Raw genomic sequence first — 72,089 nt, 5'->3', positions numbered from 1 at the left:
CTTTTCTTTCTTGCATCAACACACATCCTAATCCTTGTCCACATGCATCACAATATACCTCAAAATTTTTTGTAGGGTCAGGAAGGATTAAAACAGGTGCAGATGTTAATTTTTTCTTCAACTCTTGAAAACTAAACTCACATGCTTCATTCCATTCGAAAGGTTGTCCCTTACGTGTTAACTTAGTCAAAGGCAATGCTAATTTAGAAAATCCTTCAATGAATTTTCTATAATAGCCTGCTAATCCTAAGAAACTACGTATTTCTGTGATATTTTTTGGTTGTTCCCAAAGCAATACCGCTTGAACCTTTGAGGGGTCAACTGCAATACCATTTTGTGATATCACATGACCCAAAAATTGAACTTCTCTCAACCAGAATTCACACTTTGACCATTTTCCATACAATTGTCTTTCTCTTAGAATTTGTAACACAATCCTCAGATGTCTCTCATGTTCTTCATGATTTTTGGAATAAATTAAAATGTCGTCAATGAAAACAACCACAAATTTATCCAAAAATTCATGAAAAATACGGTTCATATAATCCATAAAAATGGCAGGAGCATTGGTCACACCAAAAGGCATTACCAAGTACTCATAATGACCGTATCTTGTCCTAAAAGCTGTCTTTTGAATATCTTCCGCCTTGACTCGAATTTGATGATAACCAAATTTTAAGTCAATTTTGGAATATACCATAGCACCTCTCAATTGATCCATCAAATCATCAATCCTTGGTAGGGGGTATTTGTTCTTAATGGTGATTTTGTTAAGCTGACGATAATCGACACACAACCTCATCGTGCCATCCTTTTTCTTGACTAACAATACTGGCGCACCCCAGGGAGAAACACTAGGTCTGATGAATTGTTTATCCAACAATTCTTCTATTTGTTTTTTCAACTCTGCTAACTCTAGAGGTGACATCCTATAAGGGGCTATAGACACAGGTCTTGATCCTGGTACCAAGTCTATAGTGAATTCTATTTCTCTTTGTGGAGGTAACCCAGGAACATCCTCAGGGAAAACATCAAGATACTCACAAACAACAGGAAACTTATTAATGTCTGGAATTTCCTTGACTTTTAAAGAAGTTAAGATCATGTATACTTGAGATCCTTTTGGGATTTCATTGTGGTTGGTAGTACTCTCTTTTAATTCTTTTGAGTCAAAAACTTCACCTATGTGTGATTCAAAAATTAAAGTCTTATCGTGACAGTTTAGGAGAACATGGTTGGAAGATAACCAGTCCATTCCAAGAACAATATCCAAATGAGACAAGGGTAGACATATAAGATTTACAGAAAATTTTCTATTCCCTATAGAAATATGACAATTTGTGCATGTAAGTGAAGTCGTGACTGGAACATTGGTAGGAGTACACACAGTTAAATCATATGGTAATAAAGAGACAGGTAACTTTAAATGTTTAACACATTCATGTGATATGAAAGAATGAGTAGCACCTGAATCATATAGTACATTAACGAGGTGACCATTTATGATGCATTTACCTTGGATTAGATCTTCAGATTGAACAGCTTTAGTACCATTCATCGTGAAGACTCTCCCAGTTGTCTTTGGTCTTCCAAGTTGATTCTTTCCTCTGTTGATGCTTCCTCCACTTCCTTGCTCCTTAATTAACTCTTTGCATTCATTACGATAATGACCCAACTTCCCACAATTGAAGCAAGTTACAGTCCTTGTGGTGCAGTTTCTTGACAGATGAGGTCCTCCACAGTGGAAACATTTGATATGGTTAGTTATACCTGAATTATTGGCAGCAGAGGAATGTCTTTGTCCTAAAGAATTCCATGAAGCATGAGATGGACGTTGGTAAGGTTTCTTATTATTAAAATCATTTCTTTTGTGCCTCAAAGGCCCTCCTTGCCTCCATTGAGTTTGTCTTGCCTTAGTATCATCCTCATAAATCCTACAACGGTTTACAAGAGTGGGAAAGGAAGAAATCTCTAAATAACCAACTGCTTGTTTAATATTAGGTCTCAGTCCACTTTCAAACTTAGAACAACGGGAACGTTCATCAACTCTATCATGAAAGTAAGGACAAAACTTTGACAACTCGTCAAACTTTGTTGCATATTCTCCTACAGACATGATTCCTTGACGAAGATTAAGGAATTCAACTTCTTTCCTCCTCCGAAGATCCTCTGGAAAATATTTTTCTAGAAACTTTTGTTTAAAGACTTCCTAATTAATTTCTCTCCCTTCATCCTCCAATTGTTGTTTTGTAAATCTCCACCAGTTTTCAGCTTCTTCAACGAGCATAAATATAGCAAATGTGACTCTATTTGCATCTGCACACGTCATTGCGATGAAAATTTTCTCAATTTCTGCTATCCATGACTGAGCACCTTCAGGATTAGATCCCCCTATAAATTTTTGTGGATTATTCCTGCGAAAGGTTTCTAATCCTTGATTTTCCATGGGTTCAACATTTTGTTTTTGGCTCATATTTTCCAGGACAATTGTCATTCTTTCCAACAACTCATTGGTAATGTTTGGTCCATTATCCATCTTTTCCTGAAAGAATGAACAATTTCATTAGTTTTCTTTAGATTTTTTTTTTAACTATTGTTAAAACTTATCCTTACTACAAGTATTAATTGTTGTTATTACTTACTTTTATTAGTCTACTTATCTTGCATTTCTCTTTTACAAGAAAAATGTATAAACAAACAACTTGCACCTCTACTTACTAGTAGAGACTACAAACATGGAAGACACCATACCCAAGGTCTTGACAGAAGGAACTGCTCTGATACCACTAAATGTGACGCCCCGACTACTATACTAAATAATTATTATTTGATAAAAAGATATGGAATTAATTTTTTTTTTCCATAAGATTATCCTTGAGAGAACATTAATAATAACATAACTTCATATTCATATATGTAGTTTGCATCTATGTAATTGTTCATGAAATATTACAAAAATATATATTTGTTAAATATTAAGAGTCCTACATCAGAATAGAAGACTTTCTATATTTCTAACATCTCCTAAAGATATTAATAGAAATTATCCATGAGTCAATCTTCAGAAGATCCACCAACAATATCCCGAATAACTCTCACTGAGCAGGTTCATCTTCTGTTCATGCAACAGGTACATATGAAAGAAAAATATGAAAGGAGTGAGGTCTTTATAAGCCTTAAATATCAATCTTAATAAACTCAACAAACAATGCAGACACCGGGGGCCTAGATTTGGACCTATAACCACCAAACTTGATCTTGTTTTACCAGACATATGGATCCATATTCCACTTCTGATGATCCAATCTGAACATCAAAAGTTACTTTGGGAAGTGATTAGGTAGTTGAGTATTTCTCATAAAACATTGGTACAATCATAATTATTTCTTTCTCGAGAATATCAGCCATTCATCGGCTCACAAAAGAGATATATACTCACTACCTAACCTTGGCGATGCCGAGCAGGTATCGGATAGTCCCAAGTTTGGCCTATGAATATCCTAGTCCAGGGCGCTATTCTGAACTATCCAGATATTCACCTACTTGGTAAAACTTCCTTAGACCCCACCATGGTCCCTGCCTTTCATCCCGCAGTGTACCAAACTGTGACTTCCCAAATACAAACACTTTGACACTGGTTTAATCTCAACTTATTGAAACCAGACTTAACTTTTACTTAACCGACATACTCTTGGATATTTTCAAAGGTCATTAAATGTGATGACTATCAATTCATGTCATCGTATAAACTATACAAAGAATATAAAATAACGATAAAATGTACATACAATTTTCTTATATCCAAGCTCACTAAATAAATAATATATACTTTCACTTCACATTTATTTATTTTTAATTGTAAAAATAATGATAAAATAAGAATCAAAGCAAGAACTTTAAATAAATAATTAGATAAGGGTAAGAACGTTATAAATAAACAAAAATATAAATTAAACAGGAGCAGTACGTAATTGGAGATTAAATAAAATAAATAAACAGGACCAGTGCATAACTAGAGATAAATTAAATTAAATAAAATAGATAAATAGGACAAGTGCGTAACTGGAGATAAATAAAATAAACTAAATAAACAGGACCAGTGCGTAACTGGAGATAAATAAAATAAAATAAAATAAATAAACAGGACCAGTGCGTAACTGGAGATAAATAAAATAAAATAAAATAAATAAACAGGACCAGTGCATAACGGGAGATAAATAAAATAAAATAAATAAAGAGGACCAGTGCGTAACTGGAGATAAATAAAATAAACTAAATAAAAGGACCAGTGCGTAACTGGAGATAAATAAAATAAAATAAATAAATAGGACCAGTGCGTAACTGGAGATAAATAAAATAAAATAAATAAACAGGACCAGTGCGTAACTGGAGATAAAATAAACTAAATAAAGAGGACCAGTGTGTAACTGGAGATAAATAAAATAAATAAATAGGACCAGTGCGTAACTGGAGATAAATAAAATAAAATAAAATAAATAAACAGGATCAGTGCGTAACTAAAGATTAAATAAAATAAATAAACAGGATCAATACATATTTGGAGATTAAATAAAATAAATAAATAAACAGGATCAGTATATAATTTGAGATTAAATAAAATAAATATAAGAGGATAATAAATGAAAATAAGTTAAATGAAAGTAAAAAGAATAATATATGAGTCAAAATAAATAAAAGATTAATATAAAACCCATGAGCTTATCAAGATTAATATATAAGAGCTTAATCTCACTCCCCCTTACCTTATTGATTGAAGGGCACACTAATGATCTTTGAAGAAGACTAAGATATCTTTGAATCTTTGCTCTATACTTTCTTTCCCTCTCTTCTTTTTCTTCCTCTTTCTCTCTCTCTCTCTCTCCTTTCTCTTCCTCTTTCTCTCTCTCTCCTTTCTTTCTCTTTCTCCTTTCTTTCTCTTTCTCCTTTCTTTCTCTCTCTCCCTCCTTTCTTTCTTTCTTTCTTTCTTTCTCACTTTCTCACTTTCTCACTTTCTCACCTCACTGTAACTTCTCTCATTCCATATATATATATATATAAAGCAAAGCATGTGCATGTTTATCCAAATCATCATTATCCTCCTTTTTTTTTTCTTCTTATCTTTTCTTCTTATCTTCTTATCTCTTCTTTTTTTTTTCTATATATTTTTTTTATCTCTTTTAAAAGATTCTTCATATATATATATATATATATATATATATATATATATATATATATATATATATATATATATATATATATATATATATATATATATATATATATATATATATATATATATATATATATATATATATATATATATATTATATTTGTTTAATATATATATATTATATTTGTTTTGTTCTTATTGTTATTTTCAATAAGTAAAAATTACATCATAATAAAATATATTTTTAATGTTTAAACTACATAAAATATAAAACATTAGTAAACATAGAAGATTTTCTAAGTGTTTTATTTAAAATAAATAATACAGTTTATTAAAAAAAAGGAATGTTACATATTGTGTCTCCCAAGTGAACCCTATCTTTGAAAAGACCCATCAATGGTACCCGAACCATGGGTTAAAGCATATCCTAGCAAAATTTATTATTTATTGGGTCTAGTGTTCCACCCATTATCGGATCGTTATTGGACCACCTCTTAATGTCTATCACACAGTTGAGATGTATATGGCTTAGCGTGGGGGTGAAGATGTTGAAATTTCCACATTGACTAATGATAAGGCCAATTTACAATATACAAAGTGATTGTAAGTCTCACCTTACAAGTCGGTTTTGTAAGGTTGAGTTAGGGTTAAAGTTGATGACTAGCTCATATGAGTACAATATGATCTTTGTATCAAAAGTCTTCTTAATGTAGGGTTCAGGTAAGTGTGTCTTGATGATGAATAATGGTACAAAAGGGGTACTCATGGTTGGGAATACTTCTGCTCAAGAGAGACTGTGGAAGGACTCGCTCTTGAAGGGAGATTATAAGGAATCCAAGTGTGAGTTTAAGTCTCACATTGGATAGAAATGAGAAAGTTGAGAAACATATAAGTATGAAGATCCATAAAACCCATAACCTTAAGGTTTTAGGTTAAAGGTAGTGTCAATCCTTTATGTGGGCTAGACTCAAGTCTCATTGTTGTTGTGTCTGTTGACAAGAGAAGCCAAGGTGGTTTGCTTCTTGAAGATTTGATGAAGATTGAATGAAGCTCTTTTGAACTATCTTGAAGCCATTACCATTAGAATGAAGCCTACATTGATGAAGGAAAGGAGATTTGATGATAACTATGTTGATCAAGGCTGGAACGTGTGCTCTCCATGTAGTTACATCATTAAGAAAATGTATTTTAAGTTTGTAATTCATGTTGTATACCTTATAGCATTAATTAGATGTTTTTTGTCTTAGGTGTGTCTTTTAATCTGTTGAATGGTTTTTCAACAGGTTAAAATGTCTCTTTTAATCTGTTGAATGGCTTTTTAACAGGTTAAAAGGTTGGCTGTATTAGTCTTAAACTGCAACAAAGTCAATTAGTTGATTTAGTTTTTAATCGACTGATTTCACTTAAGTCAAGTGAAATCAACCGATTGATTTGAAAATCAACCTGTTGAATTTCGTAACAAGTTGACTATAAAAGCTGTGATTTTCGAAAGAGATGTTTGTTGATCATTTTAGAGCACGAATTTGTTCTGGAAACTTGTGGAAACTCTCTCCTTCGTGATCATACGTGTTGCAGCTGTTGAAGATTGATCTTGGATCAATTCTTGGAGCTTTTTGCTTGGTTTGAAGCTTGGAGGAAGTGGTTTGTTGTAGGATGGGTTGTGCTACCACTGAGGTTTGATCTTTCTCAAGCTTTGTGTGTGTGCCTGGTGGTTTTCCAGGTCTGTAAGAGGGTTCTTGTTGTGCTGGTGTGATTCTTGTGTGATTCAAGAGTCTTTTGTGGTGTTTTTGTATATTTTGGAAGTGTAAGGGTGGATACTTTGTAAAACTTTTGAAATAGTGCAAAGTCAAGCTAAGGTTGCCTTGACAAACTAGATGGAGCTTAGGTTTGAGTGAACCAGTATAAAAATCTCGTGATGTCCTCTCTTCTCTAACCTTTCTCTCTTGCATTTTCATTTTAAAGTTTAAAGAACTTGTGCTTTAATCATCTTTTTCATGTTCTTGCATGTTTTCATAGCATTTACAACATTGAGCATGTTTACATAATCATTTGGAACCTATCTTGATCATTCTTGTGCATTGTTCTTGGTTTAAAATTCAAATTCACATTTCTGCATTTTTTCCAGTATTTCAGTTGACTGTTTTCCTATTTCAATCGGTTGATTATACCAGAACAGGATCTGTTTAGTAAAATCAATCAATTAACTCTGTTTTTGATCGATTGAAAGTGTACAGTTCAGTACTGTTTGCATCCTAACATGTTGATCTATTTGATTCAATTAAAGGTGGTTTTTAGCTTGCAAATAGCCTAAATTTTTAACAACCAATTCAACCCCCCTTCTTGGTTGTTCAACCATTTCAAAACTAATAGTATCTTCTCAGTAAATTCTCCCCTCGATAAACCCATCAACATTATCAGAGTCGATGGTTAGTTTAGTAACTGTCTCATATGGATACAATATGGTCCTTGTATTGAAGTTTTTTTAAAAACTGTTCAGGTAAGCGTGTCTCATTAAATGAACAACAATACGAAGAGGGTACTTCTGGTTGGAAATACTAGCGCTCGAGAGATAGTGTACCAATATGGAAGGGACTCACCTAGAGACAACAAAAATATTTGTGTCCATGGGTATTTATGGGTAAAATCTGTTGCGGATAGTTGGTACCTACAAGTAGCAAGTAGTGAATATTTTAATACTCATTTATAAATGGGTCAAGTTCGGGTATCATACTACCCATATCTGTGAGGATCTATTACCCGTAAAAAATTAAAATTAAAATTTAATTTATATTTTCTAAGTTAAATTCAATAAAAATTAAAATTTAATTCATATTTAATTTATATTATCATTTTTTGTAATTTTATTTTATAAATCTATTATTTTTTTTAGTATTCACAAGTAGTGGGATAACACTATTCGTGCTCGACCCAACCCATTGCTATTCCTAGACTCACGTTTGAGGGACAGATGGTTGGGAATCCAAGTGTGAGTCTAAGTGTCACATTGAATAAAAATGAGAAAGTTGAACACCATATAAGAATAAGAACTCGTAAATTCATTGTCTTAAGATTTTGGGTTGGAAGTGATGCCAATCCCTTATATGGGTTGAACTTAGGTCTCATTGGTGTGTTTCTCCACAGTTAACCACCTCTTTGAAAAGACTCAGCAATTATACATTTGTTTTCCTTTGTGTTTTCCTTTAAAATACACATTTGATCATTTTTACTTCTATGGTGATAAGCCCAATGGTCGATCAACCCGACTAATAGGATATGAGCCAAACTGTCAAGTCTCATGCTTCTTAAATCTATCGCTTGGGGGCTATGTGGTGATACGCTCAATGAGCGATCTACTCGACTAATAGGATATGGTCCTAACTATCAAGTCTCACTCTTCTTAAAGCTAAGGCTTGGAGGGTTGTGTGGTGATAGGCCTAGTGGCCGATCTACCCAACTAATAGGAAATAGGTTGATCTCATTGATTGGGATTAATGTTAGCAATTTCAAGTAACATTTAAGACAATTTATGGCTAGTAAGGATAGGTGACATTGAGGAGCTGAGGGGACGGAGAATAAATATGATAATAATGTAGTTTTCAAAGGGGAAAGGCAGAAAGGTTAGAGGAAAAGGATAAAAGGGGATTTGGAGTTAGAAAAAGGGATAACATACTAAGTACTTTTGGATGATTAGACTTAGTACTTTTTGGCTAGAACATTTTTGCACCTACCATGGTGGAGGTAAAATTTCTCCTATGCCACAAAAATAAGAAAAAGGAAAAATGATCATAGGTTGAAGAATGACCGAGAGGGAATAATAAGTACTCCCATAGTAGAAGGGTTGATGGAGATGATTAAAGATTGGACGGGGCAAAATGAGGAGGGCAACATTAGATATTGTGGCACAAGTTTGAGAAAATGCTAGGATAACAACATTGGCGGTTAAAAGGAAGGCTCACACCAAGCGTGCTAGCATATTAAAACCCATAATGTACATGGTTGGAGATTTAATGCTGAAGAAAGTAACCTACTCGCATACTAAGGACAAATTTTCGCCAAAATGGGTGGGACCAAATAAGGTACATCGTGTTGTGGGAAAGGGAGCTTACTAATTGGAGACATTGGATGGGGGATAGGTACCACGAACTTGGAGTTGGAACAAATAGCTTGGATGATTTGGTGCTTGAAGATTTGATGAATGTACTTGAAGTCATTACCTTGGAACATGTTGAAACCATGCTTACATTGATGAAGATACATAGATTATGTTTCACGTGTTGATCAAACCTTATATGTGTGCTCTCTATCTGGATTATTCATGGGAAAAACAAGCTTGAAGATTGTAATTCATGTTGTAAACCATTTTGCATTAGTTAGATGTATAACGTCTCAGTTGTGTCTTTTAATCTATTGAAATGTTTTTTAACATGTTAAATGGTGTCTTTTAATCTATTGAATGAATTTTTACAAGATTAAAAGGTTTGTTGCAGTACTCTTAACTTGTGCATATTCAATCAGTTGATTTCTTTTGTAATCGACTTATTTGAAAGTTAACATGTTGAATTTCGTAACAATTTGACTATAAAAGCTGTATTTTTCAAAAGAGAGGGGTGAAGACCATTTTTGAGCACGAAAACTTTTTGGAAACTGTGGAATTCTCTTTTTTTCATGATCATACAGTGTGCAGCTGGTGAAGATTGATCTTAGATCATTCTTGGAGCATTTTGCTTGGTGTTTGAAGCTTAGAAAGGTGGTTGTGGTAGGAAAGATTGTGCTACCACTAAGGTTTGGTCTTTGTCAAGCTTTCAGGTTGTGCCTGGTGGTTTTCCAAGTCTGCAAGAGGCGTCTTACTATGCTGGTTTGGTTCTTGTGTGATTCAAGAATCATTGTGTGATGTTGTTGCATATTTTGAAAGTGTAATATTGTGAACTTTGTAAATCTTTTGAAATAGTGAAAAGTCAGACTCGGGTTGCCTTGACTAACTGGATATAGGTCAGGTTTGAGTGAACCAGTATAAAAATCTTATGCATTGATCTTTTCTCTGACCCTTCTCTCTTGTATTACACTTTAAAGTTTAAAGAATTTTTGTTTTGAATCATCTTTTTGACATTCTTGTGTGATCTGGCATTATCTACAACATTGCTCATGTTTGTATAACTCATTTAAACCTATCTTGACTTATCTTTCATATTGTTCTTAACTAAAATCACAAATTCGCATTTCTGTATTTTTTCCCAATTTTTCAGTTGACTGTTTTTGTGATTTAACCTGTTGATTCTATCAATACTAAATCTATCTGTATCTGTTTAATGAAATCAATCGACTAACTTTGCTTTTGATCGATTGAAAGTGTCCAGTCCAGGAGTGTTTGTATCCATACTTGGTGGTTGATTTGATTCAATTGAAAACAATTTTAGGCTTTTAAAAGTCACCTTACTTTTTAACTAGCCAATTCAACCCTCCCTTCTTGGCATTTCAACAATTTCAGTACTTACACTTGGAACATAAACAATTTACGTTTTTGTTATAGTAAGTTATAACTTGATGTAAGATGCATTTTTTTCCTTATAAATGTAAGGTTTCTAGTGAGGCATTAATCAAGCTTCTATATTCTAATGTTACCTCTTAAAGTCTCTCAAAATCCGATCAAATGGTTTAGCTTGAAGTCTCATAAAATTTGATCAAATGGTTGAGCTTAAAGTCTCCTAAAGTTCGTTCAAATGATTGAGCTTAAAGTCTCCCAAAATCCGATCAAATGGTTGAGTTTAAAGTCTCCCAAAATTAGATCCAATGGTTGATCTTAAAGTCTCCCAAAATCCGTTCAAATGGTTGAGCTTAAAGTCTCCCAAAATTCGATCAAAAGGTTGATCTTAAAGTCTCCCAAAATTCGAACAAATGGTTGAGCTTAAAGTCTCCCAAAATTTGATCAAAAGGTTGATCTTGAAGTCTCCCAAAATTCGAACAAATGGTTGAGCTAAAAGTCTCCCAAAATCCGATCAAATGGTCGAGCTTAAATTCTCCCAAAATCCATTCAAATGGTTGAGCATAAAGTCTCCCAAAATCTGTTCAAATGGTTGAGCTTAAAGTCTCCCAAAATCTGTTCAATTGGTTGAGCTTAAACTACCCTAAAATTAGATCAAATGGTTGATCTTAAAGTCTCCCAAAATCTGATTAAATGGTTGAGCTTAAAGTTTCCCAAAATCTGATCAAATGGGTTGAGCTTAAAGACTCCCAAAATCAATCAAATGGTCGAGCTAAAAGTCTCCCAAAATTTGTTCAAATGGTTGAGCTTAAAGTCTCCCGACGTGTGATTTAAAATGGTTGACCATATTTCTCTCAAAGTCCGATTTTAAATTTGGTCGAGAAGCATATAAAAATTTGGTTGAGTGTTAGACTCTCAATATAAAAATTTGGTCAAGAAATTTATTTTACCAAAAAGGCGATTGATTGAGCGTTGGATTCCCAATATAAAAATTTGTTCGAGAAGCTTATTCTCCCAAAAGGCGATTGGTTAAGGGTTAGACACCCAATATAAAAATTTGGTTGAGAAATGTTTTCTCCAAAGAGGCGATTGCTTGAGCATCAGACTCCTAAAAAACTTGAAACTTTCATATAGCACTAGTCTCCACAAATTTGATGTAATATGGTAAGCGTGATTCTCCCCAAAAACTAACAATATGGTCAAGTGCAAGGCTTCTTAAAGTTAAGGCTTGAAGGACTGTGTAGTGATAGGTGCAATGGCCGATCTACCCGACTAATTGGAAGTAGGCCGATATCATTGATTGGGATTAATTGTTAGTAGTTTCAAGTAAGGTTTAAGACAATTTATAGATAACAAGGATAAGGGATGTTGAGGAATTAGGGGAACAAAGAATATATGTAATAATAAGGTAGTTTTCAAAGGGGGAAGACAAAAAGTTATAAAAAAAATATAAAAGGGGATTTGGAGCTACGAAAAGGGAGAACATATTGAGTGCTTCTAGCCGATTAGTCTTAATACTTTTTCGCTATAACAACTTCCCTATAGTATTTTTATTTTATTATCTATTTTTATCATATAGAATATTGTTTTGATGATTATATATATATATATATATATATATATATATATATATATATATATATATATATATATTCTACCTCATTATCATAAGTATAATTTTATGGTCATAATTATATAAAGACATTTTATTTATTATAAACTTAATGTCATTGTTATGAATTATGTTTATCATCATCCAATATGGGAGTTCAAAAAGATGAAAGAACTATGCTAAAATTTAATTATTATTAGTTTAATATATATTTTTTGTGTAATTTCATTCAAGTGTGTTATAATTTTTATTAGTGTAAAAAATATATTTCAAAATTTAAAGAAAGGAAGTAAAGAGAAATTTAAAATATTTTTAAACTTGAATACTTATTTTTCCTATTTATAATTTATATATTTTTTTTTACTTTTATTAACTTGTTTCATTAAATATTTTATTTTGGTTCCTATTAAATTTTATTTGATAATTTAATTTGAAACGTATATAATTATAATTTTTTTCAAATTTTTTTATATTAAAAATATAAGAATATATCCTTTTGATATTGAATATTTGACAATATCATAGTTCTTTTGTTATGATTTTTTATTTTTTATAAAAAATAATTAATTAATATTGAAATAATAAAAAAGAGAGTAGGACTTATATATGGGTATGAGAAAAGGGTGAGGATGAATTTCTTCTTTAAAGATATGTATTTGATAATGAAACTCGGGACGTCATGTTGTCATCCCTACCTCCTAACTACAATCATGATAGATCTTTTAAGCCCCACCCCCCTTTATGTATTTGAAAATTTTAAAGTTTTAATAATTTTTTTTAATTATATGTAGTGTATAAATTGGGAATTGATGAACTTAAATTAGATATCTTTTTATTTCTTTTATAACACAACATTTAATGTTAATAAATATCAAAACATAAAATAAAGTATAATAAACAATAAAAATGTTATTAAGATATTTTTTTTCTTTCTTATTATCTTTTGAGTTTACAACATATTCTACTCATCTTTCACTCTCACATGTTTTCTTTTTTGTTTATGAAGAAAAAAGTAAATTAGATATAAACTTATTATTTTTACTCTTATTTTTTCATCTATTTCCTTCCATTCTTGAAAAAAAAAAGTAACTCTCTTATGTCTCACTTAATAGTGAAATATTAGTTTAATAGTTAGGCTTATCTTTTTAATCACACAAGTCTTTATATATTCATTTTTTATTAATATAAAAGAAAAAATAATGTACTGTGTTTTTACATAACCGATTTTTAGTTGTGGTTCAATTATCATAAATTTTTCTTTTAATAATTGCGTCTTTGAATATTTTATTTGATTTTGATAAATTATTTTTTAATCTTAAACTTAAAAAAAGATATATTGATGAAAAATTAAAAAAAATATATTTATTTTTTAAAAGAATAGATTGAACTCTTTTACGTATTAGGAAGCATGATACTACTAATATAATTATTTAATTAGAGGAGTCGTTTCTTAAAGTTCAAAGAATAATAATTATAGGTGAGGAGTTTCGTAATTATTCCTTGAAATATGATTCGAGAAAACGTCTTCATATATTAGAATATCGAATGTATGATTTCTTTTATATAAATTTTAACTGTATATATTATTTTGACTCTCTAAATTATTGAGTAGATCCACCACTTATTATAATCATCAAATAAAAAACGAAATGATCAGGACCATTTAAGTAATTTTATTTTGTTATTTCTGAAAAAAAACATCAATATTAATTATTTTCATTCTCACTTAAAGTGTTACTCTCAAATGACACTTACATGGAATTACCTTTTACAGGTTGAAAAAATTAAAAAAAAAAAAAAACAGAAAGAAAGCTTATCGATATGACAGAGAGTGACTGAGAGATAAAGTAACACCTGAAAACCATTGCACTTGTATGCAACGTAACAACATATCAGGAATGCCTACTCTGTCACTATTCTTAATATACACTCACATATCTCTCTGTGCTCTTTTATAGGACATCCTAGCTACCAACCTATGCCAATAATTCACAGAAAATGATGAAACCCTTCAACTTATTTCCCATTTTATTATTGTAAGGCCAAGTGTCACAAAATGTTTTACAATATATCAACATCATCATCATCATCATCCAATGCACTTAATCACACTACTAATCATAAATTATATTATTCCATTTAACATGGTGAAAGCTTTGTTTTCACATATGCTCCTACCCAAGGGTAATCCAGCTTTACCCTAATCACCCATATCTCGGAGAGATTTTGTGTAATGTGCCAAAATAATAATAAATGTACCAAAAGTTTCAAACCAAGAAAATAATTGGAGTTTGCAAACTAGGACAATTATCATCTTTAGCCAGTAATGGGAGAGACAATCTTAAATGCCTTCCAACACTATGTTTTATTCCTTTAATTTATTAACATTATCAACTTTTTTATTATCGTACTTTTTGCTTTGTTATAATGATGCAAGATCATGCATCAACATCACTATCTTTTTTATTTTGGGCCATTCAGAATCAATTAGTTCAACTTTTATAAGGAAAAGAGCACTGTGTTTTACGATAATCATTCTCCCCTTTAGGCCTACAAGAATCAAGGTTATTTATCTTCTTTATTTTACCTTGGAATAACTTCTTTCAAATGATGCTTTTCTCCAAACATTATGAACAAAACTATTTATGCCAATCATCATATCAATGAAATTTTTCTCCAAAGGACAAAAGTCTTCATCATCTATCTTTTTTTTTTCTTTAATAATAAAAGATTTAGGAGAGAAGATATAATACTCTCTTTTGTCAAAGTAATTCCACAAAGTCTCAAACATATTTATCATATAGTTCAATTTGAGAATCTTTTCCTTAATTCGTTTTTTTTTTCTTTTACTTTTGAGTCCATTAGTATCTTTTTCTTAATACAGTAAATCTTATTAGTTAATAATGTAATCAAGATTATTTTCATTGACATTCCTAGCTATTTGTCTTGTTCTTGGATTAAAATAAAATGGGTTAAATATGTTTTTGGTCCTTCAAGTTTCAGCGAAATTTGGAATTAGTCCCTCATCAAAACTTTTGACCAATTTAGTCCTTCATCTTTCAAAATGCGTGAATTTAATCCTTTTAACCCAATTTTGTTAAGTTTATCTGACGTTTCAAGCGCATTTCATGATAGTATTTAAGTTAACATTGAAGCAAAAATGTGTCAAACAGTATAAATAATTTAAATACTATCATGAAATGCGCTTGAAATGTCAGATAAACTTAACAAAATTTGGTTAAAAGGACTAAATTCACGCATTTTGGAAGATGAAGGACTAAATTGATCAAAAGTTTTGATTAGGGACTAAACCCAAATTTCGCTCAAACTTGAGGGACCAAAAACATATTTAACCCAAATAAAATTATGCACATCCCTTTTTCGAAATTCTTAGTAAGATTTCTAAAGGATGATGTGCACTATCTGTCGTATTTTGTAAGCAACTCCAAGTTTTTAAAATTTTTCTATAAAGCAAAAAAGCATCCCAAAATAAAGATTGCATATTTAGACAAATATATTGTAATGAGCAAATAACTAATCAAGGACATTGACTATATATACAATTTTTGCTTTTGTTTGAAGTCATTAATTGATTCAGTCCTTCTTAATTACGTCTCCTTCTTCTTTTACTACAAATTTAGTAAGCTGCCCTATATCATAAAAATGAAAAACGCAAAAACAAAGCCATGCCTATGAAACAAATATAAATTGAGAAAATAATTGATCAGATAATATTTCCTAAATATAATTTAAAGTAAATTTAATTTTAATTTAGATTGATTGTTTTTTATTTTTGAATCATAGCATACCCACAAACATAACTTCTTGGAATTTGGATATGATGATGTGCTATGTATGATTCGGTGGTTTATCTCGTGTTTTGTCTTATGTGTCGGTTTCGATGAAGTGGTTGGTGAAAAGCATAGTGATGATATTGTTGTTGCTTGGTTGTGCATGGACAGCTTAATGTTACCTAGGAAATGTTTCTTTTTTGGTTCTAATAATAATAATAACAATTGAATGGTAGGTTCACTTTTATTTCTACAATAAATATTGTGTGTAGGTGAGCTTGGTAAAAACACTATTGTTTTTACTTGGGTTCATGGATTACTAATGTTACAAACTTTTGTCTTAAATTAAACTAATTTAATTAAGGGTAAGTATAATTTAGTCCATTATACTTGTTTATGTTTATGCTGCAACACGGTTATATGCTCTTACAAAACATTTTAATTATATAGTAATGCACAATTTGTTCCTACATTTTGTCAATCTAATCACGCAGCCAAGAAGGTGGTACAATTGTATTATAGTTTTTTTTATCCTCTTGTCAGGAGGCCTAATATAGTGCTCCTACGTTTGATTTTCCAACTAAACAAAATACTTTTATTAGTTATCTAGACTCATACTTTTTTTGCATGTGCTAAAAAAATACTTTCTATGTATCTTTTATTTCATTTCTAAAGAGAATTTTGCTTTTTTACTTCATATCTTCAAATGAGGGCAAAAGTCTCAAATTTTGAAATTCAAACTATAATGATTTGAATATATTTTAAGTCCATTTAAATGGATTAATTTCAAATATAAATTCATATTTTTGGATTTTAAATCTAATTTACTTAATTGGGTTTGGATTTCGTATTTTTTGGATTTTGAAAATCCAAATCTCAATCCACTTAATTGGGCTTGGATTGAATTTAGATCGAACATTTTTTGGATTTTGAAAATCCAAAATCACGATAACCTAAATTGAGCTAAGGCGGTTAAGGACCAGGTCGAAGGTCAACACAAGTCAACCTCGATCGAAGGTCAACTGAGTTAGTCTCTATTGAAGGTCAGCTTGAGTTAGTGTCGACCGAAGATCCACTCGAGTCGGCCCAGACTGAAGATCGACTCGAGTTGGTCCTGACTAAATATCAACCTTGGTTAGTCTCAGCTCAACATCAATCAAAGATGGCCTCGGTCAAAGGTCTACACGAGTCAATCCTTACCAAAGTCGGCTCGCATCAACCTTTTTCTTAGGTTGGCCCCAATCAAGTCGGCCAAGAACGAAGGTTGATCGAGTAAGACCCGATAAAAGATTGGCTCGAGTCAGTCTCGGTCAAAGGTAGGCCTGGGTTAGTATCAAGCAAAAGTCAACCCACGTCGGCCTCTGTCGAAGTTAGTCCCGAGGGAAGTTCGACCTGAGTTGATCATGATCAAGTCAACCTCAGCCGAAAGTAGATTGACATTCAATTGTGTTAGCCTAACCGAAGATCGGCCAAGTTGGCCTAGCCGAAGATCGACCGAGTTGGCTTGATCGAAGATTGGCTAAGATGGTCTGGTCGATGGTCGATCGAATCTATCGACTGAAGGTCATCTAAGTTGGCATGACAGATGGTTGTTACAAAATTGACAAGTGTACCAAATCATACAAGTAATAAATAAGTTTATATATCATTTTCCACAAAGACTTCCGTTGTTTAGAAAAATTATATTTTTTTACTAATTAAGGCTAAGAATTTTAAAAGAATGAATATTGTATATGTAAATGAAATAAATCTAAAACTTAAGAAAACAATAAAATTTATGAAATTACTATATGGTAAAGACTTAACTTAAATTTCATGCATCAAATCAATATGAAAAACACTAAACAATATACTTCCAATTCCTACTCTAGCACTTACACCACTATGTAACAAGTCTTAATGTCTTAGAGACAAATATAAACTTATTAATAAGAACCATAATGTCTTATGTATAGATGCGTAATCAATTAGTTGTTCTACTCTAGTCTAGGTTTTAATATCGTGTCCAATGATTAAATACCCACAAATATGCAATCAATAAACTCATGCAGTTAAGATTGAAAATAAAACACAAAAGTATAGAAAATAAATATACTAAATAACAGAAATCATAAAAAGTTAAGATACATTATGTCCAACCCCGTAGGGAGTTAGTTACTTCTATACATTCTAAACACTAGAAAAATAAATAAAGATGAATGCCCTCAATCTCCAGAATGAACATTTGCCAAATAATCTTCGAAGAATGAATTGTAACTCTGTAAAGCTTTCTATTTATACACTTTTAAGAATTGGACTAGGCTTGAAATATGTACTTGAATTTGTGATTGAAGTAACCAACTCTGTTGATAACTGATTTTGTTGATATATTCTTTAATCTTCAATGATTTTCACTTATCTGCAAAATTATAAATCAAAAACTCATCTTTTCCAAATTATTAAATAAAACCTGTAATTATCTAATAAAAGATAAAATATGTATCTTCCAAAATGATCTAATAAAAACTTAATTATCTAATAAAAGATAAAATACTTATCTTTTCTAAAATTATTTAATAAACCCATAATTATTTAAAAATATAATAACAAAAATATCAAGAAAATATAAAAAAAATTAAAAAACATGATAATGTCAATTATCAATGGTCAATAGAGTCGTCCCGACCAAAGGTCAGCCTCGGTCGAAGCTCGGCCTGAGTCGACCTCGAGCGAAGGTCAACTAGAGTAGGTCCTAGTCAAAGGTCAGTTGAGTCGGTATATGGTTAAGGTCGGCCTAATCAGCCATGATTGAAAGTCAATCGATTCAGCTTGATTGAAGATCATTTGAGTTAATCCCAACCGAAGGTTAGTCTGAGTCAGCTTAAGCCGACCTGACGCGAAGGTCTGCCAAAGTTGACCTTGATCGAAGGTCGACCCGGGTTAGCCCCTGTCGAAGGTCAAGCTGAATGAACCAAGATCTAAGATCGAGCCGAAATGGCCTAAGTTGAAAGGTTGTGGCAAGTTAGCTTCATCCATATTTAATGGACCTAATTGTCCATTATATTAGATCGATCTCACTGAATTTAATCTCATTGATAAAGTGGATTCAATCTTGTTTTAATCAAATTTAAATTGGATTTAGAAAAAATATAAATATATCCAAATCCATTTTTTTTATTTATACTAGGTCTAGACTAGCTATTAACTCAGGTCGACCTTCGGCCGAAACCAACTTGAACTAATCTTCAATTGGGGATTACTCGACCAACCTTTCGCCTTGGTCGACCTAGGACGACCTTCGACCAAGGCCGATGTTGGCTGACTTTTATCAAGACTAACTCTTGTCGACCTTTGACTGAGGTCATCTTTGGTTGATGCTCGACTGAGACTAACTAAGGTTGATCTTCAGTCAGGACCGACTCGAGTCGATCGTCGGTTGGTGTAGTCTACCATCGGTTGGTGCCGACTGAATCGATCTTTAGGTCGACATCGTCTTTGGCCGACCTTCGACCATGACTGACTCAAGTGACCTTCAGTCAAGATCGACTCATGCAGACCTTCAGCCAAGTTCTCAATCGTCTTGGCTCGAGTTAGATGCACCATGAAAATCCAAAATTTATCAAATCCAAATCCAATTAAGTGAATTGTGATTAGAATTTTAAAAATCCAAAAAATAATCCAATTCAAATCAAGTTAAGTTAAGTAGATTGGATTTGAAATCTAAAAATATGAATTTAGATTTAGGATAAATCCATTTAAATTAACTTTTATTGTAAATTAGATCTCAAAATTAAGATATTTTTTCTACCTAAAAGAACTATTAGTTTTGATTTGTAATATTACATACCTCTAGTTAAGTGTTTATATTTTCTAACAAAAGTTGAAGTGAAGACTCCGAGCAACATGTCTCAACAAGAAAACTCTTAATACTCATAAAATAAATATTAGTTATTTATTTTTAAAAGAATACTAAAACCTAAAACTTTTGACAGAATAAAATAATAGGAAATTATTTTACTAAATCCAAAATTCACACATTTTATAAGAAGTAAAAACAATTATTTCAGAAGATATTATTATTATTAATTATTATTATTATTATTATTATTATTTCTACGTACTACTTGATATTATTATTTTATACTAGGTATAATTACTGATTTGGTACCCCACTTTTTGGTTAAGTTCGATTTGGTACCCATACTTTTGGTTTGTTCAATTTAGTACCCCAATTATCTAAAAAGATTCAATTTGGTCCTTTTCGTTAAGTTGGAGTTAACACCGTATCCGTACAGGACACATGTCAAGCCATGAAATTTTTATTTTTTTTAATTATTTAAAAAAAATTAAAAAAAAATCAATTTTTTTTTAAATAAAAAGTATGGGTACCAAATTGAACTTAATCAAAACGTTGGGTTACCAAGTAATTATACCTTTATACTATTACTTGACAAATAAAGTTTAAGGAGTTGTTAGAGTCTAGTTCAATTGGTTAAATAGGATGTGCCTGAACAGTTTTAATCTCCATGTGTTTAATTTCTATGGATAAAAAAATATTTAGGAGCTTAAATATGTTTTTATCTATAAATATTCGCTAAATTTGTTATTAGTTCTCAAAATAACTTTTTATCATTTTTTCTTCAAGACTATAGAACAAAGATAAGACGACGTTCTTATTATGTATAGGTTAAAATTAATTTATATACAAGTTAAAATTATGGATTCAGAAGATTAATATAAGAAACTTATACAAATTATTGTGTATAAGTTGATTTTAATTTTTGAAGAATGTTTTATGCAAATGGAGAAAATTGCATTTGTTAATGAAATATAAAGCATTTTGTACTGTTTAGGCTTAAAAGATAAATATATATTTCAAAAAACATTAATGATTAAAAAACTTTTTCTTGAGGTCACAAATAGAAATCAATTTTATTTGAACTGAAAACATTTGTTGGTTAAACAATTTCTTCTAATGGAGTTTTTTATACATAGCAAAAAATTGAATCCTCAACAGTAATAAATATATTTCCATGAGAAATTTCTTATTTAAATGATGTCAAGAAAATAAAAGTGTTTGCGTAAGAGGAAGATCTTGAATGTTAATTTTGTTCTTGTTATGAAAGGGAGATAAAATAACCAATTATAGTAACAAATATCAGTTTTCTTTTCCCTTTATAATACATTATTATATTACTTGCAAACAAAGAACGAAGTTTATCAAGAGAAACTAGTCAAGTTATAGTTAAATATGATGTATAAGTTATCATAAATTTTTTAACATGTATTTAATTTCTATTAAGAAAAAAATCAAAGAGACCGGTTAATCTTTCACCTAACTTTTCTTTTTTTTTTTTAAATATCCTTTTAGTACTTAAATTAGATAAGAAATTAAAATTAATCTTTCTCACAAATTTTGATATATTTTGGTCTCAAATTTTAAAAATGAATAAATAGTTCTCTTAATCCAATTATGCCAAGTTCTTTTACATGTCAAATATTATTTCAAATTGACATTTAAATTATTTACACTATTTAACATATTCTAGTTCAAATGTAAGTTTGAAACACTATGTGATACCCAAAAAACAATTAACATAATTGAGTTAAAATAATTATATATAATATTTTTAAAAGTTAAAGACTAAAGTTTATCAAAGTTTTTAGATAAAAATTTCAATATTGTTTCAAGGTATTCAACCTTATTTTTTCTCTTATTCCTTTTGCAATTGTGGAATAATTAGGTTAAGTTATATCGGGCTTCTCCATGTATCCCCAACAGTTTCTCTAATACCCCAAAATTTTCGTTAATTTCAGTTTTGCCCACAGTAAAAAGTAAAGAAGAAAGAGAAAAAACAGTAAAATCCTGCACCCCTGCACCCCTACACCCCAAATAGAATCTGCTTTTCCTACACCCCAAAAATGAATCTCCTTTTCCACGTGACTTTGACCTAGCAGCGCGACCATTTATTTTGATGCATTGCGGATGTCGACATCCACTTTAGTGTTTTCACTTGCGGATGTCGACATCCATTTCAGTTTTTTTTTTGTGCATTGCAGATGTCGACATCTGCTTCAGAGTTTTCAATTGTGGATGTCGACATATGTTTCCTTTTCTTTTTGAAGTTTGAGTTTTTCTACATTTGTTTGAATTATTTTTCTTTTTGCAGAGTGAGTTTTTTTTATGTATTATAGATCCCGATTAAGGGCAAGAACAGAAGCAAAATGCAATGCATAAGAGAAAAAATTGAAGCAAAGGGGGAAGAGATTGATTTATGAAAAAAACGAAGATGTGGGGAGTTAATATAGGCGAGGAGTAAAGGATGAAGAAGAAAAGAGTGAAATAAGGAAGAGATTAAAGAGAAAGGAAGGAATGGTTTCAGAGACAATGCGTTAATTAAAAATACAAAAAAATTACGAAACGGATGTCGACATCCGCTTCACAATTTTTTGAATCGGATGTTGACATGTACAATACAAAAAAAAATGAAACAGATGTCAACATCCGCTTCACAATTTTCTGAATTGGATGTTGACATCCAAAATACAAAAAACAAAAACAAAAAAAAAATGAAACGGATGTCGACATTCACTTCACAATTTTTTGAAGCGGGTGTCGACATCCGCAATACAAAAAAAGAAAAATAATGAAACAGATGTCGATATCCGCTTCACAATTCTCTAAAGTGGATGTCGACATGCACAATACAAAAAACAAGCAAAAAAAATGAAACGGATGTCGACATCTGCTTCACAATTTTTGAAGCGGATGTTGACATCCGCAATCCAAAAAAAAAACAAAAACTAAAATGAAACGGATGTCGACATCTGCTTCACAAATTTCTGAAGCAGATGTGGACATCCGTAATGAAAAAAGAAACATAAAAAAATTAGGAAACGGATGTTGACATCCGCAATATAATTTTCTGAAGCGGATGTCGACATCCACAATGTACATAAACGTAAATTTCAAGTATATCACTGATAACAAACATTCCAGTCATAACAACAATGATAACAACAATGGAATATGATTAAAATGGGAATGAATCACTAGTGGAAAAAGAGGAATCTATGATGACTTATTATGATAGGTATAAGCCACCTATCATAATAAGTTGACCGGTGGCATTTTTGTAATAAAAATAATAGTTATTATGACTGGTAAAAATGAATCTATCATAATAAGTGAGAAGGAAAAATTTATTATGACAGGTGCAGAGGACCTATCATAGTAGATGGGCACGGTGGCAAAATTGCAATTATGTTAAAAATATATTATGATAGATTTACGGAAACTTGTCATAATATCTTCAAATCCCTAATTTTTTTCCTTCCCTCTTTTCTTTTTTTCTTTCTCGTCTCCATTTTCTCCAACATTCAGAAGCATAGTTTCTTTCTCGAAACAGTCATCGCGCACCGTTCTCACACCATTCGCTCACCTTCCGCTCGTCGTCCACTAGCCCTCCGCTCTTCGTCCGCGTGCCATTCGCATTGTTCGCATGTCATCCGCGTGCCGTCCGCATTGTCCGCGCGTCATCTGTGAGTTGTCATCTCATCCTCTGTGCACCGTCCTCGAGTTGTCCGCGTGTCCTCCGCATTGTTCACATGTCGTCCGCGTGCCGTTCGCGTGCCATCCGCATTGTCCATGCCCCGTTTGTGAGCTGTCCGCTCGTCCTCCGCACACCGTCCGCGCGTCCTCCACGCACCGTCCGCGAGCTGTCCGCGCGTCCCCCGCGCGCCGTTCGCCCTCCTTATGTTGCTCTTTTTCACCAAACCAAATTAAAAAGGGTTCCAAGTAACTGATATATTTTTTTGTCTTTATCTCAAGAACTGCTCCTTCTATTGTGCACCTTCTAACTCTTCCCTTTATCCCTGATTCTCCCATGTGACTGGTGAGTTGTTTTTAACTTCTGGAATTTTTCTCTTTCATCAGTGCATGTTGGACACATATCACACAAGCAACCAAGTTTTTTCTTCTGTTTGTTAAATGATTAGATTCAACAAATGTCATCTTCGGTAGGCTAAGGTTGGTCGGTGGAAAGAGTGTGAGTCTGCTTTACAGCACCTAAGGGGAAAGCATGCTGTTGTTTATCAAGAGGCCGCTGAAATCAGAGTATACAACAAGTTCTTGGTTTGGTTTGGAATTGTTTGGTCTGGTGATATGAAAGTTATTTGCAGGTAAATTGAATGGAAAGGAAAATGGTAAAATAGAAAAATCATTAAAAAAAATCTGACTTACTATGACGTAGTTTGCACTGCCTATCATAGTAAGTTTGCCTTACTATGATAGGTTTCTGCAGCGTCATAAAAAGCGCGCATTTTCTATGACTCCTGAAACTATGACACCAGAATACTTGTCATAGTAAACTCGTTTTACCTGTCATTATAAGCTCATTTTCCAGTAGTGAATACTTATCTGGAAGAGAAGTGCTTTGAAAGATTAAGGAAAAAGCACCAGCACGAGCCAAGAGAGCTTAAAGCACGTATGGGAGCTTGGAGCAACTTCAACCAGGAACCATTGGGCTGGGAGCTTGAAGCAGACACAAGCAGGGACCACAGGGACTAGAGTTCAGAGAACACAAAACAAAAATTTTTGGAAGAAACGAAGAAGAAAACGGAACGAGAGGCAATAATATTTGGGGGTGTAGGCTCTTGCAAAGATAAAAAGAAAAGCACCGGTAGCCGTAATAAATTTTCTTTCATTGCTTTTAACCACCTTGGCAGATAAAATTAATCAAGGAACAAAAAAGTAATTTTTGGAAATACAGGAGAAAGGAAAAAACTTGGAGGTGCAACAAGAAAGCCCCACTTATATTTTGCATTGGTCCACGTGTGTCCAAGAAACGCTCTTGGGATTTCTGCCTGCACCTCCAAACAATTCTTTTACATTTCTAAAAGATTTCAATCTCCTCACACTATCCCTTTGAAAATAAAAATTAATCACCCTTCTTCCTCCTCTCGCCTATTTATTTACTGTGTGGTACCCTCCATCCATACTCCCAAACTAATAATTACCAGATTTCAAACTCTAATAGACAAATATAAAATTTGTTCACCAATGTGAAATCTGTTTTAGAAAAATAGAATTTTCAAAGTGAAATCCATTTTAAAACTAAAATATATCAAATTTCAAAATTTGGTAAAAGAAATTACCATATTTCAAAATTCGAAACGAACTTATCGGATTTTAAAATCATATTTAAGTACTAAACAAATTTCGAAATATATATATATATATATATATATATATATATCAAAATTCGTGTAATAATTAAATGGATTTCGATATATATTTTATTTTTAGTGTGTTTTAAAAAGTAAAAAATAAAAAAACAAAGAAATTTATGATGTATTAAATTTTTGTAATATATTTTTTATATTTTTGTATTCTATTTTTAAATTTGTTTTGGTTTTTTTAATGTTTTTCTTTTAATTTATTTATCTTTTAATTTTTTATCTGTATAAAACTGAAAAATTAAAGATAAAAAAAGAAAAAAGGAAAACAAAATAACAATGTATTGAAAAAAATTAAAATTAAATTAGAAAAATTATATATATATATATATATATATATATATATTGGTTTTTTAGTTTTATTTTTAAATTTAAAAGAATAAAAAGAAGGAATAAAAGTTTGATAAAAACAAAGAAATAATAATGTATTTAAAATAATTAAAAGTAAAATGAAAAAATATTTTATATATATATATATATATATATATATATATATATATCCGAATTTTGAAATCCATTTAATACTTAAATTGAATTTTCAAATTCGGCAGGTTTATTGAGTGGATTTTGAAATTCGATAATTTCTTTTATCGAACTTTAAAATTGGGTACATTTTAATTTAAAAATGGGATTTCATTTTTTACACCAAATTTTAAAATTTGGTATTTTCTAAAAGTATATTTAATTTTATTTAGAGAATGAATTTTATTATCATTTAATGGAAGTTTAAATACATTTTTCATCCTCTTTTTCGTAGTAGTGTTTGTTGCGGATGGTCCCCATTTTGACAGAATGTTTAAAACGGTCCTCATTTTTACCGAATGTTTAAAATGGTCCTTATTTTCTCAATTTGTGTTTTATTTGGTTCTTTACTGTGACGCCGTTTAAATCAATAACAGAGGTAACACACCCCCAATGCAACGTAACACAAACCGTGTCACTTGTACAGTACTCCGTTACTGATTTAAACGACGTCACAGAAAAGGATCAAATAAAACACGAATTGCGAAAATAAGGACCATTTTAAATATTCGGTAGAAGTGATGACCATTTTAAACATTCTGTGAAAATGAGGACGAAAAAGATATTTAAACCTTTAATGAATTTCGATATTTGAAAGTTTATTAAATTGGAAGTTTAGAGTGAAATTAGTACGGTAAATAAATAGGACAGAGGATATAGAAATGTGATTAGTTTTTATTAGTCAAAAGGGTATTGTAAATGATGGAAATATAGAAAAATTATTTGGTGGTGCAGAAACAACGCTTTTTGGGTATTGTTATTAGCACCTCCAATTGCAATTTAAACCTACAATTTGTCAATTTTACTTTTACGAAAATATCTCTGATACAAGTCTCATCACCATGACTGAAAACAGTTTCCAACGTGTTGAATCTTTTAGAGAAATACTAGGTTTCTATTGCATCTTTCTTTTTTTTTTTTTAAACATTAATATAACAGAAACAAGTTTTTACATTGTTATTTTTTCACAAAAGTAATAACTCGGAAAAAGTATTAAAACATTAAATATTTATTTTTCTAGAAAAAGATTAGTAAAAAGAAATTGAGATTCTAGATGACATTAGTTTTACATTTTGCGTTAAAATTTTAAACACCACCCTAGTATATTTAATTGTTGGATACTTCAGTTTCAATCCCATCACCCTAATTACCCTAAAAGAATCATATTACCCGAATATATTCAATTTTGATACATTAATTTCAATTTATGCTTGCATTAGTTTAAGGAAATTAATTAAACTAACAGAAAACTCATACGTACACAAGATTGGAAATTTATGTCAAGGTTTAGTATTGCATTTGAAGATTTGAAGGTCTTTAAACACTATTTTCTTCACACTCTAGTAAATATGTTAGTATTAATACATACTATAAAAAAAATTAGCTCAATCTATGCCATGTAACACTAACAATCCAGAAAAAAAAAAATTACTTTAGCTTAGTTCTGGTCTTGCTTTTTTTAACTTTCTTCTTAAAGGCCGTCGGATTTAGCAATCTCTTCAAGGGGAATAAAGGTAGTTCCCGAGGTGTCCTTCGCTTCAGTTTCAATGCACCTGGAGATAATGAAAATACACCTGATGATTATACTTTCTTCACAAAACGTACAATGGAAACATGCTGGATACTATGCACATACAGGGAAGCTATGAGGAACAGCATAATTAGGAAATAAAATGAAATTAGTAATAGTTTAATACTAATCCATGAACTCAGGCACCATATAGCTTTCAACAACCCAGATAAAGATATCAGTCAATGATTGAGTACCTGATACACGATGAACTGAGGCTAATTGATCGGATTCGGTGATCACTTCACCGAGCTCTTTATCTTTCATTATAACATCTGGACTTAAATGGCTGGCAGCTTCGGAATTATCTTGCATTTCCATCTCATCATAAGATTTTAGCTGTTGCTTCTCGAGTTCAACTGCATCATGCCGTTTGTCAAACTGTTTACCCTCCATTGAAGTATCAGAAATAGATGTTTCTAAATCTTCATTTGGCAAAGCTGCATGAATCTTGCCGACTTCATTTAAATTAACATCAGAACTTTTGTCACTAGAGTGTTTATCATGAAACGGTGCTGGAATAATACTATCAAAGATATCTACTTTATGAGCAATATCATGTGCCACCTCTTGTGAAGATCCAGAAAGTTTATCGTTTTCATGTGGTTTTAGAGTATTCCATGTATTGCTTGAGAAATTTGATTCTACATCAAATGCTTTTGCTTCAAGCGGGATGAGATCAACATTTGAATCAGTAGAACTTCTTTGTTTCAACTTTGTGGCAGTTGTCGAAATGTCCATCTCCATTGAATTGAAAGCATTGGAAGTTCCACTGTGTATATTTTTCTCCAAAAAATCCTCACTTTGTTTCTGTGGTTGGGAGATTTCACCTTGCTCAGGACAAACATCAAGCCTATCAAGCTGCACCGTTATGTTGTTAGGCACAAGAGTTGACTGATTTATGTTTTTGGCAACCGGAAGGAAGTTTACTTTATCATCGGGGAAGGTAGAGTCAAGGGCAGTCGGAATGTTTATCTCCTTTAAATTGACAGCATCAGATATTTCATTCTGCATATTTTTCTCAAAAACATGATCACGGCTCAAACTGTAACTTTTTGTTAAAGCATTTGATAAGGGGTTTTCATCTTGCTCAAGACAAATATCAGGTATGGTGGAATGCTCAGTGAAGTTGTTAGGTAAGGTTGCTGACTGGTCTAGTTTTTGGGTAACAGGTGGGGAGTTTATTTTATTGTCTAAACAGGCAGGTAAAACCTTGTTTGCAGGTAAGAAATTCTTGATTTCAAAACCGTTAGATGGAAGGCTGTTGACCAGTGAAGCAAAGTCAATGGCTTTTTCAGTTTTTGATCCTTTACAGGAGACTAAAGAAGATTTCTCCACGTCATTCAAGAGGATATCACCTTCACCACTGGAGATAGGATCCCACTGTAGTAACTCTTGATACCGATCTTCCTTGGAATGAGATGCTGCATCTGTTGATAAAACTTCTACTCTTATTGCCTCTTTATAAAATCGCTTTTTCCTTAAAGAATTAGCTAAAAGAATCCTGCAAACAATTCAGAATGATATTCAAGACATCTTAAACATTGCCCACCTCCAGACCCAAACAAAATAAAGCATATTTTAGCAAATTCCATACCTACAGTTTTTAGAAATAGCAGCATTAGCTCGTTCCTTGGAGAGTCCAAACAATGAACACAAGTTGGCAACATCACAAGGTCCTCTGAGCTCATTCACAGTAGGGGCAGCACTTGAAAATACAATGTTGTGTCCCCGAGTCCAGTCCATCAACAACTACATATTTGTTTAACCAGTGTAAGTTTCTGGACAAGTCTTAATATAATTCTTGTAATAACATAAAAAGGTTATCAAAACACTTATTATTGTATGAGGGACTAACGAAAGGCATGAGCATAGTAGTTAATTGCATAGCGGCCACTTGCCAAAACCCATATAGCGGGAACAGCTATTTTGATGCCTATGTGTGTGCATGTACTCATAACTAAAGAAAAACGCCTAAACCTTAATACATGTTCTGATTAAATTTAATAACCAAGAGGTCCACAACTCAGCAGCAAAAGCTGCAACAGAACAACCAATAACCACCCAAAACAGCCAAAAGCCAATCACTGTGTCCAAAAACAACCAAGGAATGAAACTAAATAAGTTTTAACCGTACAACACCAAGGCGTAACAACCAATCTAAATTCTAAAAACCTCTAAACATCATCTTCAACTGCAATGTCAAGCATTTCACCCTCATCTAAACTCTATACGCAAAGCATACAAGAAAACTGAAGAATTCTGAGCTTGTAATAGAGTTTTACATTTTTATCCTCACTGGAAACATTGTTCCTAATTCAGAAGTGTTGCCACCTTAAGGTGGTCACCCAGCTCAGTGTGATGTTGGCGCAATTGCACACTATCACAATGCTAGACAAAAAGGTATTCTTACCAGGGTATTTTGCATTACATAAACAAACTTCACTACAAGAACTAATTGGTTCCTTCTGTCCACTAGGAATTTCTTGACCTACCATGTCCACACTTGCTTTTACCTAAACACAATCAATGATAATTATTAAGTACATGTTGATTCAATCACATCTAGCATCTAGAACAAGCTTATCTAGTCTAAAGTGCTTAAAAGACTCAAGCTTAATCCTGATCATTTATCAATCAATTTATTCTACTTCTGAGCCCTTGCTTATAAATGCAGAAGTTGATCCCACACATTTAAAAACACAAACTCTAGAAGTACATAAATTCAATTAAAAACACTACTTTCATAGTTTGCAGAACAAAAGGTAAAGATGTCATCTCTCAAAACTTAACAATCTATCACTACAAAACACATCACCAACTTAACTCAATAAAATTAAGAACCATTATAACAAACACTCAAAGGTAAGATATGTGTGTTTGACAGGATCAAAGGATTTAAAAGACCTTGGGATGTTACAATATAAGAATCAAGATGTTAAAAAAAAGAATGAGCTGCAAGTTATCTGTCTATACATTATATAAACCATACAGTAAAATTTCATAATTGCAATCATCTCGCCATCTCATAAACCCCAAATAGTAATCATCCTGTTATCTATCACTTGTAAGACTTGGACTCCTCTTGAATTTGAAGTAGTAGAGGATGGTATGAGTAAATGAGTAAATTGAGGCATTGTGTTATTATCTTTTGGCTGTAACCTGAACAGAGGTTCTTTGCAACCTCTGAAGGAGCTAGGGTCAGTGTTTAGTAAATAAACATACTCCTTAATTCCCAACAGTTGAAACTTCACAATTTTATTTCTACATTTTTGCAATGTGAGCATATACCACATGATATACCCTTAATGTGAGCATACTCTAGTACAAAGCCTTTAATTTTAATACCACTAGCAAGCTTGAACATAAAGTAATTCGACTAATCAGATACCTTGAGATTTGTTAAAAAACACAATACAAAAAAAAAAAAAACAATTACGCAAAAATCAAGTAAACAAATCAAACACCAAATATAATCTAATCTAGCAATAATTCAGACGAGTATATTGGGAAGAAAAAATCACCTTAGCACCAGAAATTAACTGTCTCCTTTTGTGAATATCAGCAAACAAACCAGAATACGTGACTTCAAAACAAATCCCACGCTGCATATTAATAAGCGACAATTTAATTATCACCTTCCTTATAGTTTTAGTTATAAGATAATAAAAGGTTAATAGTCAAGAACAAACCTGCATTGCTACTTTAACCATAGGCTGCTTCAATCTAAAGGGCAATTTAGCTGAAAAATCAATCGAGATAATATCCACCTGCAATTGTTTTCAACATCATAATTCAATATCTGAAGTTGGACTTCCGTCAACATAAAGAATTTTGTAATAATCAACACCCACATTTGGTAACTTCGGTTCTCCCCTTCTGTTCATCAGTTTATCCTTTTCCGATTGAGGGTTTTCTCTTGCAGTGTTTATGGGTCGTTTAGAAGGTTTCAGAACACCTGAACTGATTGGTAGAGTAAATTCTCATGTTCCTTTTATAGCAATAGAGAGGGTTTTATAGGAAAAAGATACATTAAACTTAACACACTGCTGGTTGATGTCCAATTTTCTGCAGAAGAACTGAAAATTGAAAACCACCTAGAAGCAGTATTAGGGTTATAATTTTTATCTAAAACTTGAGAGTCTACTCCACCACAACCAGTTAAAACATTCTGAAACCACATAAACAATACATAAACATTGAAAGAAAGGTCTGTATCAGAAGGAAAAAAAAAAAAAACTGACGAAGAGAAAGAGAGAACAGGAACCACCGAGCATGGATATTGACTACTGCAGAATCATTCCAACCTCAAAGGCAAATGCATTTAACTGCTCTGCCTTCACAATTTAGTCTATAAAAGACAATTCAAGTCAAAGAAGATACAACTTATAAACTACACTTACTTTCAAAATCACTAACACCTAAGATACATGGGACTAAAAACAACTTTGAGCAAGGAAGAGTACATTAGATATGACGAACCTCCATGGTCTGACACGCAAGATCAAAGGCGGTCTGATTGAAGGGTTGAACAGCAACGAGATCGTAGGTCTTCAAAATGGGGTTCCCCGAATTGAGGGCCTGCGCCTGGGAAGCGCTGTCGACGCAAACGGTAAGACGCGTGTACTGACGGAAGGGGGTGGAGAGCGGAACTCCGAGGAGGGAGCGGTGAAGATTAGCGGAGAGGGAGAGAAAGGGAAGAACGTTGAGGAGAGAGGAGAGGGTGAGTGGGGGAATGGAGCAACGGTGCTGTTCGGACATGACGCCTTTGATGGTGCGGTTGTAAGCGATTCCGGTGTAACCCAACTCCATGGCCTTCACCGCAAGCCTGGTGCGGATGCTTTGTTCGGCGACCTTGTTGGTGGGTGAGGGTTGGGGATAGGGAATGTTGAGATCGAAGTAACCCATGGTCGTGACCCCTGCTCTTAGAATTCAACAGGGATTTCCTAATGTATTCTTACTGACATTGACGCGACGGAAGAGTGAATGTGGGAGAGTAAGAGGGTGAGGCGGCGAAGGAGAAGAATGAAAATGGGCGGGTCGAGTTTAGGTTATTCTGTTTTTTTTTTCTTTTATTTGTACACCTAATTATATTACAATCTCTTTAATGCCTTTAAAATATAAAAACTATAGTATATAAATATAATTTTGAATAACAAAAAACAGTTATGATGGAATCTAAATTTCTTAATAATTCTATAAAACTATTATTTATTGGGTTAGGGTAATAGGGTCAGTCTAGGTTAAAAGAGACGAGTTGGGTTGAAGATTTCAATATGTTAGTCCATTCTGACTCGTTCTATCTAGCCTGTCAATTTAACGTACCAAAATACAGGCAAGTTCGTCCCGGTCTATTGATCCGTTTTTACAAAATAAAATAAAATAAAAATAATTAAAGAGATTAATTTTTTTATATTATATTTTTTTAAAATGTGTAAATATATAATCTATAACAATATATATATATATATATATATAACAATATATAAAGGGGATTTTCCATTTTGTATTCACATTTCAAAATACCAATTTTATCTTTTAAATATAATAATTTATTAAATTTTTAAAAATTGATCGTTACTTTTACAAACGTTTTATAACACCGGCTATCTTTGCTTCTTCTCTTCTTCTTTATTTATCAATGGTTATTCTTTCATCTCTTCTTATATATTTCACTTTATTTTTAATAAATATAATTTTAGTTTATATATTAACTTAATAACATTACAATATTATCATCTACTAATATAATATCACACATATTTAAAAATTCATATACATAGACGTGATAGCGTATGTGTTTACGCTAGTTTAATTTTCGGATTATATTTTATTTTAATTTTAGAAAATATATTTTGATAAATAATACACCAAAAATATATTATTTTATTTTTCACATATTTAATTTAAATTTATATTTAATTTTAGATTTAGGGAATAATCTTAGATAAATAATATATTCCAAATATATTACTTTAATTTTCACATGTTTAACTTAAATTTATATTTTATTTTAGTTTTAGAGAATATTCTTGGATAAATAATACACTAGAAATGTATCATTTTATTTTGGGTTAATTATGTTTTTCGTTCCTCAAGTATCTTTAACAATATATAAAGAGATTTCCCCTTTTTTGTGTTCACATTTCAAAATACCAATTTTAGCCTTTAAATATAATAATTTATTAAATGTTTAAAAATGGACTGTTAATTTTACAAATTTTTTATAAAATCGGTTATCTCTTCTTCTTTATTTATAAATGGTTATTCTTTCATCTGTTGTGATATATTTCACTTTATTTTAATAAATATAATTTCAGTTTATATATTAACTTAATAACATTACAATATTATCATCTACTAATATAATATCATGCATATTTAAAAAATGCATACACAGGCACAATAACGCATATGTTTACGCTAGTGTGTGTATATATATATATCTATAACTATATATAAAGGGGATTCCCTCTTTTGTGTCCACATTTCATAATTCCAACTTTACCCTTTATAATTTAATTATTTATTAAATTTTTAAAAATTAACGGTTACTTTTACAAGTTTTTATAAAATTATTTACTTATCTCCTTTTTCTTTTTTTCTCTTACTATTCATCAACAGTTATTTTTCTCTTATTTTCTCCGTACATTTTATTTTATTTTTTATAAATATACTTTTATTTTGTTTATTAAATTAATAACATTACAATATCATCAATTATTAATATAATTCAAAAAATGCGTACACACAGGCGCGATAGCGCCTGTGTTTACACTAGTATTATATAAAGAGAATTCCCTCTTTTGTGTGCACATTTCAAAATATCAATTTTACCCTTTAAAATATAATTATTTATTAAATTTTTGAAAATTGACTGTTACTTTTATAAATGGTTTTCTCTATTATATAAAGAGAATTCCCTCTTTTGTGTGCAAATTTCAAAATACCAATTTTACCCTTTAAAATATAATTTTTTATTAAATTTTTGAAAATTGATTGTTACTTTTGTAAATGTTTTTCTCTATTTATCAATAATTATTCTCTCATCTTTTCTTATATATTTCACTTTATTTTTAATAAATATAATTTTATTTTATATATTAATTTAATAATATTATATTAATATAAAATCATGCATATTTAAAAAATGCGTACACACAAACGCTGTATACGCTAGTATATATAAAGAGAATTCTTTCTTTTTGTGTCTACATTTAAAAATATCAATTTTATCTTTTAAAATATAATTATTTATTAAATTTTTGAAAATTGACCGTTACTTTTACAAACTTTTTTATAAAATCTTCTATTTCTATTCTTCTTTTTTTCTCTATTTATCAACCGTTATTCTCTCATCTTTTCTTATATATTTCACTTTATTTTTAATAAATATAATTTTATCATCATCTACTAATGTAATATCACATATATTTAAAAAATGCGTAAACATATGCGCGAATATGCTTAAATACAATTTTGTTTCAGAGTTTAGGGTTTTGAACTTTCAAATTTTGGTTTTCTTTGTTGTTTGGATGTTTAATAAGGTTTGAATTTTTGTCAATTTAAATAGTTAATGGGGAAGGTGAATGATGTGTGCCAAGTGGCTCGTGGCTCTTTTAATTAATTAATTAATTAATTTTAATTTTTTAATTTAGAAAAAAAGTTGTCCATATATTAAGTCAATAATATCATGTGTCATGTGTCAAATCAACGTTGGTGCCACGTATCTTATATATAATTCAGTTTCAATTTTCATTAATTTTTTTTAATTTAGTCACAATTTTCATTAATTTTGTTCACTTCGGTCCCAATTTTTTTTATTTTAAAGTTTAGAAGGAAAATTCTAATTTATTTTTAAAATTAGAAGGAAAGTTCTTTTATATTTTTTAAATTAGAAAGAAATTTTTTTATTATTTTTAAAATTAGAAGGAAAGTTTTTTACTATTTTAAAATTAAAAGAAAAATTCTTTATTATTTTTAAAATTAAAAGGAAAATTTTTTATTATTTTTAAAATTAGAAGGAAAGGTTTTTACTATTTTAAAATTAGAAGGAAAATTCTAATTTATTTTTAAAATTAGAAGGGAAATTCTTCATATATTTTTAAATTAGAAGCAAAATTCTTTATTATTTTTAAAATTAGAAGGAAAATTTTTCATAATTTTTAAAAATAAAAGGAAATTTCTTCATTATTTTTAAAATTAGAAATAAACTGTAGTCGTCCTATAGTTGTGGACCAAAATGAGTTTCATTTTAATCTTTTGTCTGTATGATTTAACATGCTACTTGGATCAGTGACTTAATATTTATAGACTTGAAACAAATTTTGCTTTTACATAACTAGTTCTCAATGTCAATGGCTTGTGATGTTTGATTGAATATGTCTAATGTGTATCATAAAACCACCAATGGATAATGCTTGTGAATTGTTTCAAATACTCATTGCTAGTTTGGATAATGATTTCAAAAACAGTTTTCGTCAAATTAACTACCTGACTGGTACACAATCAGCATCTACTTGGATCATGTACTATATTTTCCTATGTTCCCTTTCTTTAAAAGTTTTTAAACATGATCCAGATAGGAACAATCTAATTGAGTTTTAAGAATAGAATATATAGTTAAAAGTTATTCATGGTGTCATACTTAGTGTATAGTATATATACTTAGTCTAATTTATTTATATAATGACGAAAGTTTATTATATTTCTTAAAAGTAATTTAAAATCACTTACAGATTGTGTAAATTATAAATCACATGAGTTTTACTAAAATAAATCTTTCTCTTTTAAATTATTATACAATTGATTTTAAGGATAATTTGTTGTCAGAAGAAAGGTTTCAAAGTAAATTTGTATACAAGTCTTTTTTGCCAATTCTTCTGAGATAAATATTCACAATGAAGTGGAATGCTTAGTGTGCTATATTTTCCTATGTTACATTTCCTTGATTGGTGTATAAATGTCTGATTCACTATTTTTTGAGTGCATATTTTCTGGTTTTGCTAGATTGTTTGGAGAAGTTAGAATGGAAAAGGATGATATTAATATACCTCTTATGAAAATGAGATTGTTCAAGAACAATCTGAAAAACAATTTGAGAAATAATCTATAAGGCCCAATTAATTTCTGTCCCTTTTATTTTATAGACTGTCCAATCTTATGGACCTAAGGGGATTGGCCCAATTCGATTTCTGATCTAAAGTGTCCAAACCTTAACTTGTGCTAACTTTCCGTAAAAACAGATTCCTCACCTTTCCTTGAGCTGCTACTGCTGCCTCTGTTCATTTTTCCAGCTCCGTAATCTTCTTCTAGGACTGTGGTGTTCTGTTGTTCGGTGTCGGGGTCTTAAAAACTAGCTCATTCCAGGTAAGGGAAGCTAGGGATTTTCGTTCAAGTATGTTTCTTGTATGGGTTGTCATTGTTTTATGCTTTGTATGAGTATGGTGCCTTTGTGAAATGTTAAATGCATGAATACTGCTGTGTGGAGTGTGGTTGGATGACTATGTAGGGTAATCAGTGACGAGACTTGTCTATCTCGCCCAGGCGACCAGGCCTCGCCTAGACGAGACTTGTAGGGACAAACCCAGACTCGCGCTCGAGCTCTCGCTCAAGCGGAGAGCTTTCGTTTGAGCGAGACACCATCTCGCTCAGGCGAGAGAGGCTCGCCTAAGCGAGAACGAGTGGGGGTTTGAGGTTTGTGTTGCAGGCGTAGCTCAAGCGAGGGAGCTTTTCTTTTGGGCGAGGGACATGCTCGCCCAGGCGAGTAGCGGCTCACTTAAGCGAGAATCCGCGAGCCTCGTAGGGTTCCCTAATGACAGTCTCACATAAGCGAGACCCTGTGGCTTGAGCGAGACTGACACGGGATTTCTTTATGCAATTGTACCTTTATGTTGATGGGGCCTTAATTGTATGTTGGCTTGTTATGCTTTACCTTGGGTATGAACTGTATGAATAGGGTGACCTTGTATGGGGAGAGAGAATTATGATTCATGAGTTGAGTTGAGCATGTTGTTTGTATGAGGTGATTCATGGAATTTGAAACGATGGGTTTGGTATGTCTTTGACATGAGATATGAGGGAATGTGGACCAATGAATGTGGCATGGTGTTGGTAGGGGATACACTCCTACATTGGTAATTTGTGAAGGATGAGTGGGATGGATGAAATACAAGTGAGAATGGAATTGTGATGGTTGACGTGATATATAAATATATGTATATACGTGTGCATGTTAAATAGTATTGGTTTGATTATGATTGGTACGTGTCAGTGTGTAAATCCTTGGAGCCTCTAGGTGAGACTTTCAGGGTTGCGCTTCAGTGGTCAGAACATAATTCCATGACCCCTGTTAGTGGGTGTTCATGGTGGTGCCCCATCTGTATGGTCTGGTAAGGATTCTAGGTAAGGTTGCATCCTGACACTCTAAGGAGTCAGTTAGTCTCACTTAGAGCGGGCTGACTCCTGTGGTGAGAGTAACAGAAGGCTTGAAACTCATTAAGGGCTAACCTTGTGCATGAGGGAATTTGATTTATTGTAACACCTGTGACACAAAGCTCGGGGGTGAGTAGAGGTATCCACCAAAAGTGCAAGCATCCGCTGAATCTGACCAGACTATATGTATCCGGATGAGTCGAGTCAGGGTCTAGTGTATTGTTTGAGAAGTCAGAACATGTTTGGATGATATATGAAATGCTTGGATTGTGTATTGACATGTAACTACTTGATAATCTATTTTACTCTAGCTTACCCTATTTGTTCTTTGGTTGTCTTGTATGTGGCTCTTCTTTCTTGCGATGATCATCAATTTAATTGATGGGAGCAGATGAGTGAGGTCCTCGCGGTCAACATGGGAATGGTGACTCCACTGCTTAGCCATCTGGGCTGGATTTTCTATTTTGAGCTTTCTTTTGGGGCCACGGCCCATGTATTTGGCTGTCCTTTATAACTTCCATTTCTTTTCAGCTAAATTTTCGTATCTGTTTAGTTTGATATCGTTGTATGCCTTGGTTTATCGTAAGGCGGTTTGTGGAGACTTTAAGATTGCGCTGCTATACTATTTTGTTGCGACATTTCCTTTAATTACGACTATTAATTAAATGGGATGTTACATAATCTTAATCTATTGAAACTAATAAAAAAAAGGTTGGGACATCTGATTGTTGGAAATATTTTATAAAGATTGAGGTTGATAGGGATGGAAAGGAAAGGACAAAGTGATTTTTTGGTTGCAACAAAATATTTTTGTGTGGTGGAAGAAAATATGGTACTTCTCATTTAAATCGTCATGCTATGAAATGTGATAAGTATAAAATGGAGGACATTGGTCAAATGATGATAAACATTCATGGTAAATTGAAGGGGAAAATAGATCAAAGAGTCACTACTAAAGATTTGATTTTTAACATCAGTTAAATGTGTGGATTAGCGGCGATTCTAACCGCCACTATGTTTATTTCTGTCAGTTAATTAACTGCCACAAAATTTAGTGTCACAAAATACTATAACGTCGGTTTAATGCAATCGCCGGAATAATTGTCACTAAAATTATTAAAGTCGGTTCTAACCTCCTCTAAACTAATTTAAAGAAAAAATTATCTAATATTTAGCGGTAATTATAACCGCCAACAAAATTGTAATTTAAAAAAATAGTTAATATATAGCAACGGTTATAACCGCCATCAAAATCACATTTTTTAAAAAAATATTTAATATATAGCGGCAGTTATAATCGCCAGCAAAATCATAATCTTGTTTTAAAATTAATCTTTTACACATTGTAACATTACTAATTAAACTTTATATTAAATCTAATGCAGGCAAATATTCTTGTTTCGGTTATGTTAAAACTAATATATAGGTAGGGAATAGACAATATGCAGAGCACTGCTATAGACACTGTTGCTTCAAAGGCCAAACACTACTAAGAGACTGTAACACATTTATTTACATTTCACTGATATGTTCAAAAATATTACTCCACTTTTCAACAATGAAAGAAACCTAAAGTTACACCTTTTCACAAATGAAAATACGGAAACAGAAAGCCAGTGTTTAACTTTGTGGCACAATGATGACAATAGCATGACCCCATCTCTAGAGAAAGCATAAGCCATTCTGGAAAATGTTTAAGCTTATGATGATATATTCACACGTAAGTGTAACTGAGGTATTTAATCCATATCATGGAAAGCAAACTAAGGGTTGCCATATTTACCTTGAGTTTCTTATAACTGAACTCATATTACCTGTTACTGTAAAGATCGAACATTGAATCAACATGTATTAGATCATAAGTTAAGTAGACGTTGTTTCACACCTGCATGACAAACAAACAATTCATTCATGCATATTATAAATAGAGACATTCATCTAAAAATCAACGAGATATTTTACTCTGCTAATTTCCAGTCATGATTTCCAATCATCAACCCACATTCATGACCCAAACAAACAAGGTCCTCAATTGGTGCAACAACAAATCCACCCAAATAAAGAACTCCAAAAAGATACAGGTTTAGTTCCAATCATCAAATAAAAACATTACTTTCAATGATGATATGTGAGATTTGTTTCAATTAACCTCATATATCTTGAGATGCCCATCCTTTCTTCACCAACTCTTGTCGTAAGGTAAGGATTTGCATCCATCACAAAAGTTTTTTATCTCTACCATTTTAAAAACTTGAATAGGTATCTGCAAACTTCAACAATTTTCCATCTTGTGAGTATCTAGCCTGAGTATTGATAAATAAATATACCTGGTGTATGAACCATAAAGACCATGATATGAAACTTGCACCAAACAAAAAGTGATCCTTTAATCCAGTTATTATGAACAAAATTACCTCTAACGTGGAATGGGGCACCCCATAAGGCTTAAGTCGTATGCCCTTTATACAAAGTCATTACCAATGCATCAATCGAAGATAACACGGTTCCAAAAACTTTAGCCAGTCCACGAGCCTTCTTAACATCAACAACCTCTGATCTATTTACAAGAATCATGAAAGCAAGAATGAAAATAGTCACAACATTATTACTAATGTTTGAAAATATTAACTTCAGCTATTCACTTGAGTGCAATTGCAAGCATAAAAGTAAGGGATGAGATTGTCTTAGTCATGTATCAAAGGAATGAGTGGTATATTTCAAGCTTGTGAAAAACATGTTCATGGTAAGACTGGCCCTGTTTTTCACAATTAAGGAAAACAAAGATAAATGTAACTTTACATCTAGCCCCACAAAGAAATAGAAAGTTACATCAATGGTAACCTTCAAATTTTTTTTGTAGTATTATTTTGAGAAAGGTTGTAACCAAACACATTAAACATAAGTAAGGACGATAAAGTCACTTACTTTGATATATTTTTGAAAACTCTTCTATTTCCAAGCTCTGTCGGTATATTATATACTACATCACTGGGCAACCCAACATCAACTTCTATATTGAGGTTGCAAAGAGAGCCTTTAGGAACAATGACCTACCAAAAGGAATATTACATTTCATATACACTGAACACAAGCATATATAGATATTTTCTTAATTACTTAAAGTTTAACATACTATAATCACTACTTTCTGGAAAACTTAATCACTTTTCAGCAGTGTCAATATTTTTCCAAACTTAATCACTTCTGAAAAATGATGTTTGGTATTCATGATCAAATTGTTCTCTTTCTTAGGCTTACCTTTAGCTCATACGATAGGTTTAATGATTCGTACAATAACTAAAAGTCATGTTTAGCATGATTTAAGTTCTAGTTAGTTAATTATGTATTAGTGAAAGTGAATAAAAGTTAGCTTGTTTAAATATATTATTTTGTGTCATTTTTTACCTGTATTCTCATCATACTCCAAACTGTAGCAGCTTCCCCAAATTCTTCCTCATCATGTTTAAAAAAGCATCCTTTGGAAACATTTGCTATAATTATATCTTCTATAGCACTACTACTGCAATGTAAACGTTATTCTTTGGACTTTTATTAGTCGAGTTCACAAATATTAATTCTATTAATCAATAATTTATTGACATAGATTAGAGCAAACCTAGATTTCCAGAATTTGGCTTTCTTAATGGAAGAGTAATAAGATAATAAGAGTTGTTATAATCCTGTAGATAAATATTCAAATGCTTATATGCATGAGAAAGATATAGATAGCAATGGAATATATGACAGTGATCACACATTCTCACCCATGGTTCCTTCTACTCTCTTTTGATTTTCCTTGGCTGATGCATTGATGGTATTATCAGTAACATCTATCGTTCTGGTATCATTTTGGTAATAAGTAGCAGTAGTCGAGCATCGGTGCTTACCACAATCATAATATCAGCGATTGTGATTGAAATTGGCCAGCCAAGAAGTACCGATGGAGAAGTTGTAGTTGATGTAGTTGGGAAAACCGGCGGATTGAGATTTGCCTCTAAACCAATTCAAAAACACGCATTAGTAATTAAGGTTCAGAGTTGAAAATGAAAAATAAAATGAATTTGAAGAGAAAAATAAACTACAGAGAAAGGGAGAAAATACTTTCAAAAGGAAAATTTCATGAGAAGAAGATGATTTACAAGAATTCTCCAGTAGATTGAACATGGCTTCCAAAAAAGAGAGAGAATATAGGCGTAAGAGAAGATGACTTACGAAATACCACAAAGAGAAGATTAAATATGACTTCCAATAAAAAAAGAAAACAAAGAGAATCTTCTTTGAAGAGAAAAATGGAAGAGCGGGAATTCATCAATAGACATACAAGTTACTAAGATATAACAATCAACAAAAATTATGGTTGCATACGTCGTCGGTTTTAAACCGACTATAATTATTTTATAATTGATTAATTTTTTTAATATAGTGGCATTTTAGTAAAACCGTCATCAGTTAAATGACGCTAAAATTTACTTTTCCGGTAGTGAGTGCACTATCAATTGTTGTGTGAAGCAATTGTGGAAAACAATTTGGCTTATAATTTTGTTGAGTACTGTAATTAGAAAATGGATAAGCTACTGGTGTTTGGATGCAATTATGGTTTTTAGAAACACAATTAAGGCTCATATTGGAAAATGTACATGAAAGAAAAGATAATGCTTAAGGATTTGCTTCTTTCCATTCTTAATAGAATTTGTTTAACTTTTGATTTGTGGACTTTTATTAATATTGAGGGTTATCTTTGACCGCCCATTTTGTTGATGCGAGTTGGATGTTAAAAAGCAAGATTCTCAACTTTTGGCACATGCCTCCTCCCCACACAGGTTTTGAGTTATCTAACAAAAATTTATGAACTTTTACAAGACTAGGGATTAGAGAAAAAAAAATATTTTCTATCACTTTAGACAATGCTTAAGCTAATGATGTGCTCCAAAATAGCTTAAAAAGTCAACTTATGCTACAAAGTTGTTTGGTATGTGGGGGAAAATTCTTCCATGTTTGTTGTTGTACACATGTTCTTAATTTAATTGTTCAAGAGGGTTTAAAGGTGCTTAGCAATGCTTTGGATCAAATCAGAAAATTCAAACAATGTTGTGAGAGGTTTACTGATATTGATACATTGTGTGGGTTGTGTCTTGATGTCCCTACACGTTGGAACTCAACATACTTGATGCTCAAAATTGTCCTTAAATATAAACATTTTTTTTCTGAACTTGCACTTGATTGATGAATCTTACAAATTTTTCCCTTTAGAGGAAGAGTGGGAGAGGGCTGAAAATTTTTATAGGTTCTTAATGCCCTTTTATGATATCACTTGCTTAATTTTTAAGCTACCCTACCTCCAATTTGTATTTTCTACAAGTTTGGAAGATTCAAAGGATGTTGATGGAAAATGTAAACGATAGAGATGGAGTAATTAAGAATACAGTTGAATTGATAATGCTCAAATTTGAAAAATATTTGGATGAATATAACATTGTGCTTGCTTTTGGGCAATTTTAGACCCAATAATGAAATTGGAAACGTTGAAAGCCTTTTTTATGTAAGTTGTTTGATTGATTATTTCTAATTCACTTAATTTTATTTTTGTTTCCATTGTTCATTATGTTATGCATTTTACTAATTTCAAATATTATGATAGGATTTGAAAGAGTGCAAGCATCAAATAACTAATAAACCTGGAAGGACACAACTTGACATATATTTGGATGAACCAACTTTAGATTTTGACTTTTTGGAGAAAATGGATGTCTTACAATTGTGGAAAAATAATAGTCTAAGATTTTCTGATCTATCTTTAATGGCTAGAGACGTATTAAGCATTCCAATAACCATTGTGGCATCTGAATCTTCATTTAGTATTGGATCTCGAATCCTTAACAAATATAGGAATCGACTTTTGCCTGAGAATGTGGAAGCAATTATCTACAATTCTAGTTGGAAGCATGGATTTGTTAAGGGTAATTATTTTTTGTTATTGTATTTTTTTAATCTATTGTTTTGTTTCAATATCGGATACTTATTGTTTTGTTTGAATGTATGCAGAAGATGGAGAAGAAGATATTAATTTCCAAAATGTGCTAGATGAAGGTTCATCCAAAGTTGCATCCAATGTTATTAACATGGAAGAGGAAGCATGATTTCCAAATTTAGTTGCGTACTTTGTTAATCATGTCTACTTTGTTAATTACGAACTTTGAATTTGTTGGTTGAACTTAAGGACTATGAGATTTGATTTGGTTGTATTTTGTTTAAGGATTTTGTTGCTTTGATTTGGAATGACTTGGTTGTATTTTATTTATGTTGACAAGGAATTATGTTTTGTTAATTATGTTTATTTTGTTTTTATTTGAAATTAGAATTATGTTTTGTTAATTCTTGTACATATTGGAAAAATTACTTATTACTTAACAAGGAAATATGTTTAAGAACGCGGTCCGCAAGCCAGACAATGGGGCGGCGCATGCCTGAGAATTGGACCCCATTCTGAACTGCAGGGCCAAAATGGATCGGGCTAGCCCACTTTGCCATCCTTATATATTCCTTAGTCAAATTAGATTAAAAGATTATGTCGTCTAATATTTAAAAAAATACCTTAGCAACCATCATCCTAGCTCTTTCCCATTTTGAAATAGTTATTTTTGATTTATCAAAGACAAAATGGGATACAGAGCTCCTATTACCAGTAATCACTTAATCCTTTCACCTGGACTAGAGAAAAAACTTAAGACAATAATAGAGTTAAATACTTAGCAAACCATGGCTCCTTATAAACAACTGCATAATTAGCTAGATTTATCTTGACATGTAACTCTTCTAGACTTTGTGAAGCTTATTTGCTGATAATTCAAGTTGTGCATAGGATGTTGGGGAAAATGTCTATTTTGTCTTAGTTTGTTGAGCATATATTTTTGTGAACGAAATTTTTTGTGAAAGTATATATTTAAACGAAAATGTTGTTTTGAGCTTCACAAACCTAAATCCCCAAATACATGCATAAAATTACATTCATGCCCAATCCTCCGCCACACAAATTTGATAATGTTGCGTTGAAGCGATCAAAATAATACTACTTATTTATAACAACTTCAATATTGTCAAGAAATTAGCTAAAAGATTAATGTTAGTGAAAAATGGCAAGTGCACTGGTTGTACGTAACAAGTAATAAATATCGTTCTCTCCACAAGGACTTGTGCTACACATGACAAATCTCACAATTGACAACTCAAATAGACAACAAAGCTCATAAAAACACAAATAAACTCTTTTTATAATAGTGAGATTATAGTTATGAAAACGAAAAAAATAACATTGCCGAAAACCATAAATATGAACAAAAAAAACATTGAGATTAAGTATTGCATATTAAAATCTAGTTTGAGAAAAAAATAACTTTAACCGGATTATAGGAAAAATAACAAATCTCATATTTTCAACATATGTAAATTTGTGATGATAGAAGTGTTAAGCTTGGACAAAAAAGAATAGTTAAGTAAGAAGATAAAAAAGAAGAACGAAAACCAAAAAAATAAAATAAATTACATAAGAGAAAGAAAAAAAAAGATGAATCACAATTAGATAAAAGTAAAAATAAGAATAAGAAGACGAGAGAAAAAAATTGAAACTTACCATTGTCATTCTAGAAACAAAGAGACATAATAATGTGTAAAGAAGTGTTCACAAAACACCTTTAGTCTTGTAAATCAAAAATAAAAATTGGCAAGAAAAAAAGTTAAACAAAAATATGAAAAAGAAGAATGAAAACCTAAAAAAGTTACGGAAGAGAAAGAAAAAAATAATAAGATGACGATGAAGATGAAAGCAAACTTTAGTCCGATAAAAGTAAAAATTAGAAGAAGATGGATATGTTCATAAAGGAAAAACAATAAAAAATTCAGTAAAAATCAAAACTTTACATACTAGTGTCATTCTTGACTAAAAAAGATGAAATCTAGTTCAAAGTTTTGTGATTTAGAGCCTTACCTTTGGTTGATCTTCTCCCACATTTCATTCATCCCAACAAAAATAAAGTTAAGGTAAAAGCAAACTTTAGTTAGATAATTTCAAAAATAAGAATAATATGATTTTGTTCTTCTATAAGAGGAAAACGACCAAAAGTTGGATAAAAATTGAAACTTTACCTACCATTGTTCATTCTAGACAAAAAAAGATGAAATCTTTATCAAAGTTTTGTGCTTGAGAGTCTTGCTTTTGGCTGATATTCTCCAACCTTTCATTCATCTCAAAAAGAGAAAGTTAAGATGAAAGCAAACTTTAGTTAGATAAAAGCAAAAATAAGAAGAAGAATTTGTTCATTGAGAAAAGGAAAACAACCAAAATTTGAATATAAATCGAAACTTTACATACCATTGTCATTTTGGACTGAAAAAAGACGAAATTTTGTGCTTGAGAGCCTTGCCTCTGACTGATCTTCTCTCGCATTTCATTCATCTCAACAAATACGATCAAAACAAACTTTACTCAGATAAAAGCAAAAATAAGATGAGAGAAGAAAAGATAAAGGGGAAAGAAGAGATTTGCATGTGTGAGTGAGAAGACGACAGAAGAAGAGAGAGATGAAGAAGAGGTTGTGTTAAGATAGAATGGTGTTCCGTGTGAGTAAGATAAAGGGTGAGCGGAGGTTGAAAGGAAGAAAGTGAGAATGATTCACAATTTGTGAGTGAAAGAAATAAGTGAGATATGTTTATGTTGCTGGTGTTACGTATTGATTATTGATTTAATTTTATTGTTCCAAAATTCTGAATGAGTGACACATCAACTTTTTTACTTATTGTGACAAAAAAATTTGAATTTATGTTTTACAAAAATATTATTTTATTAAAAAGTTACCTTTTGTTAGGTTCTCAATTGTATATATATTAGATTAGATTAGATTATATAATCATTATTATACTTTAATTATAATAGTAATTATTATAATTATTATTATTATATAATCATAATTATAATATATAAATTATTACTTAACACAATTTATTTCAATCTTATTCATATCAACCCCATTTTAAATTTGTTATTGATTTTTCAGCTTTAGAAATGTGTAGGTACACACTAATTACATTTTATTTTAAATTTTTATGATAAAAAATAAAATAATAATTATCTAATTTTATTTATTAAAATATTTTTTAATCTATCAAACATATCACGTCTCTCGTTAACTTTTATAAAATTTTTTTCATCGAGTTCATGTTCTAAAACAAAACACAATGTCATATTTTTTTTTCCTTTAACAACATTTTGCGTAATTAACGTAGAGCATACATTTAAATTTTTACGACTTTATGACAATGAATACACATATACTATTATCGGGAAAAACAAAACACTGCCAAAATTCGAAAACAACCATAAAATTATCATAATATAATTTATGAAACGGACTCCTAAAACCCACCGTCTTAGAACACAAATTCTAGTCACAACAACAAAATATTTCATACCTTGCTAGCCGGCAGTTAAAAAAAAAAGGCTAAAAAGTAAGTAATTTAGCTTAATTGAACATTTGATAATTTGACTATAATTAAATATCAAAATTTACTAATAAATGTTTTCCATATTTTGTTATTATACTTTTTTTATATCGTTTCTTTAAAGTGAAAGAAAAAATCTAGTAGGATTGATAAGAATAATTGTACGTCAGAAATGGCAGCTGGAGAGACACGTATAGGTAGAGTAATGAATGTTGATAAAGAGAATGGATAAGAACATTAAAGAAGACAGCCAGCTAGTTACTACTTCTGTTATTATTATTTTCTGACTTTAGTACTCAAGGTGGTAGAGATGCCCATAAATGCACACAAAGTTTTGTTGGGTCATGTTTTTCATTTTGAATTCCATGGATTTTCAATCACATGCAGTAGCATATTTCTTACAATTTTTATCCCTCACCACAAAATTCTGTATTCAATTTTTATTGTTTGAAAAAGCTTTATTGGAATGATAGTAGTTAAAAACAAAAACAAAATAAAAGTATACCTTTAAATTTCATGTAAGTTTGTTTATATTTTTTGATAATTTAGAATCTTATATGGGATAAATAAATTGTTTGCCTTTTTTTTTTTTACTTCAAACAATTATTTTTAACTTTTCACTCGAAAGTCTATAAATGAAATCAAGTAAACCTTTTCAAATTTGTTTATCTATATCTAGCCAACAAAAATACTAAATATCATATTAAATACAACAACCTCAAACTTACTTTTTAACTTAAGATTTTGCTTTGACATCATACACTTAAGTTCCTCAATATCACGATATAATATAAAAAATTCAATTTCTAATATAAATATCATTTTATGATCTTATATAAATTGTTCCATGATTTTTTAATAAAAGAAAAGTCAAAAATATGATTTTTTTATTGTTTTGAAAATCTTGATAAATTCATAAAAATACTCAATTTTTTATAGTGAAAACCTTTATTCTCCTTTTAGTATACAAGATCTTACAAGTACATTTAATGTTTAAGATCTTGACATGGTAACATAAAAGAAATGAAATTTTTATTATTAAATTTTAACAATTTTTTTTATAATATAAAGTATTATTGTTTAAGTTATTTTAAAATATTAAAAACAAATAAATAAAAAAATAAAAAATTATTTAGAAAATAACACCTCAAATTATAAAAAAGTTGTCGAGATGTAATAAAAAGAAATCATTTTCTAATATAAGAATATTAAATTTTAATATATTTCTACCCAAAGATATTTATATACGAATATTCTTATATTTATTATTTTATTACCTCTGAACATTACGTGTCACGTCATGCATCTCAAATCTTCCACTCGTTTATTCTCTCTTTCTTTCTCTCTCTCACTCGGCTTTGAATATATATATATATATATATATATATATATATATATATATATATATATATATATATATATATATATATATATTCAAAGTCCCTTGTACTGTATGTTTACCCAAATGATTGTGGAACTTCAAATTTATTGTCCGTCCATTCATGTTGCAACTTGCAAGTGTACCGATAGTGTTTTGTAAATATTTTAAATTAAAAACATGAATTCTAAAATTTCAAGAGAAATGACAAGAAAGTTAAATTAAATTAAGAATAATAATATTTTTACTATTAAATTTTAATAACTTTTTTATTTCAATTTTAAATAATATTTTTAAGTAAATTTCTATTTTCCACGTCGTGTTATATTACAAGAGAACGTAGTTAAAGTTTAAAGGATAAAAAATCATTTTCCTTAGATTAACTTCATTCATAATTTTGCTTTTTGTAAGTGTAAGTTTTGAATACAACTTCCTTTTACACTTTTCTAGTACTCTGGATAAGTTGTCTCTCTCTTTCTTCTCTTTTTCCTTTTAGACAAGATAAAGTTTGATCACACAACATTTTCTTGTATTTTGAGTTCAAAACTTTGCTCAAAGATGGCTACAACACATTCTCTAACTTCTAAACTCTTACTCTCTATATATAGCACAGGCTACATCATATATGCACAGCAGAACAGATCCATCAATTACAGCTATCAATGGCTTCTGTGCCTCAATCCAAAACTTCCCCTCTCATCATCTTCTTCTTCTTCTTCTTCCTCTTCTCGTCCTTTACCATTCACGCTATTGTTCCTCAAAATGAGACCTTCAAATTCGAAAACTCAGGTGAATTTGGACCCTACATTACCGAGTACGATGCCAGTTACAGGATGCAAAGCCTTTTCAGTTCTCCTTTCCAACTAGCATTCTACAACACCACCCCAAATGCCTTCACTCTAGCTCTGCGCATGGGACTCAGACGCTCCGAGCAACTTTTCCGGTGGGTGTGGGAGGCCAACAGAGGAAACCCAGTTGGAGAGAACGCCACTTTTTCACTCGGCACTGACGGAAACCTTGTGCTGGCTGAAGCTGATGGCAGAGTCGCTTGGCAAACCAACACTGCCAACAAGGGTGTTGTGGCCTTAAGGTTACTTCCAAATGGTAACATGGTGCTCCTTGATGCACAGGGAAAGTTTGTTTGGCAGAGTTTTGATCACCCCACAGATACCCTTTTGATTGATCAGTATCTGAGAGCAAAAGGGCCATCCAAATTGGTTAGTAGGCTTTCAGCCAGGGACAACGTAAATGGTCCTTATAGTTTGGTTTTGGAGCCTAAAAGGTTGGCCTTGTACTACAAGAGCAAGAATTCTCCAAGACCAGTTCTTTATTGGTACAGGCTCTTCACCCGAGAAGGTTCAGTGGAAAACATCACCCTCACATCTTATCCAGACACTTTTGAAATTGAATTCACCTATTCACTTAGTTCTTCCACCACCAGTGATTACAGAACCATGCAAGAACCATTGAACAACATTCCCGTTGGAGTGATGGGAATGCCGGTGAACAACAGCACCTTGACCTACCTTAGGCTTGGAATTGATGGCAATATCAGGCTTCACACTTACTTCCTCCGTGTGCGTTCTGGTGTTTGGGAAGTGACCTACACTCTCTTTGACAGAGATTCTCATGATGAGAGTGAGTGCCAATGGCCTGAGAAATGTGGGAATCTTGGACTGTGTCAGAATGAACAATGTGTGGGTTGTCCATTGGAGAATGGAGTGTTTGGATGGAGCAACAACTGCAGTGCCAAGCCTGTGAAATCATGCAAAGCAAGTGATTTCCACTACTACAAACTTGAAGGAGTTAGACATTACATGAGCAAATACAGCGAAGGAGAAAAAGTGAGTGAAAGTACTTGTGGAAACAAATGCACTAAAGATTGCAAGTGTGTTGGGTATTTCTACCACAGGGAGAACTCTAGGTGTTGGATAGCTTATGATTTGGAAACCCTTACAAGAGTGGCCAATTCCAAACAGGTGGGATTTATTAAGGTGCCTAATTAGTAAATAGAAAAGCCTTGGTATTGTGGTTAATAATGGTTTTGGAATATTGCATTGAAGTTATGGTGTGTTAACTTTGTTTGTGTGAGGAGAATAACAGTATAATAAATTAAGAAGTTTGTTGTATATTTATGACTTGTTTAGCTTAAAGTACAATTGTTCTTCTCTTCAAATTTCCTTATCAATTTTATGGATAGAATTAATTATAACTTTATTTTTAGTACTTGTTTGGGTTATTGATTTTTCATTTCTATAAGGCTTAAATTAAAAAAATTTAACATTATAAATAGTGTTGATTATTCGAATAATACTCACTTTGGTAGAGGTATGTCAATATGTGGTATTTACTTTTAAAAAAGTGTCAATTGCATCTCAACTTTTGAAAAAGTGCTTCAATCAGGTCCCTTTCAGACAAAAAGTATTAGTGCCATTAATAAACGTGTCACGTGTCAGTTAGTGATTTTTTTTATTTATTTTTTTTAATTTTTTTTTTTGCAAAAAAAAAGTGTCACATGTCATGTCCTTAGTGTGACACATGGCATTGTCAGCGCCACATGGCAAAGCAATGCCACGTGTCAATGTGATTGTGTTGATTTCAATCTAGTCCTCATATGTGTCTTCTTGATTCAATTTAGTCCCTACTTATGTGTATCTAATTCAATTTTGTCCTAATTTTTTTAGTTATTAAAATATTTTTGTAATCCATTTTTTTATATGATTAGAAGTAATTAAGTATAAATATTTTTACAAAATTAAGTACTGATATTTATATTGTTTCTCTCAAATTTCAGACCAAATTTATTATTTGTATACATGTTATACTAATATTTTTTATTAAACAACTTTTTAACATATTACTTTATCAATTACTTTTTATTAAGTACTTATGTTTTGTTAATTATTACTTTTTTTTTTAAAATAGAACAATATTGTCTCTCACTAATTTTAAACCAAAATTTTTATTTGTATGAATGTTATACTAATATTTTTTTTTATTAAAAATGACTTTTACCACTAAATTTTAATATAAATATTAATACTTATTTTTTGTAAAAATATTTATACTAACTAAAAATATTTATACACATAAGTAGGGACTAAATTGATCATTGAGACATATATGTGGACTTAATTGAAATCAAGATAATGATATTTAACAATGACACTAACACGTGGCCTTACATTACCACGTGACACTAACAATGTTACGTGACACTGATAATGCCACGTGTCACACCAGAGACCTAACATGTGACATTGTTTTTCTTTTCAAAAAAAGAATTAAAAAATTAAAAAATAAATTAAAAAAAAGCACATACTGACACATGACGTAAATCATCTCCCTCTGAAAGGAATATAATTAAAAGTATTTTTTTTTTAAATTTTGGATGCAATTGACACTCTTGTAAAAAGGAATACCAGATTAAAATATCTCTACCAAAAGTGATTCGAGTAATTAAATCTTATAAATACAAATGTTGAATGTAGAAGAAAATATATTTATAATGTCTTTAATCTCAACTGAGACAAAACGAAAGTATTAAATGTAGCACAAGATAAGGTAATAACATAAGAATATAAAAAGAATTCTTTTAATGCACATTTATAATAACGGTTGATTAAATATTTATAATAAAATTAGTGACTAGTAATTTTTTAAATTGAAAATAGACATTAGTTTTATTTGAACAAGACAAAGTGGAACTGGTCTACTTATTTTCGATTTCACTAAAATTTTAATTCTAAATTTAGTCTTTCAGTTATGTAAAATTAAGTAAGTTTGGTTTAGGGTTGGGCTCCCAATTGTTTAAAAATTTTATACTAATAAAATCTACTATGTTTCATTTAACCTAAGTGGAGAGGAGATTTTTAGTTTAAGTGAGAGTGTTAATTTCCGAAGTCTTTGTAAAAGATAGAAAACATGTTGGCATATTTATCGAACTACTTAGTAAAATAGAAATTCCTTTTTTGTCCATTGTTGCATAAAACTAAAATTTTACAATAGGTTCGTGAGATATAGTTCTTCGTTTTGATAGTTGGGATTCTCAATCGGAGATCTATAGTTAGATAAATCAGATTCACATTGTTGCTTTATTTTGAGTTTCTAATTTCTTTTTCTTTGTTCTTCCATTTGAGAACATTTTTGTAGTGTATTGACCGGTTGTAGGAACTTGTTGGATTATGAACTCTAAACAGATCAATTATAAATAACATCAAACCCTATCATACAATAAATTATCTATGTTTAAAGATGTTCCCAATACCCAAATAACGGAAGTGTACCTGTAAGACCCAAAAAATTTAAATAATTAAATAAATAATTATTTATTAAATGTAGGTAGTTGGCGTATTTATGACATTTAATACTGATATTTATGATGTGGAACAGTACTAGCTCAAGTGATTGAGAGTACTTAGTCATGTTGAGAGGACTTGGGTTTGAGTTCTATCTATGCGAAATTGTGTGTTATTTTTTAAATGTGTATTATTTTGTTAATGTGATTGATCATGAGAAGTGATAATATAATCCTAGATTTATAGAAATTATTACGAAACATGAATTGGTTGTGCATTTGCTCCGTAATTTAATGGTTGTGTGTTCAAACCTTGATTTGTGTAAAATAAGGTTCTTTTTTGCTAAAATTATTTTTTGCATGAATAGGAGGAGTTAGGAACCCTAGGGAGAAAGAAGTATTGTGAGAGGTGCAAATGTTCAATAAGAAAGCAAGTTGATCGGTTAATTCAAAAAGAAATAAGAAATGAGAGTTAGTACTACATTTTTTTGGTATTATTCCATCAATCCCCTTTAACTGTTTACTTACTTATTCAAATTGAATTATTGAATTCTGGAGAGCTGAGTTTTTGGAGAAGCAAAGGAAGGATCTTTAGGATCATAAAGCAAACTTAGGAGTCAATTGGAGCAAGGAATTATGGGTAAGAGGAGATGCCCTTGCATGTTTTACTCGTGTTTAATGTATTGTATTCTGCCAGGATTGTGTTGACATGAGAAGCCAAGGTGGTTTGCCTCTTGAAGATTTGATGAAGATTGAATGAAGCTCTTTTGAACTATCTTGAAGCCATTACCATTGAAATGAAGCCTACATTGATGAAGGAAAGGAGATTTGATGATATCCATGATGATCAAGGTTGGAACGTGTGCTCTCCATGTAGTTACATCAATAAGAAAGTGTATTTGTAGTTTGTAATTCATTTTGTAGACCATGTAACATTAATTAGATGTTGTTTGGTCTTTATTGTGTTTTTAATCTGTTGAATGGTTTTCAACAGGTTAAAATGTCTCTTTTAATCTGTTGAATGGATTTTTAACAAGTTAAAAGGTTGGCTGTAGTAGTCTTAAACTGCAACAAATTCAATCAATTGATTTAGCTTTTAATCGACTGATTTCATTTAAGTCAAGTGAAATCAACCGATTGATTTGAAAATCAACCTATTGAATTTCGTAACAATTTGACTATAAAAGTTGTGATTTTCGAAAGAGGGGTCTGTTGATCATTTTAGAGCATGATTTGGTTTTGGAAACTTGTGGAAACTCTCTCCTTCGTGATCATAGGTGTTGCAGCTGTTGAAGATTGATCTTGGATCAATTCTTGGAGCTTTTGGCTTGGTTTGAAGCTTGGAGAAAGTGGTTTGTGGTAGGCTAGGCTGTGCTACCACTAAGGTTTGATCTTTCTCAAGCTTTGTGTGTGCCTGGTGGTTTTCCAGGTCCGTAAGAGGGTTCTTGCTGTGCTAGTGTGATTCTTGTGTGACTCAAGAGTCTTTTATTGTGTTTTTGCATATTTTGGAAGTGTAAGGGTGGATACTTTGTAAAACTTTTGAAATAGTGCAAAGTCAAGCTAAGGTTGCCTTGACAAACTGGATGTAGCTCAGGTTTGAGTGAACCAATATAAAAATCTCGTGGTGTCCTCTCTTCTCTAACCTTTCTCTCTTGCATTTTCATTTTAAAGTTTCAAGAACTTGTGCTTTAATAATCTTTTTCATGTTCTTGCATGTTTTCATGGCATCTGTAGTATTGAGCATGTTTGTATAATCATTTGGAACTGGTCTTGATCATTCTTGAGCATTGTTTCTGGTTTAAAATTCAAATTCGCATTTATGCATTTTTCCCAGTATTTCAGTCGATTGTTTTTTAGTTTCAATCGATTGATTATACTAGAACAAAATTTGTTTAGTAAAATCAATCTGTTAACTCTGTTTTTGATCGATTGAAAGTGTATAGTTCAGTACTGTTTGCATCCTAACTTGGTGATCTATTTGATTCAATTAAAGGTGGTTTTTAGCATGCAAAGATAGCCTAAATTTTTAACTAGCCAATTCAACCCCCCTTCTTGGCTTTTCAACCATTTCAAAACTAACAATTGGTATCTAGAGCAAGCTACTTGAAGTTTGATCAAGTAAGGTCCTAAATCTGTTTTGAACTACTTAAAATGGCTGAAAACAAGTTACCCTTTGGTGAAGGTGCCTTAATTCATAGACCCCCTATGTTTAGTGGCATTAATTACCAATTTTGGAAAATTAGGATGAAAATCTTTATTGAGTCAATAGATCAAGGGACATGGGATGCAATCATAAATGAACCATATACTCCTAAGCATATTGTTGATGATGTGCAGGTTAATAAGCCACGGACTCAATGGAATGAGGAAGAAAGGAGGAGAGCCCAATATGATTGCAATGCAAAGAATATCTTCACTTCATCTCTCAACATGGATGATTTTTTTCGTGTTTCACAATGCAAGAGTGCCAAGGAAATGTGGGAGGTTCTTGAAGTGACTCATGAAGGAACCAATGATGTTAAGAGAGCAAGAAAGCATGCCTTGATTCAAGAGTATGAGCTATTCAAGATGAAACAAGGAGAATCCATAGAGGATGTGTAAAAGAGATTCTCTCACATAGTCAACCATCTCATAGGCTTGCGTAAGGAATTTGACAAGGAAGAGTTAAACATCAAGGTGCTAAAGTGTCTTGATAGATCTTGGCAACCAAAGGTCACAACTATCTTAGAAACAAGAGATCTATCCACTTTGACTACAACTGCATTGTTTGGTAAGCTTAGGGAGCATGAGATTGAGATGCAAAGGCTTAATGAGCTTGAGTAAAATGAGAAAAAGGTTAAGAACATAGCCTTGAAGACTAGCACTAAGAAAAATGAGGAACTCAAGGATGAGGTGGCTGAATCAAGTGAAAGTGAGAACTTGAATCTCCTTGTCAAGAGGTTTGGTAAGTATCTCAAAAGGAAAGGTATCAAAGGTAATCCCAAAAGGTATACTTCCAAACACAATGAATCAAACTCTTCTAATTTTACATGTTATAACTGTGGAAAACAAGGACATATCAAAATTGAATATCCAAATGCTAACAAAGAAAAGGAGAATAGTGTTGATAGAAAAAAGGAGAAGAAGCCAAAGGAAAAGCGTGCATACATTGCATGGGAGGACAATGATGATTCAACAACAAGTAGCTCCTCACAAGATGAGAGTGAAGAAACCAACTTGTGTCTCATGGCTGGTTATGAGTCATCTTCCTCAAGCCAAGTAAGTTCTCTAGACTTAAATGACAATAATCAATTGTTGCATGATTTTGAAGAGTTGCATAATGAAGTAAACAAGATTTATGCATTAAACAATCGGTTGAAAGGCTTAAATAATTGGCTGAAAAACAAAGTTAGTCAACTAGAAAAAGAAACAGCTGATTTAAAAACTGATTTTGAACATTTGGAAATGATTTACAGTAATTCAACCGACTGTTTTAGAAATCAGTCAACTGAAAAATCCTATGAAAACTGCACAGTTTTGAAAAATCAAGTGAAATACCTTATAAAGACCTGTGCAAGGTTCACAAGAGGAGAAGCAAACTTAGAGGATGTTCTTGGTTCACAAAATTGTGTGTTTGGCAAAGCTGGACTTGGTTTCAATCCTTCTTTTCAAAAGAAAACCAAGAAGTTCTCTAGTTTCTTTTCAAAAAATATGCTAAGTGACATGCCATTCATTTCATGCAACTATTGTATGCAAAAAGGTCATGTTATTAAGAATTGTCATGCTAGAAAATATGATGTTCCTAAAGGGATTATGAAATGGATCCCAAAAGGATCTAGAAAGGCATAACCATGATGGACCCAACCTATCAAAAGGTACCAAATAATCCAAATTTGTTTTGCAGGTCATGAAAAGTGATAAGAAAGATTTGTGGTACCTTGATAGTGGTTATTCGAGACATATGACAGGAGATAAAACCAAATTTGCAAAGTTGGAGTTGAAGGACGAAGGGTTTGTAACCTATAGAGACAACAACAAAGGAAGAATCCTTGGAAATGGAGTCATAGGCAATGGATCCTCTTTCAACATCAAGAATGTGCTGCTGGTTGAAGGACTCAAACACAATTTGATAAATCAAGTGTCAAAGAATGCAAATGAGGAAGATCTACTATAGGAGCAGATTTCTGCTGCAAAAAAGTCCACTGTTGCAGGAAATCAGTCGACTGAAAAGGCAAAACAGTCCACTGAAAAAGCTACATACAGTAAATTGCCCAAGGATTGGATCCAACCTAAAGGTTTATCAAAGGATAACATCATAGGTGATATAAAACAGGGAGTATCTACTAGACGTAGGATCGTATTTTGTGAACATGTTGCTTTTGTATTCCAAATTGAACCTAAAAATGTGAATGATGCTTTGAATGATAGTAATTGGATTGTGGCTATGCAAGATGAACTCAATCAATTCACAAGAAATTATGTGTGGTTTCTAGTGCCTAAAACTAATGATATGAATATAATTGGAACCAAATGGGTTTTTAGAAACAAAATGGATGAAGATGGTAATATTATAAGAAACAAAGCTAGACTAGTTGCTAAAGGTTATAATCAAGAAGAAGGTATTGATTATGATGAAACTTATGCACCTGTAGTTAGGCTAGAAGCTGTGAGATTACTCTTAGCATATGCTTGCATGTGTAACTTTAAATTGCATCAAATGGATGTGAAAAGTGCATTCTTGAATGGTTTCCTAAATGAAGAAGTGTATGTATCACAACCTCCTGGATTTGAGGATCATCTCTATCCTAACCATGTTTTCAAATTGAAAAAGGCCTTATATGATTTGAAACAAGCACCAATACAATGGTATGAAAGGCTAAGCAATTTTCTCTTATTAAAAGGTTATGCTAGAGGTGCAGTGGATAAAACACTCTTCATTAGAAAACATGATAATGACGTTATACTTGTTCAAGTGTATGTTGATGATATCATCTTTGGTTCAAATAACAACACATTGTGTGAAGAGTTTGTTGCAGCTATGCAGGGAGAATTTGAGATGTCCTTGATGGGTGAGCTTACATACTTTCTAGGGCTACAAGTCAAGCAACTCAAGCATGGAACATTTTTAAACCAATCAAAATATTGTTTTGACTTGTTGAAAAAGTTCAAAATGGAGGATTGCAAGGAAGCTGCCACTCCAATTACAACAAATTGTCTTATGGATGTAGATGAGGCTGGCCAACTAGTGGATTCAACCAAATATAGAGGGTTGATTGGGTATTTGCTCTATCTTACAGCAAGTAGGTCAAATATTCAATTTGGAGTATGCTTATGTGCTAGATTTCAAGCAAATCCAAAGGAATCACACTTTAAGGCTGCAAAAAGGATTCTAAAGTACCTTAAAGGAACAACCAATGTTGGTTTATGGTATCCATGTGATTCTAACATATCTCTTAGTGGCTTTTCAGATTCGGACTATGTAGGGTGTAAATTGGATAGGAAAAACACAAGTGGTACTTGCCATTTGCTTATATCAAGTCTAATATCATGGAATAGAAAAAAGCAAGCTTGTGTGGCACTTTCCATAGCTGAAGCTGAATATATTACTGCTGGACATGGCTGTGCACAAATCATATGGTTGAAACATCAACTTTTGGACTATGGTGTAAGGCTAAGCAAGGTACCTTTGTATTGTGATAATACTAGTGCAATCAATTTAACCAAGAATCCAATACAACATTTAAAACCAAGCATATAGAGATTAGACATCATTTCATTCGTGATCATGTTCAAAAGGGAGATTGTGAAATCAAATTTGTTAAAACTGAAAATTAATTGGCGGATTTGTTTACAAAATCATTGGCTAGAGATAGGTTTAACAAGCTAAGAACTGAACTAGGCATTTTAGACATCAAGAATGTGGTCTGATGTGTTTGTAGCATGTTAATCTTATGTACTCATGCTTTGGTTTCATAAAAATCTGCCGCTGTATGCAAAAGTTGAAAACTGTCATAGTCAACCTGTTGATTTTGCATTTCAATGTGTTGATTTCACTTAAATCTGCCTCTGTTTGCACAATTCATAATCTGTCAACCTGTTGATTCTGTTTTCAACATGTTTATTTCACTTAAACTGCCATTGAATGATGAAAAATTGATCTGCTATGATTTTTAATATACTGTTTTCACAATTCAGTATGTTGATTTCATTAAAACTGAATTTGGAAAAATGAAGTTCAATTTCATGATTTTCAATTGATTGATTTTCAAAATCAGTCAGCTGATTTCACTTAACCAAATTCTGTTTTTAATCTCTGATGCTCTGATGCTGTTTTAGTTGACCGATTCTGTTTTTCAACGTGTTGATTTTACTTAAATTGTGCTTTTACTTACGAATTGAATTGTTAAGTTGACTTAGTCAAAGAAAGCATCTTTTTGTCAGGTACTATCTGCTCCTAACTGCCCATTTCATCAGCCATGTGTTACTTTTACAGAATTGTTTGGCCAAAAAGCATTCTAGTGTACAATTCCGATGTGCATGCATCTCACATGATCTGAACTGATTGATTCACTCATAAAAACACATTGAAAACATCATGAATGCATAAGATACTATTTTGGACTACATTAAATTGATTTGGGTAACCTAAAACGAATTAATTAGAAAAATCTGCATCATTTAATTAACTGTTTCTGAAAATCAGTTTGTTGAATTATAAATACTGCACTTGTATTGCTGCATTTTTATCATACATTTCTTAGAAACAGTCATACCAAAACTCATCATGCCTCGTTGTTCCCAAAGAGCTACCCAATCTGATGATGAGCACTACACTCCTCCTACTCCAAGGTCTCCAAATCATGAAAGTCATGGAAGAATTGAAGCATGGTTTGAGGATCATGAGGACAACATTTAAGTGTTCCTCATTGAGATGAATAGGAAGCAGATCAGCATTCCTAAGGTGTTGAGGTTCTCATGGCTAAGGGCTGAAGGCTTTGAGAGCCTATTCCAACAACTAAAGCATCAAAACTTGAAGTCCTTCCTTGAACTTTCAAGGAAAATCTATCCAGAGTTGGTGAAGGTGTTTTTCACCAACTTGGAGTTCAAAAATGATGTCCTACTATCCAGCATCAAGGGTGTTCAAATGGAGATCAACAAGAGAGCTTGGAAAGATGTGGTTGGACTCAAACCAAGGGGTGTGCAAGTGAGAAAATGTGAAACTGAGTCTGTTCCAGAATTCAACAAGATGTAATACTATGGCCAATGCTTGAGAAATCCTATTGCTGAAATCAAACACTTCCATGTTGGTGGTCTCAAGGTGGATCAAAGGTTACTTGGTATGATTGTCACAAAAATCCTTGTTCCACGTGGTAGCAACCATTCAACATTGAATGAGGGAGATTTGATACTCATGTACTGCATTCAACACAACATTCAAGTGGATTGGATCTATGTGTTTCGTGATCACATGCTCAAGGCCAAGAGGCTCACGGATTTTAGGCTTCCATATGTGGTTTTGGTGTCTAAATTCATTGAATACTTTGGTATTGATGTAGAGGATGAGCTAAAGGAGTCAACTGGGCTGTTGAACCATACCTCCAACCAAAATCTGCACAAAATGGGCTTTATCAAGGTGGGATATGGATGGACAACTGCTGTAGCTGTTGTTAGTGGTGCATATGACCATGAAGCTGGTCCAAGTGGTGCAAATCAAGAGGAAGAACCAACTGCTGGACCCATGGACTTGATTCCCTAAAACCCTCCAGAGGATAGAGGCCTTGTGTACTCACATTTTGAGAGGATGGTGTTGAACCAGCTGCATGAGCTCAATGTGTCTCAACATGAACATAAAAAATATTGCAATGAGAGGTTCAATGCATTAGATGGCCAAATCCATGACATCAATGATATACTCCACTCATTCCATACCAGAAATGATCCTCAGGATGACTGAGTGTGGTAGTTGTTTAGGATCATGCATTGCATCGTTGTGTTTATGATTTTTCAATTTGAGTTCTGTCTGTTTTAGTTGGTTGTTTTTCATTTCAGTCGGCTGATTGTATCAGCTTTATTCATCTATTTTCTGTTTTCAATTTCTGTTGGCTGTATTCCCTTCCACTATTAATCAAATGATATGCAATGCTTATTATTTTTATGCATTTGTTCTGTTTGATGAATCCAAAGGGGGAGAAAAATTAGAAAAATTGGAAAATGGATAATTGATCACATTAAACTAAGCATTAAAATTGGAATCAATAATCAAATCTGAATTTGAACCCATATTATTGATAGGGGGAGAATGATCACATTTGTATACTTGCTAGCTTGTGTGTATTGCTACTGTAAATATTTTTCAGGTTCACAAGCTTCAAGCTAAGGTATCACTTCATCAATTGGTATCCAACAAATGGAAGCATTTGCAATGAAAGATAGAAGAAGATAGATGAAAGGAAATAGAGGTTGGCTTCATCAAATCAGGGGGAGATTGTTGACATGAGAAACCAAGGTGGTTTGCCTCTTGAAGATTTGACGAAGATTGAATGAAGCTCTTTTGAACTATCTTGAAGCCATTACCATTCAAATGAAGCCTATATTGATGAAGGAAATGAGATTTGATGATATCCATCATGATCAAGGCTGGAACGTGTGCTCTCCATGTAGTTACATCAATAAGAAAGTGTATTTGTAGTTTGTAATTCATTTTGTAGACCATGTAGCATTAATTAGATGTTGTTTGGTCTTTATTGTGTTTTTAATCTGTTGAATGGTTTTTCAACAGGTTAAAATGTCTCTTTTAATCTGTTGAATGAATTTTTAACAGTTTAAAAGGTTGGCTGCAGTAGTCTTAAACGACAACAAATTCAATCAGTTGATTTAGCTTTTAATCGACTGATTTCATTTAAGTCAAGTGAAATCAACCGATTGATTTGAAAATCAACCTGTTGAATTTCGTAACAGTTTGACTGTAAAAGCTGTGATTTTCAAAAGAGAGGTCTGTTGATCATTTTAAAGCACGATTTGGTTCTGGAAACTTGTGGAAACTCTCTCCTTCGTGATCATAGGTGTTGCAGCTGTTGAAGATTGATCTTGGATCAATTCTTGGAGCTTTTGGCTTGGTTTGAAGCTTGGAGAAAGTGGTTTGTGGTAGGCTAGGTTGTGCTACCACTAAGGTTTGATCTTTCTCAAGCTTTGTGTGTGTGCTTGGTGGTTTTCCAGGTCTGCAAGAGGGTTCTTGCTGTGCTGGTGTGATTCTTGTGTGATTCAAGAGTCTTTTGTGGTGTTTTTGCATATTTTGAAAGTGTAAGGGTGGATACTTTGTAAAACTTTTGAAATAGTGCAAAGTCAAGCTAAGGTTGCCTTGACAAACTGGATGTAGCTCAGGTTTGAGTAAACCAGTATAAAAATCTCGTGGTGTCCTCTTTTCTCTAACTTTTCTCTCTTCTCTAACGGTGTGCAGGCGTAGTTTTGTGAAGTTAGATGGTTGGCTGGGAGGGAGAGACCTATGTGAGTGAATTGGAATAGAAATTAGGTGATGAAACAGGAAGGAATAGTACACAGGGATTAATTGAGAATGAGTCCATTTAAGAAGTGTGATGGTATGTTTATGTCAATGTGTGGCTGTGGGAATGGTAATTAAAAAAAAGGGGAAAATGATAATTCTAATTGAGATTGCAGGTTTTGTAAAACATGGGTTTCTTTAGGTATGTACTTTTGGGATGTTGGAAAATAATGCATTAGTAGGTTAAGGTATCAATCATAAATTGTGTAGCCTTAATTAGAAGGTATTTGAGTGGAAGGTGTGGTACTATTGCAACGTGATATAAGAGGTTGTTTGACTATGAGATACTGGATTGTGTGTCATTTTTCATAAGTTAGATTAAGTCATTGGATAATTATAAACACCCTATTTCGTCGGGCAAGTAAAATTGTTTTTGAAAATTTTAGATGCATAAATAAGTAAAACTAAAATGTATAAAAGTTTGTGAAAAATATAATTTATGTTTGTGTTTTTTTTTTTTGCGTTTATTTTATTTTATTTTCTTTAGAATGAATTGATAGCCTAGTTCTTTTTTTCACCCCTAGTTTTAGTTTTTACACTCTTGTTCCACATTGGACCCAAAAAGCCCAAAAGTTTTTCACACCAGAATTTAATCTTCCTACACCCTAAAGCTTTTTTTTCCCCACCGAACTCAATTTTGGACCTAGTGAGGTTGGTGCAAGGCGGGACGGTTAATAAGGTTCCAATTAGTTACTTTTTTCAAAAAAAGCATCGTGGCAAAACTGCAGGGAGGTTATTTTTGGTGGAGTGATCATGGAAAAGGAAAAAATGATAAAAAGAAAAAAAAAACCACCACAGTGTCATTACGAAAAAAAAACATTAATTACCACATTGTAGAGGAAACACACAGTTTTTTTATCCTCTTTGTTTACTCACAAAGGTTCATCTTTCCGATTACCAATTTCACCGAAGAGTCACCGAGAGGAACCCAAAGTTGTCACGTGTTCTGTTTCAGTTTCAATTCTTTCATTGTCGGCGCTAATCAGGTTCCCTTATTTCTTTTCCGCTTTGATTTCTTTCTTACTCTGATTGTGGGCCTTATTGCATAATATTTGCTTTGTTCTTCCGATGGTGTTTGCATGGGTCGAACTTAATTTAGGGTGTGTGGATTGGTTGAAGTATTCCATGAAAATGGCTGTTAAAATTTAAGATTAACAATATTGGGCTTTGGAAAATTGTGGGGTTTATTATGTTTAAATGGATGATGAAGATTCATGTTTGTTTAGATGAGAAACCTTCAACTTTTAGGAATTTAGTTTAAACCTGTTTCGTTTTATTTGAAAGGGTGTATACAGTGGCTTAATCTGGAGTTTTTTTTTTTGACTTGAAACGTGAAATTAGTATTAGGTGTGTGTTAACTTTTTCTCTATAATAAAATTTGGTTTGTTTGTTTTTATTTGAAACGTGAAGTTGGAATAAATTTTATACCCATGTTAAATTTTGATTTGTTTTGAAAATATTAATGGATTTATTGGTTTTAAGTGGTCAGGTTTGTTTTGAGAATGTTAATTGATTAAGTAGGTGATTAGGTTATTTTACTCATTGCTGAACGCGTTATTTAATAATGTAATGGAATTGGAAGGCTTTCGTATTGGGTTTTGATTGTGGACAATAAATCCTTTCATTTCATGTCCGAGGATAGCGTTGAATGTGTTGCAAGGTGGTGTGTGCAGGAATGCCATCTGGCAGCCCTTAGGCAGCGCCAAACGATAGCGTTGAAGGCAGTGACTTTCCTTATTTGCATTTTGTGTGTTGTGATGTGAGACTTAGACTAGGAGATGTTGATTGTGTCATGAATGGGTAGGTTCATGACTGGTGGTGAACACATGATGATATGAGCGAGGAGGTTCATCTCCTGATACTCTTGTGTGGAGATACGAGTGGGGAAGTTTGTATGTTTTGTGCTCACACTTGAGAGTTGCTGCAAGAGGAGAGGTTCGTAGCTGGTGGATCACGTGTGTTGGACTACAGGAGGGGAGGTCCGTAGAGTTAGACTACGAGCGAGGAGGTTCGTAGAGGTAGGGTCACGAGCGGGCAAGTTCGTGGAAGCATGATATATCCTGAGTCCATGGTCAATTATTTGTGTGACTTACAGGTTCAAAAACCTTGGGGTAATAAGGTATTGGCCAAGAATTAACTTATATGTTAATTTTTTTTAGCTCACCATTTATGTTTGTGTTTGGCGATGATCGTGTGACTTGTCACACGGGAGCAGATGATATTCTAGGTGATGTTGTTGATGCGTAGCGATGGAGAGAGGGATAACATGAGACTTTTGGCTAGGGATTTTGATTATGTTTTTTTTTTTTAATTTAGTCGGTTTATTGGAAGTTGTGATACATTTATGAATTGATTTATTTAATTTTAAGCGCGTTGAATAATTTTCAAATTTTTCTGCGTTTGAGAATAATAAGTTTTGAGGTTTGAATTTCAATTATTATCTATTTATTTTATTTAAGTAATTTCCAGTAGGGATGTTATCCCTGATTAGTAGTTAGGAATAATGTAGATGGAAGAGTGGTATCAGAACTGCGTGTGAGAGAATATTGCTCTCTTTGTGGTAGGGTATGCCAAAAGACTGACTTAATGCCAAAAGACAAAAAACACATGATATCAGTTTTATATCCTTACCAGCAAAGACCAGAGACCTCTCAACATGTTACTGAACAGTCAAGTTCATCACAAACCGTTCACTGGTCCAACCCATTAGGAACCATTCATTAGAAACCCAAAATTATGTATTATCCATAAAATTAATAACCATGTGCAATATAATTGATACTAAAAAATAATATAATTTATTGATTAATGTAATCCACAATAATAACAAAATAGAGAATAATAATTTTATATAATAAAATTATATAAAATACAATACATGTTTGTGCTTTTTATTTAACTCTATTGTACTCAACTAAGTGGAACTTAATTAACTGACTTATGTCCATATATTTCTACTTCTTATAATGAGAAGGTTTTCCCACATTAAAAATATTAGTGTTCTCTGTTATGATTATTGTTGTCATTTTCTATTATTGTTACTCCTCAAATATTCTTGCAAGTCTAAGAGTGTGAGATTCTAGAAATTTTAATAATTAGAAAAATATACAAATATGATTAATCATTTCAAGTAAAAGATGAAACTTTTTATTAGTCATAATTTAAAGGATTTATTTTATTTTAAAATATTTTCTAAGAAATAATATTTTTTGAATAATTATTGAATTAGAAAAAATGGTATTAGATATTGTTAGATATTAGTTGATATTCTTGGATATTGTTATAGTGTTACAAATTAAAATGTATCTTGAGATATTGTTAAATATTATGAGATAACTTGATATATTGTTATATATTGTTATTAGATAATAATAAGTGAGAATAAAATATTGTATTTTCCTTAGAAATATTAGGCATATTAACATCACATTAGAAGCAGGGACATGATTAAGGCATTTTTTTTGTTGACCATATATAACTCAGTGCCAAACAACCAACTTGTAAATAGTCATCGTTTGTTGATAGCCTATTTGAGCCTAATTTTTTTGAATTATGCACCTTAATCTCAACTTTAATTATTATCCTTTCCCTTTTGCACATTTAGGGATAAAGAGCATAGGTTCATTTTATTCAACTGTAAGGGTAACTGGTTGGTGGAATTGTACTCAAGGAAGATAGGGGCTGAGTATTATAATTTACTCTTTAGTATTGTGAAGGAATGTATATATCTACTAAAAAAAGAACAAAAAAGAGAGAGTGAATTATGAATGAAAAAGAAACGCTTTGTGTATTGAGGTCTGAATTGTGATAAATTGAGAGTAGAAATGGATTTGGGTTTGAATTGTGATATGTTCTCCTTTCTAAAGTTGTGCTTATGTTATCTTGAAAAACATAATTCTTGGAAGCCTAGCCTCATTACAGTCTTGAAAATACCTTAAGATCCATGTTGATTGTGTGTTTATGGTTGGATTGAAAATGACTGGCAATTTTGATTTGTTCAATTTCAGTGGAAAATGAGAGAAACACATGCCTGTGAGATCTAAGAGAGAATTTCCTTGGTTAGAATCAGTTGTTCTTACAATTGCTTTTCCTGAAAAATTTGCTGCACTTTATCCTACTTTTGTTTGACAATTGGATTCATCGTTTGCTTTTTATTTTGAATATGTGGTTTGGAATGCAAAAGTTTTCTGGTAAGGAACTGTGAAAATAATTTCTCAATAACCAATTTCAAAGTTTGAGTTTTAAATGGTTGTTAGATCTTAGTACTTGGCTTGACGAAGAGCAAGATGCTAGGTTGTAAGGAGTTGATAAGTGCCAAAAATCAGTAATTTTCATACGAAACTTTGACACTTCTGCTTGTAATTTGTGTTTATATGATATTTGATTGTCCCTGATCTAGGAAAAATGAGCTTCAATCACACGTTTCCAAGTTTCTACTTAAAAGAAATCATTTGATCCCTATTTTGTGTATTTTTCAGGTAAACTAAAGTAGAGGAGGAAAGAACTTAAAAAAGAGTAAAGGAGAAATCAAGAAACAGAGACAAAAGGGAAGAACTTGTGCCACAATTTGCTCAAATCAAAGTAATCTCGCTCAAGCCAAAGCAATCTCACCTAAGCAAGACACTTGTCGCCATTCTCGCCTAAGCGAGAAGCACTCTCGCCTAAGCGAGAAACACTCTCGCCTAAGCGAAAGTTCGAGCACCAGACAGTGAAGCTTGCATCATTCTCGCTTTAGTGAGAGTATCTTTCTTCAACATGAAGTACATTCTCATCTAAGCAAGACTCAACTAGCTTAAGCAAGAGCTCGTGCAGTATATATATTCCATGAGTTCAAAAAGAACAAAAAGACTGGAACGAAATTGTGTGGAAGGACGAACAACACAAGATCCATAGTTTCTAGGATTTTCTTCTTAGCTCTTAGGATTTTAATGGCTACCATGCATGGCTAATCTCTTCTCTTGGGATTGAATGTAATCAATTCAAACTTGGATGTAATCTGGTGATATTTATATATAACATTTCTGTTTCTACTCAATATTATTGTTTTGTTCTTAATGCTTGATTCTATCTGATCAATAGATTCTTGATTGTGTTTTTTAGATCTAACTGGAAAGTGTTTCTGAAAATATGATCTGAACAATGGTACTTGATGTATTGTAATGCTAGGAATAGATTTCAATATATCAATTGCTTATAACACTTGAACATAATGCTGGATTAATTTGTTGAATATGTGAGGAACCAATATTCAGGGGACTAATCAAATGAATTTTATACGTGAGGAATCAGTACAAATGATTTTTGGGTTTTGCATCAATATTATTAAATTCAGATGTTGTATATTTATATTTATCCAGATTCAAGACAAGTGAGATAGGTGAAATTCAATCCCAGTTTCCCTTACTGAACTTTTTCTAAACTTTCTGCTTTTACTATATTATATTTATGCCAACTTAGTATAATAATCAATGGTAAATCAAATGAATATTATATATATATATATATATATATATATATGTTGATTGAGATAATTATCTATTTTAATTGAATTTGTTCCTTGTAGGATCGACACTCTTACTTAAAAATAATTATACTACAGTTGATTATTAGTATGCTTGCCAAGAGATCAACATATCTTTATTTCAACGAGCTCCATCTTTTTTAAGTTTAAGCATTGTCTTTTATATATTTTTTTTGGATCACTTATCACCTTTGATTTTCTATTTATAACTGAGTTATTTAGTGATATTCAACCACATGTAAAATGTTATTGTTTCTTCTCTAAAAAAAATGTATTATTTCTTGACAGGTCAACAAGAAATGTGAAAACATATGGTCATAATGAAGCTAACTTTTACATCAAAGAGGTACTATTAAACTTTATAATGTTGATTTGGTAATTTGATCTGAATCTTATTTATAGTCCGTAATTATTTATTTCGATCATTCTATTCTCATATATGAGATCAGCAAATGAAAGGCAAACTATTTCCTATACATGTACTCTCTAAACCAGTTTTGTTCTTAAATTTATAATAAATTTACATTATTATAATATTATTTAGTGTAATATTTTAGTTATTGGATTGGAATGGCTTTCCATTCATCTTGAGAGATTTCTTAGCACAATGAGCAATCCAAGAAGCTTTAATAGTAGCTTTAAGCATATAATTAATTTTGGGATTTAGTGAATTATGGGTCGTTCATCTTCGAGATTATTCTTTTAATGCAAGATAAATGTATTTGATCATGAATGTCCTTATGCTTTTTTTTATCTTAAAATTTTTCAGGCCACTTTGAATGGTTCCAGTAATTGCCTTACTTGGTTTTGGATTATTTGACAGAGATTGAACCACATGTTGCTTTTACTATTTTCCGTGAAAACTTAATTGTGAAATTTAATAGTATTTCTCATGGCTCACATAGTTTCTCATATTGATGTGTGTCTCTTCACATGTGGGGACTTGCATTGTAATAAAAATTCCCATGTCTCACACAAGTAAAACATTGCATGTTTAAAGTTTGCAAGTAGAAAATAGAATCTGGGAGACGTTTTCTAATAAATTTTTTTATATTTTTAATGTTAAATTATGAATAGTTCAACACAGATTCGAACAACTAATGAAAACATTTTCTATTCGAAAGAAAAGGTAGATTCTTCTTCTTCTATCGAACAATTGATGATAAATTAGTGAGGCTTTTAACAATCAAGCATTGATGGATTCCTTTATTTTATGTCAGACTATTATATACAACATGCTCATTTCTTACTACTTACAAGACAAGTTATCATTGTAGTTAAATTTGTCAATATTTACAATCAAACTACACCTCCCTAACGTTCAAATCTTCCATTTCATTTCATTATTATGCTTAATGTTATAATTAGCATTTAATATTCATTACATATATACATATATAATGAACAATTACAATAATATTTATTTCAGTTTGTTAAATGAATATAATATATTATTAAATACAATTATTTATAAGAAAAATAAATTTATTTACTATAAAAATGTCAACATTGGCCACCACGTTATTTCCTTCGCTGATTATTAACCATATATGTTATGGTGTATTAAACAATCAAATTAAACAATAACATAGAAATGAAAGCTGGAAAAGCATTAAGATATAACATACTGAAGTTAAGGTACAAAATGACTTAACTGCATTGACCATAAAGATGTGTGTAACACATTGAATTGTAACGCAAAAAATATGTCTAACATGGCTTCCATTAACTGACTTTTATAATTGTTATGAAATCATTGATCTATTTCCATCCACACCTTACACTACAAAACCACACATTCGCTTTTTCATTGTAAAGAATATACCTCTTCCTTTTCTTCTTCCAAATACTAAAAATTTTAATTTAGTCATTACATAATGTCAATAACAGGAAATAAAATATCACTTCACATCGTTTGCAATAAAAGTTTTATTTGTTAAAAACTGAAAATCTGCAGGATTATAATCCAGGTTGAAATAGTGGCATTCAACTTGCGTTGGATTCAAGCAGCAGAAAATATCTTTGTATGTATCATATTATATCCTAAGTTGAAAGTTATTGTTTCCTTAGAACTTCAAATGAACAATGTGAGGGTGCTAAAGCTTATAATAGTTAGCAATTTCATATTTGTGTGAGAAATAATATTTAATTGAAATGACTATAATTATTCATCAAGATTAGAAAAAATAATGATTTTCATCATAAAACTAACACAGAAACGAATGTTTAGATATGTTATTTTAGACTTTTTATGTTTGTTGAAGGATCAACTTTATAGCGATGTCAATTAACGTTCGTTGTTCCTAAAATACACATAAATTAATGTTTGTTGGATTTATAACTGATGTTAATTTATGCTTGTTGCAGGGACAACATATGTTAAGTTGTGGCCTTGTTTTTACAAATTTCAAGCCAAAATTTACAACATTTGAAAATTTCAAAATTTTCTAAGTATTATGAGTATCTCAAATAAAGTTGTAAAATATAGATAAATGGGTAAAAATTACTAAAAAAAATACCGTAAATGATGATGAGTGCATTCCTCACCTCATTTCCAACAACTTTTCTTTTTGGACCATCTCTATCTGTGGTTTGTAGAAAAAGTTATGCTCATTAGTTTTTAATCACCAAATCTTGACAACTCTAAATATGTCATCATTGTGTGAGATGTGAATATTCTACAATTGAATATAACCTAATAGAAATTATCACACAAAAAATTGAGTCAAAAATAATTTTCTAACACTACTAAAAAAACTCATATTTCCTACCAATTTTGTTTTGAAATTTTTTTCGTAGAAAATACTTACAAATTTTGTTGTGAAAAAAAATTTGCAAGAAATTGCTACCAATTTTCTTGCAAAATATTTTGTATAAAACACTTTTCGCAAAAAAAATTGTAGGAAATACTTGCAAATTTTATAATTTTGTAGGAAATGATTACCCACGAAGAAATTACTTGCCAATTAAAATTCGTAGAAAAAATGACAGAAAAAAGTCTTTTCTTGCAATTTTTTTTAATAAATTTGCAAAAACAAACTCCCATGTAATATGAGAATTTCTAGTAGTGTAACTATTTTTAGTGAATTTTTGTAAAACCCTAGAAAATGGTATTTTAGAAGTGATAGTGGTTTAAAAATAGTAAGACTCGAATATTTTAATATTAAAAGGTTTTAGGATAAATAGAGTTGTTATAAACAAGTTTCATTATTTTGAAACACAACATCTCTCTAAAAACTACTTTTCTATAGCTCTTTGACTTCTCTCTAAGAGTTCTATCTTTCTGGTTGTTTGATTGAAGAATTGAGACCGTAGGATTGCTCCTCTCGGTGAGTTCTTTAATTTGGACCGATCAATTTCTTTGTTCACGTAAGTTAAGTTTCCGCTCTTGTTTTTTGTCTTTTCTGTTGCATGTAAGCTCTCTTCCGCTTGCATGCATCGTTTTATTTATCAATATAAGTCTCTACTGATCAATTATCATAATGGTATGTCTTTATCGTTCTTGTGATGTTTCTATGTGTCGATAGAGGATCATGTGGAGTTAGAGATGTTTGACGTTTATAGAGTTGTTTAAGCAAGATACCAGGTAAGGGAAGCTAATTTCTCTGTCTCAATTCATAAATCTATTAAGAATGCATATTGTATGTTTAATTTGTGATTGATTGATGTATATGATATGCGAGATTGCTTATGATGTTGAAAACTTTGAATATGTGTGTTTTTCCTATTAATTGAGAATAATTGGTGGTTTAAATGTGTTTTGCATTCAATTGGTATGAATAATTAGATAGAATTGATGTTTGATAATTGAATGATCTCTGCACTGGTTTTGGAGTGGTATGGACTAGTTAAAGATGCATAAAACGGGTTAGATTAGTTTTTGTATAATTCTGCAAAGTTGTACACTCGTTGGGCAAGTGAGTTGATCTGTAGAATTATGCAGAACACTGATTTATAGAATTATGCAGAACACTGATCTTCAGAATTATGCAAATTCGCAAATTTGTTGGGCGAGTAATTCTTGCTTAGCGAATTTCCAAGTTAGGAACTTCCAAACATGGACCAATGG

The 72,089-nt window shown here is 31.6% G+C and overlaps 2 protein-coding genes, 1 long non-coding RNA gene and 1 pseudogene across 22 annotated transcripts; 2 read left to right on the top strand and 2 right to left on the bottom strand.

Moving 5' to 3' along the window:
* Window positions 1–27,057: 27,057 nt before the first annotated feature.
* On the bottom strand, window positions 27,058–32,417 carry LOC114186326 (protein GAMETOPHYTE DEFECTIVE 1-like). 2 transcript variants are annotated; one of them, XM_028074386.2, is made up of 6 exons: window positions 31,843–32,417; window positions 31,053–31,130; window positions 30,885–30,965; window positions 28,958–29,112; window positions 27,558–28,864; window positions 27,058–27,343 (listed from the first exon to the last, which is right to left on the bottom strand). In XM_028074386.2, exons 1-6 carry the CDS (start codon window positions 32,266–32,268, stop codon window positions 27,219–27,221), a joined length of 2,172 nt encoding a protein of 723 aa, XP_027930187.1. In that variant the 5' UTR covers window positions 32,269–32,417; the 3' UTR covers window positions 27,058–27,218. The 2 variants fall into 2 exon arrangements, with proteins under 2 accessions (XP_027930187.1, XP_027930188.1); XM_028074387.2 differs by lacking the exon at window positions 31,843–32,417 and adding an exon at window positions 31,215–31,738.
* A 6,811-nt stretch (window positions 32,418–39,228) lies between these two features.
* On the bottom strand, window positions 39,229–45,272 carry LOC114186038 (uncharacterized). Of its 19 annotated transcripts, XR_014995110.1 has the most exons (8): window positions 42,007–45,272; window positions 41,682–41,788; window positions 41,559–41,594; window positions 41,411–41,474; window positions 41,200–41,314; window positions 40,720–40,844; window positions 39,944–40,351; window positions 39,229–39,679 (listed from the first exon to the last, which is right to left on the bottom strand). XR_014995110.1 is itself a non-coding variant. In XM_085673505.1 (5 exons), exons 1-4 carry the CDS (start codon window positions 42,101–42,103, stop codon window positions 40,240–40,242), a joined length of 441 nt encoding a protein of 146 aa, XP_085529631.1. In that variant the 5' UTR covers window positions 42,104–45,271; the 3' UTR covers window positions 39,229–39,679; window positions 40,209–40,239. The 19 variants fall into 19 exon arrangements, 1 of the variants encoding a protein (XP_085529631.1); XR_014995109.1 differs by having other exon boundaries at window positions 41,200–41,474; XR_014995105.1 differs by having other exon boundaries at window positions 41,559–41,788; window positions 42,007–45,270.
* Window positions 45,273–49,224: 3,952 nt separating this feature from the next.
* LOC114184058 (epidermis-specific secreted glycoprotein EP1 pseudogene) lies at window positions 49,225–50,793 on the top strand (annotated as a pseudogene).
* Window positions 50,794–63,269: 12,476 nt separating this feature from the next.
* Window positions 63,270–67,534, top strand: LOC146886465 (uncharacterized). The gene is made up of 2 exons (XR_014994835.1): window positions 63,270–63,485; window positions 66,978–67,534. It is a non-coding gene; the product is annotated as an uncharacterized LOC146886465 (long non-coding RNA).
* The last annotated feature ends 4,555 nt before the right edge of the window (window positions 67,535–72,089 follow it).

Source organism: Vigna unguiculata, chromosome 5, assembly GCF_037176805.1.
Source record: "Vigna unguiculata cultivar grain cowpea cultivar isolate G323 ecotype 2 chromosome 5, ASM3717680v1, whole genome shotgun sequence".
NCBI classification, from domain to species: Eukaryota; Viridiplantae; Streptophyta; class Magnoliopsida; order Fabales; family Fabaceae; genus Vigna; species Vigna unguiculata.
This window is presented reverse-complemented; position numbering and strand designations above follow the sequence as displayed.

Excerpts from the sequence above, each read along its gene's own strand:
- LOC114186326 (XM_028074386.2), bottom strand. The coding sequence starts at position 32,268 with ATGGGTTACTTCGATCTCAACATTCCCTATCCCCAACCCTCACCCACC. Across the intron at positions 31,131-31,842 it reads TTGCGTGTCAGACCATGGAG|GTGGATATTATCTCGATTGA; the intron begins GTTCGTCATATC and ends AAACAATTGCAG. Across the intron at positions 28,865-28,957 it reads GCTATTTCTAAAAACTGTAG|GATTCTTTTAGCTAATTCTT; the intron begins GTATGGAATTTG and ends AATTGTTTGCAG.
- LOC114186038 (XM_085673505.1), bottom strand. The coding sequence starts at position 42,103 with ATGAATTCCCGCTCTTCCATTTTTCTCTTCAAAGAAGATTCTCTTTGT. Across the intron at positions 41,789-42,006 it reads TCTTCTCTTTGTGGTATTTC|AGGCAAATCTCAATCCGCCG; the intron begins GTAAGTCATCTT and ends GAATTGGTTTAG. Across the intron at positions 40,352-40,719 it reads GTTTTCAAAAATATATCAAA|ATCAGAGGTTGTTGATGTTA; the intron begins GTAAGTGACTTT and ends TCTTGTAAATAG.